The sequence below is a fragment of the Mustela lutreola genome, chromosome 12 (assembly GCF_030435805.1).
Source record: "Mustela lutreola isolate mMusLut2 chromosome 12, mMusLut2.pri, whole genome shotgun sequence".
NCBI lineage: Eukaryota > Metazoa > Chordata > Mammalia > Carnivora > Mustelidae > Mustela > Mustela lutreola.
The window spans coordinates 90,606,225-90,678,313 of record NC_081301.1 but is presented as its reverse complement, the minus strand read 5'-3'; the positions used below and the strand labels follow the sequence as shown (position 1 = coordinate 90,678,313).

The 72,089-nt window shown below is 38.1% G+C and overlaps 1 protein-coding gene across 5 annotated transcripts; it reads left to right on the top strand.

The window, feature by feature from the left end:
* The first annotated feature begins 16,313 nt into the window (after positions 1 to 16,313).
* LOC131812259 (zinc-regulated GTPase metalloprotein activator 1A) lies at positions 16,314 to 71,784 on the top strand. 5 transcript variants are annotated; one of them, XM_059141509.1, is made up of 17 exons: positions 16,314 to 16,575; positions 16,819 to 16,907; positions 17,139 to 17,250; positions 20,940 to 21,026; positions 23,114 to 23,210; positions 24,577 to 24,668; positions 39,855 to 39,914; positions 41,464 to 41,501; positions 46,846 to 46,892; positions 49,064 to 49,150; positions 52,045 to 52,089; positions 58,002 to 58,058; positions 61,676 to 61,727; positions 67,347 to 67,415; positions 67,517 to 67,582; positions 70,988 to 71,117; positions 71,478 to 71,784. In XM_059141509.1, the coding sequence occupies exons 1-17, from the start codon at positions 16,422 to 16,424 to the stop codon at positions 71,582 to 71,584; spliced, it is 1,389 nt and encodes a 462-aa protein (XP_058997492.1). In that variant the 5' UTR covers positions 16,314 to 16,421; the 3' UTR covers positions 71,585 to 71,784. The 5 variants fall into 5 exon arrangements, with proteins under 5 accessions (XP_058997492.1, XP_058997493.1, XP_058997494.1 ...); XM_059141511.1 differs by lacking the exons at positions 16,819 to 16,907; positions 20,940 to 21,026 and adding an exon at positions 20,756 to 20,926 and having other exon boundaries at positions 16,443 to 16,575; XM_059141510.1 differs by lacking the exons at positions 16,819 to 16,907; positions 17,139 to 17,250 and having other exon boundaries at positions 16,315 to 16,575.
* The last annotated feature ends 305 nt before the right edge of the window (positions 71,785 to 72,089 follow it).

The window sequence follows — 72,089 nt, the reverse complement described above, 5'->3', positions numbered from 1 at the left end:
TCTCTGCCTACTTATGAGCTCTGTCTGTCAAATAAATAAAATCTTTTTAAAAAGAGATTAAAAAAAGAAAATCTTTTCATTCAAACTGAGATATATATATATACATATATATGTTATAATATATACATATATATAAATAAATTCATTTATCATTCATTCAACAAAGTATTTGAGGAGCATCCGCTTTGCACCAGGCATTGCATTAGGCTAGAGACAAGTCGCATGAATTTGGTTAATATTGTTGTTGTCCTCAGGAACCTATAGTTTAGCATAGTTGAGAGATAAATACGTAAAGAGATAGTTTCTAGACAGGATAATCACTGCTTCTATATGTGCTGTAGGATTCTGCGTATGTTATAGGAGCACATAAAAGGCACCGAAAGCATCCTAGGATGGCCATGGACTCTTTCCCCAAGCAAGTGATACCTCAGGTGGGTGGCCAAATATAGTTTAGGCAGGAGAGTGGTGTAGACATTCACAAAGGCTAAAGCAACTGGATGCCATCACCAGACATAGGGCATATAGTATAAAAGCTGGATTGGAAAAGGAGAGGAGAACATAATTAAATGAGCTGGGGACCTAAAAATAAAGACTCAAAAAGCTCAGAAAGAAATAATCTGTAAGACAGGTTAGTAGAGTAAACGTGGGTCAGGAGTTGAGCCAACTTCGATTCAAACCTTAGCTTCACCATCTGACAGATGTGTGAGATTAAACAGATCCTCTAACTTTAACTTTCAGAGCCTCAGTTTCCCCACTGTATAAAAAGGGGACAACAACGTGGACATTATAGGGGTGTAGGGAAGACTGCAAGATTCAGTGGGATAATGCATATAAAAGTGCCTAGTCCTTACTGAAAGCTCAAAAATTGGAGGCTTTGTTATTTTGGAAGAAAATCAGGAGTGAGGGTTGCGGGGGAGGATGAGTATTCAAAGACCAAAGCCAGGGACGCCTGGGTGGCTCAGTTAGTTAAGTGATTGCCTTCGGCTCAGGTCATGATCCTGGAGTCCCAGAATGGAGTCCCACATAGGGCTCCCTGGTTAGAGGGGAGTCCGCTTCTCCCTCTGACCCTCCCCCTTCTCATGTTCTTTCTCTCATATTCTCTCTCTCTCTCACTCTCTCATAAATAAATAAATAAATCTTTAAAAAACAAAAAACAAACCCAGGAAGATAAAAAGAGTTTTACAAGATGCCTTTGGCTAGAGTTAAAGCTACTAGCAATTAGCTTCCTTTGCAATTGACAAGTGAACCATAAAAGTGAATGAACTTGTGGTTACTCAGATAAAAGCACCAGTCAGAGTAATAATTTATGTTCGGGGGACCTAGTTGTTTACCGGACATGCCCAGGGAAGGGATGGCCAGCAGCAGAATTATAAAGCAGATCTGTTTGTTTTCAAACACTCCTGAGCTAGATTTTAGTTCCCTTGTGAAAATTCAAAATGGACTTCTGGGTAGAGTGATCGATTGGATATTTGCATTTACTTCGGTTTTCTTCTGAAACCTAGTGTAATGATAGTAAAGGAATTATTATTTTAAGGCAGAAACCCACAGTGCAGATGAGATTAGGAGGGAAAATAAAACAAACTTTAGAAAATTAGAAGCCATCTTATTTATTAGATCTGAGAAAGGTGATCCCGAAACTTGCCTCCAGAAGGCTAGGGAAGGCCTGATTGCATCGCCGACCTCCCTAAAGTTGTGGGAATGTCAGTACTTCTGGAAATGGGGACCAAGTGGGGCTAAACAGAGGAGTATTGTTTTGTAAGTCTGTTTAAGAAGCAATGAGATCTCTTTAGATACCCTAGCTAACATAGAGCCAAATTACTGCCCTCTCCCAGCCTGGCAGAGGCTGAATAAGATAAATAGAGAGCATCACATTCTGGAGAACGTTTGGCACATTTGGGGATGGATTCAATGCAGTGAACAGAGGGAGGTGGTTTCCGTGAACACTTACGGAAACATTTGTAACCAAATAAAAGCCAAGGTCTTTTACGTCCATTCTGATTCCAGACCTGGAGATTGGAATGTCTGGGGTGTTTGACCAAGTGGAGAGGAAGGACATAAAGATATTGACATCATGAGTGCCCCAATTATTTCTTCTAGGGGAAGAGAGGGGAAAATAAAATAAGATGAAATCAGAGAGGGATATAAACCATGAGAGGCTCTTAAGCATAAGAAACAAACTGAGGGTTGCTGAGGGGAGGTGGGAAGGGCGATGGGGTAACGGGATGATGGGAGTTAAGGAGGGCACGTAATGTGATGAGAACTGGGTGTTGTATGCAACGATGAATCACTGAACTCTACCTCTGAAACTCATAATGCACTATATGTTAATTAGTTGACTTTAAATAAAATAAAGAAATTTTTAAAAAGAATGTCCCAATTCAGTGGCCCAGCCAGAGTACCAGAAACTGAAGCCATCAGTTCATGAGACTCCCAGCACCCTCCCCCGCACCCCCACCCCCACGCCCGTGGGACCAGAATTTCCCAGAGGCTTTTTTAGTACTTCCCTCCTAAACTCCCTAGGTAACCACAAATTATCAGACATTTAAGGAAAAGCACCAACATGAAAGTGTTGACGTAAACCAATCTTTTAGAATCTCTAACAAGAGGGGCGCCTGGGTGGCTCAGTGGGTTAAGCCGCTGCCTTCGGCTCAGGTCATGATCTCAGGGTCCTGGGATCGAGTCCCGCATCGGGCTCTCTGCTCAGCAGGGAGCTTGCTTCCCTCTCTCTCTCTCTACCTGCCTCTCCATCTACTTGTGATCTCTCTCTGTCAAATAAATAAATAAAATCTTAAAAAAAAAAAAAAAGAATCTCTAACAAGAAACAAAGTTTCACATGAGACCAAGTTAGGACAACTGCTCTGGAAACATGCTCTTCATAGGGAAGAAAGTAGTACGAGAGTGAATGAGATTGAAAGGTTTTACAGGGTTAGACACATTTTTACATTTTGTAAAATGCTCAAAAGATTGTAGGCAGGAATCACAAGTATTAACATCAAGGAATACAGAGATTACTGCTTGATATCTCAAGAACAAGAAGTGTTTTCCCCTGGGCTTCTCCTCTGTAAGGTAGACCTACCAGGTAACCATGGAGTACCCTAGACCAGGCTTTTGGTTCAAACCAAATTTATGTACAGTTCTACTAACTCAGAAAGAAATCTAAAATGCCTTCCCTTTTTTTTTTTTAAGATTTTATTTATTTTGACAGATAGAAATCACAGGGAGGCAGAGAGGCAGAGAGGCAGAGAGAGAGGAAAGGAAGCAGGCTCCCTGCTGAACAGAGAGCCCCATGCGGGGTTCGATTCCTGGACCCCGGGATCATGACCTGAGCCGAAGGCAGAGGCTTTAACCCACTGAGCCACCCAGGTGCCCCTGCCTTCCCTTTTATATCAGACCTTTAGAGAGGTTTTTTTTTTTTTTTTTCCTGTCTCTCTTATCAAAAGGTAGACACCAAACAAACAAAAAAAGCAACTTGCAAGAAAACAAAACTATAATGGGATCAGAAAACTATTATTAATATGTACAGAAGGATCAGAGGTGATATCATACGCACAAATTAGAATATTATGTAATTTTAAAATATTATTCAAGGAATTAAGGGGGCTTTGGGAAATTAAAAAGATATATGATAACAGAATAAAAAATTCAGAGAAAGGGCACATCATTGAGTTGAGCAAATCTCCCAGAAAATAAATCAAAAAGAAAGAAGGAAAATAGTTGAAAAAAAGAAAAGACAATTAGAGGACCAAAATAGGAAGTTTAATAGCTGCTTAAGAGGAACTTCATAAAGAGAGACAGACAAAACCAAAGGAAGGAAATCACCAACAAAATGATTCCAGAAAATTCAAGGAAAGGACATGAGTTTGCAGATTGGAAGAGCTACTGAGTGTCCAGATACTAGATGAAATTAGACCCACTCCAAGACACGTCATTGTGCAATTTCCAAACACTATGCATTTGTTTGCTAGGGCTGGTATACGAAATAACACAGAGTGCATGGTTTAAATAACAGAAATCCATCATCTTGGTTTTAAAGCCTGGAAGTTCACGATCAAGGTGTTATAGACCCCAAAATAGAATTTTTTTTTTTTTTGAGGATGTAAAACTAAAGGAACACCTAACCCATTTGAATGTATGAAAAGGACATTTCAGACAAGTGTGTAAGAGTTTAAGGTGAATTAGTGATAAGTACACAATAGTAAATAAGCAAAACTAGAAACACAAAAACAAGAAAAACATTAATGTCAGGGAAAATAACAATTGAGTAGGAAACAAATGTAGGCTCAAGTGTAAATATAATTTTCACAGTCCCAATAATGTTCAAATAAATATTAATATCACCAAGACAAACACACACGTGGGGAGTGTGGGGAGACAGAAAGAGTGGTGGGTACCGGGTGTACGTGTAGGTGAGAAATGAGAGAGAGAGTTACATTTTCCTATGTACAAATCTGTGGTTACATTAAAAAAATCATTCATCTGCACACTTAGGATTGGTAAGCTTTATCTATTGTTTATGGTTCAATTAAAATAAAAAAACACCAACTATTGCTCAGGTTTCAACTTAGGATCACAAACACAAATGCCCAGTGGGGCTGGGCAAGGAGCTTGACCAGGTGAAGCAATCTTGATAAAATGGGATGGGGAGGGGCGCCTGGGTGGCTCAGTGGGTTAAAGCCTCTGCCTTTGGCTCAGGTCATGATCTCAGGGCCCTGGGCTCGAGCCCAACATCGGGCTCTCTGCTCAGCGGGGAGCCTGCTAACCCACCCCCCTCTGCCTGCCTCTCTGCCTGCTTGTGATCTGTCAAATAAATAAATAAAATCTTAAAAAAATATATATGGGAAGGGGTATCGGTATGGACACAATAAACCAAAGAAGACGTGCTCTGTTCCTCAAGTGGGCTGTCCCTATTTAGCTGCAGTTGTAAAAACATGTATCACAAAATTTAAGGACTTTTTGAGAGAAGACATATCTGTAAGTTTTTACAAATGAAAAATGTCCTGATTTTTAAACCATTGCTTTATGAAACAAACATAGCTGGGGGAGAGAGTTGGCCCATAATCTACCAGTTAAAGCAATGAAGCTTTGTCATCCTCTCCTGGATGTGGGGGAGACCTAATATCTCTGAAATTATATTGCATTGGGTTAGTGAAGTTGGCTGTGGATGAAAGTAATTTTAAACAGCAAACCAAGGAGCAATGACCTATAAAACTAACAAGCCAGAGCAAAACAAAACAAAGAAACAAAAACCTCTGGACCAGAACATTTTTCCAAGGCGTGCTGATGTGATAAAATCGGAATTGCTTAATGCTTATAAAATATCAAAGATTATGCCTTTGACTTCCCCATATTCAGAGAGAGAATTTAATTGGGATAACGTCTACAAATTAACTGAAGATCTAAAGCAAGAGAATCACTGAGATCCTGCTAATATATAGACTATCCGAAGTCCATTTTTAGTCTGAGGTCAAAGTCTGAATGACTCAACATTTCTCTTGACTTCAGGCTTATCAGTGTTCTGTGTCAAATAGCAAACAATGTGTTAGATTTAAGTCTTCTCATTCCTGAAGTGTCTATGTCTGTTATTGTGCACATGAACAAGGGTGAAAAGTAAAGGAAACAAATGAGAAAAATTACAGTATTGTATAAATAAAGATAGAAAGTAGATCAATGTTTGCCTGGGACCCAGGGTAGAGAGAAGACTGATTGTCCACAGACAGTTTTGGGGGATGATGGAAGTGTTTGAAAATTAGATTGTAATCACTGCTGCACAACTGTATAAATGAATTAAAACTCTTGAATTGTACACTTAAAATTGGTGAATTTTATGCTAGGTCAATTACACTTTAATAAAGCTGTAACTTTACTTTTATTTCTTTTTAAGAGTTTATTTATTTATTTCAGGGAGAGAGCAAGAGAGAGAACACTGGCTGGGGGAGGATGAGAGGGAGAGAGAGAAGCAGACTCCCCACTGAGCAGGGAGCCCTATGTGGGACTTGATCCCAGGACCCCGGGATCATGACCTGAGCATAAGGAGATGCTTAACCAACAGAGCCACCCAGGAACCACAACTGTAATTTAAAAAAAAAAAAAACAATAATGGATGATAAAATTAGTGGGCTAAAATGTGATAAGAAATAAGATATTTACATAGTCTCAGATTATCTCCTCCTTAGATATTTATTAACTATAATAGGGAGGCTGCCTGGGTGGCTTAGTCACTTAAGCATCTGACTTCTGCTCAGGTCATGATCCCTGGGTCATAGAATCGAGTCCCAGATCAGGCTCCCTGCTTGGCAAGAAGTCTACTTCTCCCTCTAACCCTCCCCTTCTCATGCTCTCTCTCTCTAATAAATAAATTAAATCTTAAAAAAAAAAAACCTATAATGGGGAAAATAGTGACTTTATGGTGGAGAAACCTAGCAGATACCATTTTAACCAAGTGATCACAGGTAATGTCACCAGTAAAGAGATGTATGGACATCATGTACCCTCTGAAGTGATGCACAGAGATATAACATCAACTTGTGAATTCCAGCCCAAAATGCACAACCTGAATTTAATCCTGAGTAAGCATAGAATAAACCTGAGTTGAGGGACAGTCCACGAAATACCTGACCAAGTACTATTTCAAAGTATGAAAGAGATTGAACAATGCCCCAGAATAAATAGATTAAAGAGATTTGGTAACTAAGTGTAATGTAAGATCCTCTATTGGATCCTGGCCCAGAAAATGGATATTAGTGGGACAATCAGCAACATTTGCAAGATGTCTGCAGATTGGTTAATAGTATTGTGTTCATGTTAATCTCCTGCTTTTGCTAATTGCACTATGATTGTGTGAGATATTAAAATTAGGGGAGGCAGAATTAAGAGTATGTAAGAATCTCTGTGTTATTTCTGTAACTCTTTTTTAAAGCTTTATCTATTTATCTGAGAGAGAGATAGCTTAAGAGAACATGCGTGAAGGGGGGAGGGACAGAAGGCGAGGGAAAAACAGACTTGCACTGAGCAGGGAGCCTGACGCAGGGCTTAATCCCGGGACCCAGGGATCAGGACCTGAGCTGAAGGCAGATGCTTAACCAACTAAGCCACCCAGGTAGCCCTATTTCTGTAACTTCTGTAAGCTATTTAGAAATAGTTTTAAATGAAATATTAAAAAGTTAAAATGATAAAATGGATGTGGAGAAAGGGGAACTCTATTACACTGTTGGTGGGAATGCAAGTTGGTGCAGCCTCTTTGGAGAACAGTGTGGAGATTCCTCAAGAAATTAAAAATAGAACTTCCCTATGACCCTGCCATTGCACTCCTGGGTATTTACCCCAAAGATACAGATGTCGTGAAAAGAAGGGCCATCTGTACCCCAATGTTTATAGCAGCAATGGCCACGGTCGCCAGACTATGGAAAGAACCAAGATGCCCTTCAACGGACGAATGGATAAGGAAGATGGGGTCCATATACACTATGGAGTATGATGCCTCCATCAGAAAGGGTAAATACCCAACTTTTGTAGCAACATGGGCGGGACTCGAAGAGATTATGCTGAGTGAAATAAGTCAAGCAGAGAGAGTCAATTATCATATGGTTTCACTTATTTGTGGAGCATAACAAATAGCATGGAGGACAATGGGTGTTAGAGAGGAGAAGGGAGTTGGGGTAAATTGGATGGGGAGGTGAACCATGAGAGACTATGGACTCTGAAAAACAATCTGAGGGGTTTGAAGGGGCGGGGGGTGGGAGGTTGGGGTACCAGGTGGTGGGTATTATAGAGGGCACGGATTGCATGGAGCACTGGGTGTGGTGAAAAAAATAATGAATACAGTTTTTCTGAAAATAAATAAACTAATTTAATAATAAAAAAAAGTTAAAATGAAGTTTTACTTTTCAGCTTGGAAAATGGCAGTGGATTGATAAGAAATGAATGGTGAAGTGATCAGCCAAATTCTACCAAATTCTAATGTTAAGAAAGCAATAAGTAAGAAAATAAGTCAATGCAGAGATGTTTTTAAATGAAGTACTAAAAATAAATATTATATTAACAATTCTTTCCTTCTTATTCCTCCCCTCCCTAAAGAGCCATACTATACACAGTATTCTGCATTTTTTTTCTGTTTAACAATATATCCTTTTAATGACTCTTGCATTAGTCAAAGAAAGCATTATTTTTTTAATTTTAAAATCTTTAAAACCCGAAATCATGACCTGAGCCTAAGTCAGGTGCTTAACTAACTGAGCCACCCAGGCGCCCCTGAAAGTTAAAGTTCTTAAAGTAAATAAGATACATATCAACAGCCTTTTTATGAAAGACAAATTATAAATATATATCGAAATATTAATTGCAGAGGCGTCTGGGTGGCTCAGTGGATTAAGCTGCTGCCTTCGGCTTGGATCATGGTCTCGGGATCCTGGGATGGAGCCCCGCTTTGGGCTCTCTGCTCGGCGGGGAGCCTGCTTCCCCCTGACTCTCTGCCTACTTGTGGTCTCTCTCTCTGTCAAATAAATAAGTAAACTCTTTAAAAAAATATTAATTGCATATACCTTTTTTTTTTTTTTTAGCATATGCTTTTTGACCTAGAATTTCTATAGAAAGCAATTGTTCTAAAGGGAAGATGTTGGAAACGCCCTAACTACCCGCCCATAGGGGTATTGCTAAATGAATTTGGTCCATTCATATGTTGGAATAATATGGTCGGGTAAGGCTTTACATTTTATTTACATATTAAACTGCTAGAAGCACCTTTATTTTGAACGGCCTCCAAGAAAAAGTTGGACAAAGAAGGGTGAAAGGAGCATTCTGATTAATAAGAGACACTCCACTAAAATGTTGGTAGAGGGGCGCCTGGGTGGCTCAGTGGGTTAAAGCCTCTGCCTTTGGCTCAGGTCATGATCCCAGCGTCCTGGGATCGAGCCCCACATTGAGCCCTGCATCGGGCTCTCTGCTCTGCGGGGAGCCTGCTTCCTCCTCCCTCTCTGCCTGCCTCTCTGCCTAATTGTGATCTCTGTCTGTCAAATAAATTAAAAAAAACATCTTTAAAAAAAATAAAATAAAATGATGGTAGATTTTTTTTTATTAATCACAAGTGGGGTAAATTCATATGCAGCTTCATTGAAAACATTGAATTCCCTGTAATACCCATATCCTATAGATTAACTATCCCATAAATTAAACAATTGTGATTTCCTTCAACAACCATGTTGATGAGGTCATGACATGCTTTAAAGTTAAAGGTTACATTCCAGGAGATTAAGTAACTTCCAAGTTAACAATCAACTCACCTGGAGAGCTACTTGCTCTTTCCCTGTACACATTGATGAAAAAATTAATACAACAGCAACAGAGCACAAGTATGATAAATATATCATAACAGCAACAGCCATACTCAGACCTTTGCCCTACCAATGCTCTTTTGCCTTGGGCTTCTGTGGTCATCAGAATGTAAACATTCGCTTTATTAGCTTTACTGAGCAACATAATAACCAGCACAGTACTTTCACTTCTAAAACCTCTGGGGTGGATAAGATTCTGCCTTGCCAAGTTTTGCATGAAATATCGTTGTGACCCATAACCTGTCTTTTATATTAAGTAAAGCAGAATCACGATTTTAGGTTTAAAATACTTTATTTGAGGGGCACCTGGGTGGCTCAGTTTGTAAAGCGTCTGTCTTCGGCTCAGGTCATGATCCCAGGGGCCTGGGATTGAGCCCCGCTTCGGGCTCTCCCCTCAGCAAGGAGCCTGCTTCTCCCTCTGCCTGCTGCTCCCCCTGCTTGCGCTCTCTCTCTCTCTGTGTCAAATAAATAAAATTTTTTTAAAAAAATCGGGATCCTGCTATTATTAAAACAGGGGATGGGGAGGGTATTGGGTAATACACATACTTAATTCAGGGAAGTTCAGATTATTCTACACATAAATTTGGAGGGGTCACTAAAATTCAGGTAGACTGTAGAGGTATTAAGTGCACTGGAAAATGCTGACCCACTATGTGGTTGAGATGGAATGGCTCAGTGGCTTGAGGAGAGGGGTTGCCATGTACTTGGAGTAGTCGACTCTGGGACCCCAGGCCAGAACAGACACAGGAAAATCATAAGAGGAAAATAAATCCGTCTGAAAAGGATTCATGAATCTTTCCTCCTAGTGAAAGCATGGTGCTCACGGAGAGACAGAGCTACGGGACTCAGAAGACACTCGCTTGAAACTGGGAAGACCTGGTTTTCCTGATCGCACAATATTTTTGTAGTAAGTGCAACTAAACACTCTTCAAGAGAATTTGAAGGACTAGGAAGAAGAAGGAAGAATGAAGGCATTTTGTTTTTGTTTCTGTGTCTTTTACTTACATTGAAGAAATCATGCGTAGGTGCCCGTGGATTTTGCCACTTCTCTAAAAGTATAAAAGTTAGAAAGTAAAACTTAAAGCCACAAATGTCACTTTTAAATATTCCCTCACAAGAGAAGAGGATGTTACTTAGACAGTCTCCTAAACTATTACAACAAGATCATTGCACAACTTTCTTTTTTTTAGTTTTGCTCAATGTCCAGTCCTTGCCTGATAGTGTATTTTGGAGACAACAATGCACCACTCAGATGGTCAGCTTACAAGCTTTTAATGGTGTTTTCTGTTGTGTGTGTGGTGGGGGTGGGGTGGGCGGTGGTGAAACTGATCTAGGAGTGACTGCACTGTAAGTTAAGCCTAATTAACAGAATGCTTTAATAGCCCGAGACAATGAATTAGCATACTACTACTTAGAGCCTTTGAAATGAAAGTCACACTCTCTAAAAACACTGAAATGTACCTATTTCACCTGCCAGCCACCATCAGCATTCAGGGGAGTGGGGTGGAGAATATTATTTCATGTCCTTACAGTGGCTTTACATCATAACAAAGGGCATACGATATTTGAATATTGATATTCTATCCTGATGGAAGTGATCACAAAAAGCCTTTGGCTTCCACCTTTCAGGGATGTTCCTATTAAGTTCATGGGCTCCTAGTGAAAAGCAGCAAATAAATGGATAAATATCGAGGGTTTAAGAGATGCTGTGTTTGTTTTTTGTTTACTGACCACAGCTAGGTAAGAGGAACTGGGTTAATTCTGAAACCCTCAGTTTCCTTTCCTCTAAACCAGGAGCCACTGCAGGCCACTAATATGTTCTTTCCTTTGTAGGAAGTTGCAAAATGAGAGAAGAAAAAACACACTGAAACAAAAAAAGCAAAACCAAACTGGCAGTATCTTTAGCTTTCCTCTGATTTGGATATAGCTGGAGTCCTGACTTTCTCCCCTGGAAGCCCATGTCATATGTGTCCAAAGGAGTAAAATGAGGCAAAGGGGAGGAGGCAGGGAATTGTGCCAAAGGACTTAGGGCAAGATTGTTGTCTTGAAGCTGGGCTGCAGGAATCCAGACAACCAGAGTGCTTTTCTGCTGGGCTCCAGTGCAGGGAAGCTCCTCCCATTAGGAAGACTCAGATGCAGCCTAAATCGGGTCCCTTGAAGACCAGGTATCAGTGTTCTTGGAGAAATAGTTTAGTTGTCTTTAGTTGTTTCCTTTGATCTGCAGACGCTTTCTATCTTGATGAAGTCCCAAAAGTTCATTTTCGCTTTTGTTTCCCTTGCCTCTGGAGACATGTCTTGAAAGAAGTTGCTGTGGCTGATGTTGAAGAGATGACTGCCTATGTTCTCCTCTAGGATTGGGATAGATTTCGGTCTCCCTTTGAGATCTTTCATTCATTTAGAGTTTATCTTTGTGTGTGGTATAAGCGAAGGGTCAAGTTTCATTCTTCTGTATATAGCTGTCCAATTTTCCCAGCACCATTTCTTGAAGAGACTATCTTTTTTTCCATTGGATATTTTTTCCTGCTTTGTCAAAGATTAGTTGACCATAGAGTTGAGGGTGCATCAGAAAGTATTCATCCTTTCTGCATTGACATGGGTGGGACTGGAGGAGATTATGCTGAGTGAAATAAGTCAGGCAGAGAGAGTCAATTATCGTACAGTTTCACTTATATGTGGAACATAAGGAACAGCATGGAGGACATTTAGAGAAAAAAGGGGGAAATGAAGGGGAGGGAATCAGAAGGGGAGACAAACCATGAAAGACTACGGACTATGGGAAACAAACTGAGGGTCTCAGAGGGAAGGGGGTTTGGGGGCTGGTGTGAGCCTGGTGATGGGTATTAAGGAGGACCTGTATTGCATGGAGCGCTGGGTGATATACGAAAACCATGAATCATGGAGCACTACATCAATAACTAATGGTGGACTGTATGGTACTAACATCACATTAAAAAAAATAGCTTAAGCTTCTCAGCTTCAGACCTTCCTCTGAATATTTATATGGTGGTAACTGTGGTGCCTAACCTTTGGAGGCCAAGGGGTTGTTGCAAGGGTGAAGGATTTACAAACTAAGCTAGGATGGATGCTACCGAAAAAAAATAATAGTAGTAAATAAACAAAAAATAGCAAAGATGATCTATTTTTGCAAAATTTCATTTAATACAGCATAACAAGGCAGAGCATGTTAGCTTAGATCTGCAGCTTGTGGGCTGTGGCTTATCACCTCTACTGCCTGCAAGCTAAGAATGAAAAGAACAATATTTCATGACAGATGAAAATCACATCAAATCCAATTTCAAAATTTGCAGAAATTTGTTCTCTCTTAGGTTGTAGGTACCTACATAATATCCTTGAATTTGGTTGTTGACCTGTGAAACATAAAAAAAATTTACTACCTGACCCTTTACAGAAAAAGGTTTTTTTTTTTTTTTTTAAGATTTTATTTATTTATTTGATAGAGAGTGAGAGAGAAAATGACAGGGGAGAGGGTCAGAGGGAGAAGCAGACTCCTCATGGAGCTCGGAGCCCGATGTGGGACTCGATCCCTGGGATTGTGACCTGAGCTGAAGGCAGTCGCTTAACCAACTGAGCCACCCAGGTGCTCCAGAAAAAGTTTAAAGATCCCTGGTTGAAAAGAGCATGGGATCCTGTCAGGTAAATCTGGAATGAGCTCCAGGGCTGCCATTTGCTAACTGTATGACCTTGAGCAAGCTATTTACCTTCTCAAGGTTTAGTTTCTCTGTCTATAAAATGGGCATACGAATAATATTTATCTTGCCAGTTCAATAAGATAATGCATTTGATGTGCTTAACACAAGGCCTATCAGATGGCAAGGGGTCCACACATTATCATTATTGTTGTGGTGGTTGTTTTGCCCCAAAGCTACTGAAACTAAACAAAATGTCAAAACTGAGGGAATTTTAATTACCTTAGAAAACGCAATAGAGGGACCACCTGGGTGGCTTAGTGGGTTAAAGCCTCTGCCTTTGGCTCAGGTCAAGATACCGGTGTCGTGGGATCGAGCCCCATATCGTGTTCTCTGCTCAGCGGGGAGCCTGCTTCTTCCTCTCTCTCTCTGCCTGCCTCTCTGCCTACTTGTGATCTCTGTCAAATAAATAAATAAAAAAGAAAAAAAGAAAATGCAATAGATTTTGCAATATATGATTATGATTCTTTTTACTTATTTAAAATGACATTTGGGATTAAACAACAACAACAAAACCTTCCTCAAAATAGGATGGATAAAAGTGGTAAGTCCTGTGTTAAGATAGAAGTGAAAACAGTCACAAAAGTAGGGAGAGACGAGATCGCAAGCCATTTATCTGAATATATCAAAAACCTCTCCTCTTTAGACACACAGATGTTAAATTTTGGGGGGAAAAGTTAATACACGTAAGAAAAGAAAATGGCAAAACACAGAATTCATGGATAGATACATTACTGAAGAGTCTTACAGAAATAGACAAGAGACATTTATGAAGCAGCAATCTTTGTAGCCATGCCTACGTGTGGCTGAGCTGAAGAATCACTGCAGATAGGTTCAGACTTACCTGCTCAGAAGGCCAGGGCTTGAAAGGGCTGGGAGAAGACCTTGAAGGCAGTGTTTCTCTGCCGATGCACATGGGTACCCCCCACGTTTTAACACACAGTGCAACGTTTAACACTTTTGAAAAATAGCAGCTCTGACTGGGTGTGGTGCATAAACAATGAATCTTGGAACACTGAAAAAATAAAATTAAATTAAAAAAAAAATAGCAGCTCTGAGGGTACCTGGGTGGCTCAGTGGGTTAAGCTTCTGCCTTCAGCTCAGGCCATGATCTCAGGGTCCTGGGATTGAGCCGCATGTCGGGCTTTCTGTTCAGTGGGGAGCCCACTTCTCCCTCTCCCACTACCCTGTTTGTGTTCCCTCTCTCACTGTCCCACTGTCTTACTGTCTCTCTCTCTGTCTCTGTCAAACAAACAAACAAACAAAACCTGGAGTGTCTGACTCTGGGTTTCAGTTCAGGTCATGATCTCATGGGCCATGAAATTGAGCCCTGCGTGGCAAGGGGGGTGGGGTGTCATCTGCACTCAACAAGGATTCTGCTTGAAGATCCTTTCCCTCTGCTCCTCCCCCATGCTCTCTTTCTCTCAGATAAATAAATAAATCTTTAAAAAAATATACATTTCCGTGGTTTTTTGTATTTTCACACAGTTGCACTACTATCAACACAATCACTTTTAGAATATTTTTATCACCCCCAAAATGCACAGGTGATCAGTCACGCCTTTCAACGCCCCGTCTCTGGTGACAACTGATCTACTTTCTGTTTCATTGGATTTGCCTACAGTGCACATTTCATGTAAATGGAACCATACAACATATGTTTCACGTAAATGGAATCATACAATGTGTGGTGTTTTGTGAATGCCTCCTTTCACTTCATAATGCTTTTGAGGGCCAGTCATGTTACAGCAGCTACTTCATTCCTGTTTGTTGTGAGATAATTTTTCATTGTATGGATGTACCACATTTTGTTTATTCCTTCATTGGGTGGTGAACGTTTGGAGTGCCTTTAACTTTTGACCACTGCGGTGTGTAAAAACTCTTTTTGCTCTGACCAAGACTATATACTGTTACAACAATATTTGTCAGTCACCTTGACTGAGCTGGCCTTTTGGGCACAGGTTGCTCTCAGTGAGATAAGAGATGTTCGTATAACATTCTGTCAGAGACATGTAAGGGAATCTGCAAGAATGTGTCTGAGAATTGTGTAAGGGAATGTGGTCTGGGCTGTCACAGCTTCTGCTCGGGCAGTAATTCGGTGCTGAAGGGTCACTGAATGCTGTCCATGAAGCAAAACTGGGAAATAATTGACAGGAAATGAGTGAAGAAATTGCTGTACAGTCACACAGCAGAACAGAATACAACAGAGGAGCTGAAAATGTAGATAACCCCAGAAGATTACATACTGTGTGATACTCTTTTTATGAAGTTCAAAGACAAGCAAAATTAAACAACATGTTGTCTATTCACATATATATTTGATAACACTAAAAAGAAAGGAGCGCGGGTGCCTGGGTGGCTCAGTGGGTTAAGCATCTGCCTGCAGCCGGGTTGTAATCCCGGAGTCATGGGATCCAGCCCCACACTGGGCTCTCTGCTCTGCGGGGAGCCTGCTTCCTCCTCTCTCTCTCTCTCTCTGCCTGCCTCTCTGCCTACTTGTGATCTCTGTCTGTCAAATAAATAAATAAAATTTAAAAAAAAAAAAAAGCAAATGAGCAGTCACCTGAAATCAATTCAGGATAATGGTTACTATGTTAGGGGAGAGGCAGAGGCAGAAGGTTGGAACAGGGTACTGGCTCCACACAGATAGGTATAGCTTATTGGTAATGTCTGTGGGCTAGGAATGAGGTCAAAGGAGTTTATTATAAACATAAATATAAAGGAGGGCTTTCCATGATTAACGATGAAAGTGTCATGAACCAAAGAATATGATAAATGAACACAGGTTACCTGAGTCCGAATAAATGAGAAAGAAAAATAAATAAGAGTAATTCATATACATTGTAAAAATTTGGATATACATGTAAAATATACAGTTATAAGAAAGAAAAAAGTTTCGCTGGTTATTCCTTCAGGGATAAAAAATACAATTAACATAGTAGTGTTACAGCTTCCCATTCTTCCCCCTATGAATTAAAAAAAGTTTTTTAATGATACTAAAAAAAATGTCAGATTGATGGAGTCTGTTCTCTACCGGGACTGTTGAGGTCAGGCTACCCGTTCCAGGATCCCACCACCCGGGTCTCAGTCGGTGCACACAGGGACAGCACGGAGGCTGGCACCGTAAGAACTCCGCCCAGCTCCGCTCAGGTTTAGAGAACACGCCCCGGGGGTGTGGTCAACTTCTCTGGGGGCGTGGCTAAGAGGCGAGGCGGTTCTCCGCCGGAGCCCAGGTAATCCGGGCGGGACCGGGAGGTGCCGCGCGTCGCGGCGTGATGACGTCAAGAACGCGCCCGGCGTGGCGTTTGCGGCGTGCGCAGCTGCGCCTCGGCGTTTTGGTTGTGTCGGCTGAGGGGAGGTGGAGGCGTAGTGTGTGCACTTGGCCGGGATGTTCCCGGCTGTGGGTGGTGTGGGCGAGGAAGAGGAACTGGCGGAAGAGGACTGTCCTGAATTGGTCCCCATTGAGACGAAGCTGAGAGAGGAGGAGGAGAAGGCTGGTCCCGACGCTAAGATCCCAGTCACAATTATCACCGGGTATTTAGGTAACTAACCATCCCGGTCAGAAAATGCCGTGAACGCTGGTATCCTGGGATTTTGGGGGCATCCGGCCCTTCTGGCCGACAGCACGTGTCTCTGAGGTAGGGGCTGGGTCCCTCCCTCCCCGTTGGGGTTGCTCCTCACCTCGTGGCTCGAGGACGCCCCGATCCCTTTGCGTTACCTGCCCGTTGATCAAGGGAACCAGTTAACCTCGCATTTTGAAAAACGAGTTCTGGCTTTGCCCCTAGAGGCTTGGGCCCGCCCCCTCGTGACCCACGTGGCCGCTCGCCGGTCGTGCTCCGTGCCTGAAGCTCGCGAACCTGACTGGAGAGCGGAAGTAATCTGGGTCACCCGTTTGGGTTTGCTTTCTTACCTGCTCGTCGGGGCAGGAAACACCCAGCCTTATGTCTGTCACCTTTACAGGGTGCCCTGTCTGTGCCCGACCCACGAGGGGGGCGGTTCTTTGGTAGCTTCCCCTTCCCCCACGGGCCAGCCCCTTCCAGCTGTTCGGGGAGAGGATTCCTAGCAAAGGTGGGTTTTGTTTGTTTGTTTGTTTTTTGTTTTTGAGGTTTGTTTGCAGAGCGCCCTAGGAGAAAGTAAGGATCAAATCTCTCCCCTCCCAGATGCTCTTTCTCACGCCGGCGACGTTCAGGAGTGCACACGGGCACTTGAACTCGTAGGTGTGTAACCGTGCAGTTCCCTGAAGGCCAGTGTGGGGGCTTGCGCGGGAGGAGCTCGGACGACTCTGAGGAGCGGGAGTCTAAAGCCTTACAGTTCACGGGAAGGGCTCGAAGCAATGCAGGACCGCATTGCGAGCCGGCGGGAAGTTAAGAAATGTAAATAAAGTCAGATGATTTGGGGTCGGTGATACCATTCCTACATGGTGCCGGAGACAGCCACAAACTTGGTGCACCTGAGGGTCTTTTACGCAAAAATAGGAGTTAAATCTCTGGTGTTGTCTTTTTTTAGCTGCTTCTTCTCCTTTTTCTTCTGGACTAATTTTATAAGGGGATTTCTTTTTGATGTGTCCTCACTTGTTATGCAGAGGCTGCTCCACTAAGCAGTTGAGCAGATTCCTTGTCTGAGACACAGTGGCTCAGCCTCGCCCCTCTGGCCTTGACCATTTTTCTCATTCCTCGGTCACTAGAGCATTGGAGGTAACGGTCTAAAGCTCAGGAAGAGGACTTTTGCCGACCACCTTGTTGCTTATTATAGGGGATCTAGTTTCACTACTTATTCTTGGCTATTTTCTCTTTTTTGAAATATTGTTGTATCAGCTTCCATCACATTTTTCTTATGAAATTTCCACGTACTTCTCTGGCTTTTGTTTTGTTTTTTGTTTTTTGTTTTTATTTTCTCCCACCTCTGTTCATCCTTTTCACTTCACACTCAGATAGTTTCTATTTTGATGTCTCACAGACATCTCCAACGTAGCAGGTCCAAAACTTCATGTCATTTTATGGTCCAGTTCTCCTGCTCCCCTGATTCCAACAACCTGGAATATTCTAAAATTTTTCTAACTAGCTTTGTGTCATGTTTCCCTTTAATATATTCTCTGTATTTTAGCCTTAATGATCTTCGTAAATGTCAACTGTGTCGCACCCTTCAGGGATTTCCATTTGGGTTGCTGTTCAAATTCCTAAACATGAATCGACTGGTCCTATATGATCTGGCTCTTGACGGTCTTTCTAGCCGACCAAACTGTGGTCCAGGCACATTGGAGCTTTTACTTTTAAACAATGCCAAGTATTTTAACCCCTGGAATCTTTTTCTTTTTTGTTACTCCTCTGCCTAGACCTCCCTTTTAGGTGCTGCCTAACATCTTGTCTATCTCCTGTCCACTCTATAATTCCGTGGCATCCTTGCCTCTCTGTCCGTCTGAACTACCTTCCATTTCCCACTTTCTTAGCCTTTCTAAGCATTGTAAAAGTAGAGGCAGGTTGTCTCTGTTCTGTGCACTTGCCACCAAGGCCCAGCATGAGATCTGCCCCATAGTAGATTTTTGAATGAATAAACTGTGCCTCAAGTCTTCTGCTTCATAATGTGGTTAATTATTAAGTCCTAGTAATTTTCTTAGAAGGTCTCCGATATCCACCTCTGTTTTCCCATTTTCACTGCCACTGCCTAGTGCTGCCCTCATGTTCAGGGTCTCTGTCTCACATTTGGACTGGTTCTAAGAATTTCCTCATTGCCCTGTCTCCTTAAGCTCTGTCCCTTTCATTCTATACCTCACACTTACGTGATGTTGAGGTTTTTAAAGCTCTCTAAACATAAACTTTTAATCCCTTCAACAGCTTTTAAAGGAATAAGACTTAAAAATGTGAAGATATTAATACCCTAATGATCATTAAATCCCTTCTAGTTAGAGGCTAAAAGTCTCCTAAATGTACTTCAGAAGTTGTGTACAGGCTTACATGTAATAGTTCTTAGCAGCACTGTTTGGGAAAATAAAACACTGGAGATAACCCAAATATCCACCAACAGAAAAGTAAATGAATGATACACTCATACAACTGAATTACACTACTATAAAGTTTTTTTTTTTCTTTGAACTTTGGTGTGTATAGTTGTTCACAAGGTAAATGTTTTTCTTTTTCTTGAGCTGAACATACTAGGTTTAACATGCCACCTACTGGATAAAGTTAGTGTAGCTTTATGAATTTTTCTAAGTACTGAATATTCTGTATATTGTTAACATTTTTTACATCATTTCTCCCATTTTTTGTGTGTGTTTTATAGAAAGGTAGTCAGATACAGTTGACCCTTGAACAGTGTGGGGGCTAGGGGTGCTGACTTCCTGCATGGTAATTTTGTACTGCCCCAAAACCCAGGTAATAGTCTACTGTTGACCAGAATCTTTACTGGTGATATAAACAGTTGATTAGCACATATTTTGTATGTTATATATATTAAATATTGTACTCTTTTTTTTTTTTTTTAAAGATTTTATTTATTTATTTGACAGACAGAGATCACGAGTAGGCAGAGAGGCAGGCAGAGAGAGAGAGAGGAGGAAGCAGACTCCCCGCTGAGCAGAGAGCCCGATGCGGGACTCGATCCCAAGACCCTGAGATCATGACCTGAGCCGAAGGCAGCGGCTTAACCTACTGAGCCACCCAGGCGCCCCTAAATATTGTACTCTTGGGGCGCCTGGGTGGCTCAGTGGGTTAAGCCACTGCCTTCGGCTCAGGTCATGATCTCAGGGTCCTGGGATCGAGTCCCGCATCGGGCTCTCTGCTCAGCGGGGAACCTGCTTCCCTCTCTCTCTCTCTCTGCCTGCCTCTCTGTCTACTTGTGATTTCTCTCTGTCAAATAAATAAATAAATCTTTAAAAAAAAAAAAATATTGTACTCTTAACAATAAAGTAAGCTAGAGAAAAGGAAATGTTATGAATAAAATCATAAGGGGGAAAATACAGTAATGTACTATATTTACAGAAAAAAAGCCATGTTAAGTGGACCTACAACCCACACAGATGTTTGAGTGTCAGCTGTATATATACACATATTTTCTTATAGGTTACTTTAAGCACTAAAAGTAGCCCTATAGTCTGTTTGAATTTGTGTGGTTAATGATGGATATTGAAATAAAAGATAGGCTTTATATGTAAATTTTTGGGAAGTAAAGCATATATTCTTGGCTAAGAAACATTGTCATCATGTGAAGGTGTCTAAATATTTTAAATAAAGTACATTAGTAACTTAAAGTTTAAATTTTAAACTTAAATTAAATTTAAACTTAAATGTAAAGTAAATTTAATTTACTTTACATTTAAATACAGTAAATTAAGTACATGAGTACTTTATTCGCTGGAAGCCATTATTTCAATAATTCCTTACTTAATAGAAATTTTAGATGTCTTTATATTAATTATATTATAAATTGTATAGAAGGCATATTTTTGTTGTATGAGGTTGAAGAAAACTGTGATCCAAGTTGAAGGCATATTTATAAATATTTACAAAGTTTCATTTCTACATAAATTTTTAATAGTTTGCAAAGGATACTCTAATCTTTTCCTTTAGAATCTTCTATGCCATAGTTAAATAATATTTTAAAAATAGCACACAAATTTTAAAAACATTGGGACTCTATTTTTGTGTCTATGCCTTTAAAATTAGCCTTTGAATGTTTTTAAAACAAGTATTTTTTTTTTTAAGATTTTATTTATTTATTTTTTGACAGAGAGAGACACAGCAAGAGAGGGAACAGAAGCAGGGGGAGTGGGAGAGGGAGAAGCAGGCCTCCCACCGAGCAGGGAGCCCGATGCGGGCCTCGATCCCAGGACCCTGGGATCATGACCTGAGCCGAAGGCAGACGCCTAACGACTGAGCTACCCAGGCACCTCTAAGACAAGTATGTTTTACAGGTGCTGGGAAGACGACACTTCTGAACTATATTTTGACAGAGCAACATAGTAAAAGAGTAGCAGTTATTTTAAACGAATTTGGGGAAGGTAAGTAAAGTTCAGTGAATGTGATGCTATAAGAATTTATAGGTAGCTTATGGTAAATTTTGATATTCCATACATAGAAATGAAAATACAAGGTATCGTAATGTGAATACATTGATGCAGATAGTTTTGGGAAAATTAATTTCAGTTCGGCTTTCTTTTGTACAGATTTGAGGTACTGAAATTAGATCATTTTTATAAAATTTTATAAAACTTCAGAATTCATAATAACAGAATTAAATTAAGTTTTTATATGAAATAACTCCAGAAGTAAAAAGCTAAACATATGAAAGAAAGTTCTTTAAGGCTTTTCTATGTACTTTTATACTGACTGTATTGTTCACTTGTAACTTTTGAAAAATTCTTTAAAATGTTCCAGTTTTCATAAGTTTATGTTGTTGGGTGTTTATTGTTTACAAAGCATTTAAAAAATAAGTTAAATATATGGTTTCTATCTCAAAATCTGCAGTTGTCTGTGGGAATATATGCACTTAAAATTCCATTTTTTAATTTTAATATTGAACTGTGCTTTTAAAAATACATATACAGCAGTGTTAGACACAATTTTTTGATTCCTTGTAGAAGTTTTTCTTCTTAAGTGTGAATTTTAATTATAGCTCACTTTTAGCCAAAAAATGTATCTTATGTTGAGCTATTTCTTAAAGTATACTATTTTCTCTGTTGTAAATGAATAAAGGAGCTAGGTTTTATGAACAAGAAGGGAGACCTGTTAAACTTGATTTCTCATTTTTTTTTTTTTAAAGATTTTATTTATTTGACAGAGACACAGCTAGAGAGGGAACACAAGCAGGGAGCGTGGGAGAGGGAAAAGCAGGCTTCCTGCTGAGCAAGGAGCCTGATGCGGGGCTCTATCCTAGGACCCTGGGTCATGACATGAGCCCACGGTAGACTTTCAGCTATTGAGCCACCCAGGCGCCTCTTGATTTCTCTTTTTTTTTTTTGATTTCTCATTTTAATAAGCTATTATAAGACTAGTAGACTTAATAAGCTATTATAAGACTAGCTTCTTAACTGATCTGTTGGACACTGATCATTACATTTATTATTGTTACTATTTTTCTTTATTCCTTCTGGATTGTTTATATAATTTTATATAAACTATTTATTTGCAATACTTTCCTTTGCATTTTATTCATATCCCCTATACCTTGAATTCTGTAGCAGTCCCTTTCAAAGCTCGTTATCCTTGCCTAACTAAAATATAAACAAAAAATATATGCATAAAAAATTACTGAATTTTCTTTTGTGGCCATTCACTTTACTGGATATTTAGAACTCTTCCTTGGCTTTGGTATATTTCTTTATTGGAGGAAAAGTAAAATATTTAAAATCATTCTTGTATGGTAACAAGCATCTCAGAATTTCACATATATATTACTCTTTCTTAAGTAAGAATTGCTAGGAAATTGAGTTTAAAATTTTAATTTTTAAATGGGCCAAGCAAACTTCCTCAAAAAGAACTAGGGTTTTTACTCCTACCGGGAATATTGGGTAGTCTGTCTAATAGAAACAAAAACAATTTTTAGAAGAAGAATGGGAAGAAAAAAAGATAAGGCAGTCTTTTTTTAAAAAATTAAATTAATTTATTTATTTTCAGAAAAACAGTATTCATTATTTTTTCACCACACCCAGTGCTCCATGCAATCCGTGCCCTCTCTAATACCCACCACCTGGTACCCCAACCTCCCACCAAGGCAGTCTTTAAAGAGGGGTAAGGGCATATAAAAACCACTATATTAAACATACTGGTTGGCCATGGCCAAGGAGTACTTTTGAAATAGCTGCTTTATTAGGATATAGGAGTGGGCAAGTGAGAGGACCAAAGAAGAAGTAGGTATGAGTCAATTTTGGATTTGTCTTGTTAGGGACTTAAATCCTCTTTAAAAAGTAAAAGCCTAAATAATCTAGAGTAGTATAGTTTAAAACATTGAGGCTACATAAGCAATGAAAGAATGAAAGTTATAAAAGATGTTTGTATCAAATGATTTGAAATCTGTGTTATTGATATCCTCATCTTTGCTTTTGCTAGTGAACATAATCTAAAGAGTGCTTCTTGTTAATTATTCCAGGAAGTGCAGTGGAGAAATCCTTAGCTGTCAGCCAAGGTGGAGAGCTCTATGAAGAATGGCTGGAACTTAGAAACGGTTGCCTCTGCTGTTCAGTAAAGTGAGGAATGTGTTTATTGTGTGCTTGTTGGTTTGTTACAAATGTTTATTGATTATCTTTCCAGCTTTGGTTTTCTCGTGTAATGTAACAGACTTATGTAGTCTACTTCATTGTATTTCCATATAGAAAATAACTTATTAGGATGTATTTTCTTAAAGTGTTTCTTGCTATCCTATTTATTTTTTTGTCTGCTCTAATGCATTGAGTTTCTTTTTATTGTCTTTTGATGTCAGTGTTTAATTATTAATTTCTGTTTTACATGAAAGTCACATTTCATGTGTAAAAATTATTATTTTACATTAAATGAGTCATTGGTCCTATTTCCAAGGATTTACCTTCTATAAACAAAATAAATGACCATCAAAGGTGAAAAAGCTCACATTGTGTTCCACTAGTGGTAGTTGCTTCCAAGGACAGTATCTGGGTTTGTTTTTTGGGTTTTTTCTTTTGTTTTTTTAAGATTTTATTTATGTATTTGACAGAGAGACAGTGAGAAAGGGACCACAGGCAGGGGGAGTGGGAGAGAGAGAGAAGCAGGCTTCCCACTGAGCAGGGAGCCCGATGTGGGGCTCTATTTCAGGACCCTAAGATCATGACCCAAGTCTAAGGGAGATGCCCAACAACTGAGCCACCCAGGTGCCCCGACAGTATCTATTTTTTTCACTAATAGACCATAGATCTTAGAAAAGGACCTGAAATACCTATTCACTCAAATATTTTGTTGAGTGAATAAGGAAAATTAATACCTGTACTGTTGACTTTGTATATTCTAGTGAACTAAATTTTTTCTACATTGTTTACAACTTAGGTATTTGACTTTGAGTCAAATATATTAACAAATCTAAAATCCTGACATTTTCTTGAAAACCATAATGAAATCCAGTAAATATTTTCTTGGGCTGTGGATGTTCTAAGAGAAAAGGGAAATTAAAGTCTGGTACCCTTACTCAGAACAGAATTGAAAAGTAGTGATTGTGTCCCTTTAGATGTTATATTAAACCATGGTAATTCATAGATTTTATCATTGTTTTGGATGTTGAGTTTTTTCTTTCGTGATGCTATAAAAATAGCAGATTTTAACTTATCGGGGTTATTAAAGTTTCCTCTCCTTTTAATTTTAATAAAGTTTAAATATTAACTCCTCATGTATCTGATTTATTTCACTTATCAGTATATATGCCTCTGTTTTTCTCCACCATTTGTAAATATTGATGGATGTTGTATTAGCAGTTTGGGAATGAGTTAAATTTTTACATGCCTAAAGGTATTTTTGTCTCAGGTTGCTAAATATATTTTAAAATGTTTATAATGATCACTTTAAAATATTGAGATAATCAACTATATTTTATATTTTGGTATTCTCCAGGGACAATGGCCTTAGAGCTATTGAGAATTTGATGGAGAAGAAGGGGAAATTTGATTACATACTATTAGAGACAACTGGGTTAGCAGATCCTGGTAAGAAATGACGTTATTAATAACCGGAATATAGTTCTTAAACATTTTTAAGGTATTGAGAAATATGTAAAGTAAGCATTAAACCTGTATTCTAGACTAAAAATACTGGATTGTCATGTTTCTTTTGCAGATAAATCATAATCAAAGTACTTGGTACTTTTAACTTGATAATAGGATTGAAGTTCAATTGATTGATTTAAGACTACTGGTAGGAACAGGAGGTGTTAAAAGTATGGAAATTGGGGAAAAATAAAGACATTCCACTTCTGCGTTTTACTTTTATATCTGATTGATTATACTCTACAGAGATCTCACTTCTGATTACTTTTTTTTTTTTTTTAAGATTTTATTTATTTATTTCACAGACAGAGATCACAAGTAGGCAGAGAAGAAGGCAGAGAGAGAGGAGGTAGCAGGCTCCCTGCTGAGCAGAGTCCGATTCGGGGCTCTGGGATCCCAGGACCCTGGGATCATAACCCGAGCCAAAGATGGAGGCTTTAACCCACTGAGCCACCCAGGTGCCCCCTGATTACTTTCTAATCCAGCTGTCTTGGAGGTCATTTAAAGATACTTAAGGACTTTTAGACTCTAATCTCATTATTACTTAATTGTCTTTCAGTTAATTATTAGCAGTTTGTTTTTCTGCTGAAGTTGAAATAATTTTATTTGTAAATACTGTCCTTAGGTACAGAGTTAAAATAAGGCTAATGGACCTTTTTCCTGGTGTGGAATTAATGATTACCCCTGAAATTTTTATCTCTAAATAGAATTACATGTAAATTTCTCTTTTGAAAGCTACACAAAGTTGAACTATTTTAACAGTTTCTCTTTCCTTCTTACCAAACATTTTTTAGGTAACACCTTTATTCCTAGTTTGCAGAACATTTTGTGTTCATTGTATAAGTCTGACCATACCTTTTTCTTTTTTTTTAATTTGAGTTAATGGTATTGGGCCATAAAGCAATATAAAAGACTATATAAAAGTACTGTTTAGGAATAATTTATTAGGGGTCGTAACTGTTTAAAACAGATACTGAAGTATGCTGAAGGGCCAAATGTAAACAGCAGTTATTGTACTTACAATTGTTGCATAATAACATTGTCCTTCTGTTTTAAAATTACTGTTGAGTTGGGCTGTTTTGGTTCTGTAGTAAACCATACTATGTGTATTTTCATACATTTCCAGTAGATTTGACTGATGATAGAACTTGGACTATTATATTGATACTAAATATTAAACCTGGTAAGATGGGAAAATATATGCCTTCTTTTTGAAATTGCAAATATCAATTTCTTTCATGGTAGCCACTTCGTAGAGAAGAAACTCTTCTCTATGAGAAACTCTTGTAACTTTGATTTGAGAGTAGGTGAGTTTTAAAACATGGTTCAGCTTTTCAGAGGGAGAAGGAAGGTTAAATAATGATCTCAGAGAAGGCTTTTGTACAAATTGTAGATATAAATAGGTTAATGTTTGTAGCTTCTACCTTTCTTTAGAATGAAGATTTTATTGTTTGAGTAAAAATGGAACATTTGTTATAAAAAAAAATTTACCCGATATCTAAGAAAATGCAAAGAAGAAAATTAAATCACACTGTATCTCACTACCATGAAATGCAAGTAGATACGTTTTATTCCAGGGATTTTTCTGTGACAATGCTACTTGCTGAATGACAGCATCAGTGTCTGAAACTTGTGAAAAATGCAGATTCTTGGGCCCCATCCCAGATCTACTAAATCGGAATCTACTGGGTGAGCCCAGCAGTCTATTTTAATAAGCCCTCCAGTGGATTCTTATACATTTCATGAATTTGGGAAGCCCTGTCCTATGTGCTTCTAAAAGCTGTATAACAGACAGTTTTTAAAAATGTGATTGCATTCTTTGTGCTGGTCTTAGTAATTATTAATTTAGTTTTACTTGAATCTAAAAGGAGAGAACTTGAAGGCAGTTCAAGATGGCAGCTTAGGAACACCTTGAACTCTCTCTTTCTGTAGACACACTAGATCTGCAGTTACTTATGGAATAATTCCTGCTCAGAAAGAACTGAAAACTAGTAGAACAGCTCTTTCTACAACAAGGAAATCAGGGCCACATTGAAATGGATAGGAGAGGTGGAGACATAGTTTTGCCAAGAATTTCGTGCTCCGTGCAGCAAGTCAGAGTAGGGAGGGGTTTCATAGGTCTGGTGTCTTTACCTGAGGAGGGATGGGTTTATAACCCACTTAGGGTATGCCAACCCTTGGAACCTGCACTGGAAAGATGAGGCTCCCCAAATGGATTTGGAAACCAAGGGGGCTTGTGTATAGTGAACCTGAGGGGCTGAAGGGAATCTGAGATACTCCTTTTGAGGGGCTTACGCACAAGCACACTCATCTTGGGACCCAGTGCAAAGGCAGCAATTTGAAAGTGTCTGAATTATATGGGAAGGAGATTCATTTGCTAATTCTAAAGTGTTTGCTGGAGTAGCTGGGACCAGTTGGTATTTTCTTTGGGTCCAGAGGTGCTTGTGAGTGCCATTTTTGCATTCTCCTTTCACTTGGCTAGTGCAGTCAGTCGCCATGGACACAGACAGCTCCCTAAAGCCATGCGTGTGCCTTGTCCCAGCCATCTCCGTGCCTCACTAAAGCCTTGGGTATATCCTGCCCACGTTGTTCTCCTGCATCCCTAAAGACATGGATGTGCTCCACCCTCAGTACTCCTGCAACCTTGCTGAAGTCTGCCTTTAAGTGCGGTCCACAGAGGGAATGTCTGTTGATCACTTGTCCCTGGTGGCTGGAAAAGCTTGAATTTCTGCACCCTATGGGATTATAATAGGAAGGTAGTTTGGGGAGGGCTACCATACCCAAGGTACTGCATAGACAGCCTGCTGAAACACACTACTAGTCTGCCTATGAGGAAGGCCCATCCACTTGTCCTGGAGCCAGCCTAAGGGACAGGCTTCAAAGATCCTCTCAAAATGTAGCCAGGGAGACACCACCTTTGATCTCTCCTTCGGCCTCAGTGTAGCTTGGTGGTGCCTTCGGAAAGTTTGTGTGCTTGTCTGAAGCCCTGATTTTTGCAGGTTGAGTTCAGGAGACACCTCCAGATCTCTTGGGCTGGAGGTTAGTTGGGTTTACAGTTGTAGTGCCACAGGGCTGTATATTTGTATACTCCAAAAGCCCCTTCCTGTGGGTCTTTTTTCCAATGGATCTATCTTCCAGTCAGTCTGAAACCAGGTACGGAGATCATTCCTTTTGGAACACTGGCAGGTCTTGACACACTCTCAACAATGTGGGATCTACCAAGAATAATTCAAGCTAATTAGTTAACATAAAGCTTCAGAGAGATAGCCAAAAGCTAGAGCAATGTTGAATTATAAGGTTTATCTCCTATACAAGGCCACTCCTTCAAGACTGGGAGAAGTAACTGTTTTGCTTAATAATTAGAAACAGAGAGTCAAGCAAAATGAGGAGACAGGAATATTTTCCAAACAAAAGAAGGACACAAAACCTCAGAAAAAAGACCTTAATGAAGTGGTGATGACTAACCAACCCGATAAAAAGTTCAAGGTAATGGTTAGAAAGATGTTTACCAGAGTTAGAAGAATGGTTTAGATTGCAACAAAGTAAGGTAGAAAATATGAGGAAGTACCAAATGCAAGTCACGGAGCTGAAGAGTACAGTAACTGAACCGAAAAATATACTAGAAGGTTTCAGCATCAGAAAAAGTGAAGAATGGATCAGTGACCTGGAAGACAGGGCAGTGGAACTCAGCCAAACAAAGCTACAACAACAACAAAATTAATGAAGATAGCTTCAGAAACCAATGGGACAATATCAAGTGAAATAACATTCATATTATAGGGATCTCAGAAGGAAAAGAGAGAATGAAAGAGACAGAAAACTTCCCTAACCCAGGGAAGGAGACAGACATCCAGGTCCCAGAAGCACAGAGAGTGCCAAATAAGATGAACTCAAAGACATCCACATCAAGAGACATCATAATTACAATGTCAAAAATTAAAGAGAGGGTCTTAAAAGCAACAAGAGAAAAACAACTTGTTAAGTACAAGGGAATTCCCAAAACCCCATCAGCTGATATTTCAGATGAACCTTTGCAGGACAGAAGGGAGTGGCATGATAGATTCCAAGTGCTGAAAGGAAAAAATTTTCAGCCAAGAATATTCTACCTGCCACAATTGCCATTCACAGTTGGAGGAGAGTTTTCTAAATGAACAAAACTTAAAGGAGTTCACCACTAAATTAGTCTTATAAGACATGTTAAAGGGACCTCTTTAAGCCAAAAAGGAAAGGTACTACTAACGAGAAAACATGGGAAAGTAAAAATCTCTCTTGTATGTGCAAATATGTAGTAAAGGTTGTAAATTAACCATTTATAAAACTACTATGTGGGTTAAAAGACAAAAGTGAACTTAAGTATAACTATAAAAATTAAGAGATACACAAAGAAGATGTAAAATATGACATCAAAAACAAATGTGGAGGGAAGAGCAGAAATTAGAGTTTTTATAATACATTCAAATTTATGGTACTTTCAACTTGAAATAGGCTTTTATTTATATATAAGTATATGTAAATATAAAATCTATAAGCATATGAGTATACAAACAAGTATATAAACAAATATGTATATATATAAGCTGCATGTATATATAAGCATATTTTGTATGTATATGTAGTCTGCAAGGGAAGTGAATGAGAGAAAAAACAGGAACTACAGAAATAGCCAGAAAATAATTGAGAAAATGGCAAGAAGTACATATCTATCAATAATTACTTAAAATGTAAATGGACATACTCTCCATGTATGTATGTAAATGGATATACTCTTTTAAAATAATTTTTATTTTTTTATTTTTTATTTTGTACATCTTCAAAGATGTCTATTAGTTGAACAGATTAAAAATAGACTCATCTCATCTATATATTGCCTATAAGAGATCCACTTCAGATCTAATGATGCACAGACTGAAAGTGAAGGGGTGGAAAAGATATTCCATGCAAATGTAAATGAAAGAAAGCTGATGTGGCTCTACTTATATCAAACCAAATAGACTTTACAACAAAGTCTGTGATACAAGATAAAGGGCATTGCACAATGACAAAGCGTCAAGCCAACAAGAGGATATAACGTTTGAAAATTTTTATTCACTCAACATAGGAATTCCTAAATATATAAAGCAAATGTTAACAGACTTAAGGGAGAAATGGACAGCAATACTATTAGAAGACTATAGTACTCCATTTACATCAATGGATAGGTTATCCAGACAGAAAGCCAATAAGAAAATAACAGCCTTAACATATGAAATTAGATGGACTTAATAGTGTACAGTTAACCCTTGAACAACATGGGTTTGACCTGGATAGGTCCACTTACAATGCAGATTTTTTACAGTACGATACTGTAAATGTATTTTCTGTTTCATATGATTTTCTCAATAATATTTTCTTTTTTCTTGTAAAAATATACAAGATTGTATCATATTTGTAATATCTTACATAATTGTAAGAATATGATAGTAAGAATTGTAAGAATATGATACAAAGTACAACCTATAAAATATGTACTGATTATTTATACTATATGATAGTATAAGTAATATATACTATCATATGATATGATATGTAAGAATTGTAAGAATATGATACAAAATACAACCTACAAAATATGTACTAACCGATTATTTATACTATCAGTAAGGCTGTAGGCTATTAGTAGTTAAGTTTTTAGGGAATCAGAAGTTATATTTGGGCCATCTGGGTGGCTCAGTCAGTTAAGCCTCTGCCTTTGGCTCAGGTCATGATCCCAGGGTCCTAGGATCAAGCCTGTCATTGGGCTCCCTGCTCATCGGGGAGCTTGGTTCTCCCTCTTCCCCTCCCCCTGATTGTGTGCATTTGTGCACTCTTCTGTCCCTCTCTGTCAAATAAATAAATCTTTTTAAAAAAGTTATATGTGGATTTTTGACTGCATAGGAGGTCAGCGTCCCAACTCCATTGTTCAGGTGTTAATTGTATACAATTCATATCATCCAAAAGCAGCAGAATATACATTCTTCTCTGCATATGGAACATTCTCCTATTAGATCACATACTAGACTACAGAACAAGTCTCAGTCAATTTAAGAAGATTGAAGTCGTGTCCGATATCTTCTTCAATGATAGTGGTATGAGACAAAGGCAATTATAAAAAGAAAACTGGAAAAATCATAAATATGTGGAAATTAAGTAGCATGCAACTGTTATAATCAATGGGTCAATGAAGAAGTCAGGAGAAATAAAAAATACCTCGACACATGAAAATGGAAAGACAACAATCTAAAATCTATAGGATGCAGCAAAAGCAGTTCTGAGAGCAAGGTTCATAAAGACAATTCTACCTAGGGACGCCTGGGTGGCTCAGTTGGTTAAGCAGCTGCCTTCGGCTCAGGTCATGATCCCAGGGTCCTGGGATCGAGTCCCACATCGGGCTCCTTGCTCGGCAGAGAGCCTGCTTCTCCCTCTGACTCTGCCTGCCTCTCTGTCTGCCTGTGCTCGCTCGCTCTCCCTCTGTCTCTGACAAATAAATAAAATCTTAAAAAAAAAAAAAAAAAAAAAAAAAAAAGACAATTCTACCTAAAGGAACTAGAAAAAGAACAAATGAATCCCATAGGTAATAGAAGGAAAGAAATAATAAAGATTCAGAGAAGAAATAAATGACATAGAGACTAAAAAAAAAAAAAAGAAAAAAAAGAAAAAGAACAATGAAAGTAACCTGTTTTTTGAAAAAGATAAAATCAGAAATGAAAGAGAAGTTACCATACCACAGAAATCGAGGATCAAAAGAGACTACTGTGATAATGAAATGGGTTAATTCCTAGTAACACATAATCTCTCAAGACTTCCAGACTTCCATGAAGAAATAGAAAATCTGAATAGATGCATTGCTAGTAAGAAGATTGAATCTGTAATAAAAAAAAACGTAGCAAGCAAGTTCAGGACCAGATGTTTTCATTGGAGAATTCTACCAAAAATATAAAAAAGTTGTAATATCTATTCTCAAACTCTTCCAAACTATTGAAGAGAAGGGAAAGCTTCTAAACTCATTATAAGGTCAACATTACCCTGATATCAAATAAGAAGGACACCACCAAAAAAATAAAATAAAATAAAAATTATAGGGAGTGCCTGAGGTGGCTCAGTGGGTTGAGCCTCTGCCTTCGGTTCAGGTCATGATCTCACGTCCTGGGATCGAGCCCCGCATCATGCTCTCTGCTTGGCGGGGAGCCTGCTTCCCCCTCTCTCTCTGCCTGTCTCTCTTCCTACTTGTGATCCCTCTCTGTCTGTGTCAAATAAATAAATAAAATCTTTTAAAGAAAAATTTATAGGCTCATACCCATAATGAACATAGATGTAAAAATCCTCAACAAAATATTAGCAAACGGAATTCAACAATATATTTAAAGGATCATACACCACGATCAATGGAATTTATTCCAGGAATGCAAGGATGCTTTAACATCTGCAAATCTGTCAGTGATACACCACTTAACGAAGTGTGACAATCATGTGCTCATCTCAGTAAATGGAGAGGAAATCTTTGATAAATTTCAGTGTCCATTAATGATAAAAAACTCTTAAGGTGGGTATAGAGGGAATGTACTTAAATATAATAAAGGCCATACATGACAAACTAAACTCAATGGTGTAAAGCTGAAGGCTTTTCCTCAGCTTGGGAACAAAATAAGGATGCCCATTCTTGCCTGTTTTATTTGATATAGTATTGGAAGTCCTACCCACAACAATAACACAAGAAAAAGAGATAAAAGCATCCAAATTGGAAAGAAAGAAAACAATCACTTTTTGCAGATGACATAATTCTATATATAGAACACTCTAAAGACTCTACCAAAAAACCAAAATAAGTGAACTTAGTAATTTGCTGTATACAAAATCAGTATATACTTATCTGTTGTGTTTCTATGTAATGAACTGTCAGAGAAATTAAGGAAACAATCCTTGCAACAAGCCTAACAAAACAATTTGCATCAAAAAGAAAATACCTAGGAATAAACATAACTAAGGAAGTGAAAGATCTGTACGTGGAAAACTGTAGGACATTGATGAAAGAAATTAACTCACAAAAATAGAAAGTTACTCCATGCTCTTTTTTTAAAGACCTAATACTGTTAAATGTCCATACTACCCAAAGCAATATATTCGTTGTCAACTCTTTCAGAATTTTAATGCCATTTCTCACAAAGCTATAAAAATGTTTTAAGTAATCTCTACACACACACCCCAACATAGGGCTTGAATGCATAACTGTGAGATCAAGAGTTGCGTGCTCAACTGACTGAAGCTGCCAGGTGCCCCACAACAAATAATTCTAAGGTTTGTGGGGAATCACAGAAGACCCTGAATAGCCAAAGCAGCTTTTTTTTTTTTTTTTTAAAGATTTTATTTATTTATTTGACAGAGCACAACCTGGAGGGAGGGAGCTGTAGGCAGAGGGAAAGGGTGAAGTAGGCTCCCCACTGAGAAGAGGACAAGATACAGGGCTTAATCCCCAGACCTGGGATCATGATCTGACCCGAAGGCAGATGCTTAACCACCTGAGCCACCCAGGTGCCCCATAGCCAAAGCAGGCTTGAGAAAGAAGAGCAAATGGGGGGCACCTGGGTGGCTCAGTGGGTTAAGCCGCTGCCTTCGGCTCAGGTCATGGTCTCAGGGTCCCGGGATCGAGTCCCGCATCGGGCTCTCTGCTCAGCGGGGAGCCTGCTTCCTCCTCTCTCTCTCTCTCTCTGCCTGCCTCTCTGCCTACTTGTGATCTCTCTCTGTCAAATAAATAAATTAGATCTTTTTTTTTAAAAAAAAAAAAAAAAAGAGAGAAAGAAGAGCAAATGGGAAATGTCACAGTCCCAGACTTCAAACTGTACTTCAAAGCTGTAATATGAAAACAGTATGGTATTGACATAAAAACAGATCAATGAAACAATAGAGAACCCATATATAAACCCATGCTTTTCTGGCCAATTAAACTATGACAAAGGAGGCAAGAATATACAATGAGCAGAAAAGATTCTTCAATAAATGGTGATGGAAAAACTGGACAGCTACATGAATGAAACTAGACTACTGTCTTACATGATAAAAAAGTTAACTCAATGAAGGGAAGACTTGAATATAAAACCTGAAACCATAAAACTCCTAGAAGGAAACAGATATTTAGCTCCTTGACATCCATCTTGGTGTTGAATTTTTGGATCTAACTAAAAGCAAAGGCAACAAAACAAAAATCAGTAATTGGGACTATATAAAATTAAAAGTCATTTGGACAGCAAAGGAAGCCATCCATAAAATGAAAAAACAGGAGAAAATATTTGCAAATCATGTATTTGATAAGGTTAATATCCAAAATGTGTAAAGACTCAGTAGCAAAAACAAAACAAAAAACAACTGAAAAGAATGCAGAGGATCCAAATAGACATTTTTCCAAAGAACACATGGAGGTGCCCAACAGGCACATGAAAAGATGCTCAGATTCACTAATTACCAGGGAAATGCAAATCAAAACCACAGTGTGATACCACCGGACACCTATTATATTCAAATCGGCAAGAAATAAGTGGTGAGGATGCAGAGGAAAGGGAACCCTCATGCACTGTTGGTGGGAACGCAGACTGGTGCCGCTACTGCAGAAAGTGGTGGTTTTCCATTTGCATACACTTTCATTACTATGGTGATTCCTCGAAACATTAAATATAGAACTATCATGTAATCAGCTATTTTATTGTATGTACTTTTCTGAAGAAAACGAAAACTTATTTGAAAAGATATTTGCACCCCTATGTTCATTACATCATTATTTACAGTAGCCAAGATATGGAAGCAACTTAAGAGTTTGTTGATGGATGAATGGAGAAAGATGTGCTATATATATATATACAGTGGCCTTGCTATTTGTGACAACGGGAATGGACCTTGAGGGTATCAAACTCTGGGAAATAAGTTAGATTTCATCAATCTGTGGAACCTAATAAAAGAAAAAACAAAACTCAGATACAGGGAACAGATTGATGGTTATCAGAGGGGAAAGGGTTTAGAGGACTGAAATGGATGAAGGGGGTCAATTATGTGTTTTGGATGGTAACTAGATTTCCTATGATGATCACTTTGTAATGTACACAAATATGGAATCATTATACAATACACCTGAAACTAATATAAGGTCAAATACCATTTTACTCAATTAAAAATATGTATATTATATATGTAAACCACCTAAAGTTAGCCAACATGTGTTAGATACTCCACTAATCACCTATTAATGTCATTAAAATGAATTTAATAAATTGCTCAATAAAAGGTGGGTAGAAGCAAAAAAATTACTACGTAATTGAACAAAGAACTTGAAAGAATGAAGGAATCCTAAATTATCAGAAAAATGCTTTTCCACTGGAAGGGATATGAGTTAAGGGGATAAAAAGGTTATAAAGAGCATATACAGGGGTGCCTGGGTGGCTCAGTTGTTAAGCTTCTGCCTTCCGCTCAGATCATGATCCCAGGGTCCCAGGATCGAGTCCCACATTGGGCTCTCTGTTCAGCAGGAAGCCTGCTTCTCCCTATCCTACTCTCCCCTGCTTGTGTTCCCTCTCTTGCTGTCTCTTTATCTGTCAAATGAATACATAAAATCTTAAAAATAAAACCATAAACAAATGGGATGAGTTAGTTTTAACTATATGTGTCAGTTCAGAGTATTTCTTGACTCCCTGACATAAAGGAGTAGGGAATGAACACTATCACTTAGTGTGGTTGATTTATTGTATGTGGTGGTGTTAAGATTTCTAACATCTACATTCTCTCATACTTTGTTTAGTTCTATGTTAAACAGTTTTAGTCCTCATTAGCTCAGTACTGTGGCTTCTCCATTCCTGAGTTGATGAATCTCTTGATTGGACTGATTTTCATGGTCAGGTAATCCTTTAAAGCTACAGATGCTGTGTTCCTTCACTTTTTTTTTTTTTTTTTTTTTTTTAAGATTTAAAAAAAAAAAGATTTAAAGAATTTATTAGAGAGGGAGAGAGAGTTGGGAGCAGGGACAGAGGGGAAGGGAGAGAAAAGTCCCAAGAGGACTTCATGCTGAGCGCAGAGCCCGACGTGGGGTGCAGTCTCATGACACAGATCACGACCTGAGCTGAAACCCAGAGTCAGACGCTCGACTGACTGAACCACCCAGGTTCCCCCCTTCTTGAGGTCTTGCATACTTCCTTGAGAATGCTTGTCCTTTGTTTTTATAACTGAAGGATTGACTAGGTAGAAAATTTCCAGATCACAATTAACTTCCCTCAGAACTTAGCAAATATTACTTCTTGATCTCTCGGTAATTTTTGGTTGGCTGGATTTCCTTTTTTATTTTATCAGAAAGGATTTATGAGTGATGTATTTTTGAGTTTTAATGCTTTTGTTTCCTTTAATGTATTGTGTGTATCTATCTGGTGTTTTCATTGTTGAAAAATAACTTGGCAGGAGATAATATCTTTAGGGAACACTTTCATTAGAACTTTATGGTCATTATCTTATTATATCAGGGCAATGACTGTTACTATAGAAAAGTCTAATATTTTTTTTTCTGCCTCCTGGAAAGTGACTTGCTTTTTCATCCAAAATGCCTGACAATTGTTTCCTTTGTTTTTGAAGGTCAGTAATATAACCAAAGTACATCTACATGTCCTCTGTAATCATTTTTTCTTGGATTACAGTATGCTCTTTTGTCTGTAAGTTTATGTATTCATTTAGGAGCATTTTCCTTATTTATTACCATAAGGATCTTTTTTTTGGTCCAATTATTGGGTCCTCTACTTTATGACACCAATTTCCCCTATGTTGAATTTTCTTTTGTTCTCCCTATCTTTTATCTTCGAATTGTCTTTTGCTTCTGTATTTAATCATCTCACATGTTCCTTTTTGTCAGTAATTCTGTTTCCACCAGTGTCTATTCCAACCTTGATCTTTTAAAAGAATTCGTTAAGTAATGATATGTTTATTGGGTATATACATTTATTTCTTTCACAAAGTACCATTTCATATTACTCTGCTTTCTCTTGCCTTTAAGAGTTTGTTTTTAATTGATTATGTTGTTTTTTAAGTTCTCTATTATGAATAGACCTTTCAGAATTTTCTTTGATTATGTTTCTTTGGTTATGTTTCCTCCCAGAATGGGTTCTATGCCATTTATATGCCTTATTCATTTCTTTAACTTTTTTCTTTCTTTCATCTTTTTTGTTTTCTTCTAAGCTGTAATATTTGTGCATTGGTTTTTTCAGCATGTTGGTGATTGGCGTAGAGAACATTGGTCTACTTACATATGGTGTTGAATTACTTTTAATATCTTACCCATCTTACCTAAACGTGTTTTTCTCCTAGGCCTCAATTTGAATGTTGGGTATTGCTGGGAGCAGGGAAGGGGAAGCAAAGGAAAAAGGGTGACTGAGAGATCCAGTCAGATCTCTCAGATGGGCAAGCAGACTTTCAGGCTCAGCTCTCTTTAAAGTACCCAAGTGTTCCTCTCTTGAATTTCCTCCAGCTACTCATGAATATATATTCCATATCTTGTGTGGGTATATCCTCGAGCCTCAAACCTTTCGATTCATTTTGCTCTGAGCCCTAGAAGGTGACCCCCTCCTCCAAAAATGTAGAAATGGTGAATGCCTGGGTGGCTCAGTTGGTTATGCGACTGCCTTTGGCTCAGGTCATGATCCCGGAGTCCAGGATCAAGTCCTGCATCGGGCTCCCAACTCCATGGGGAGTCTGCTTCTCCCTCTGACCTTCTCCCCTCTAATGCTCTCTCATTTGTCTCTCTCTCAAATAAAATCTTTTTAAGAAAATACAGAAATGGTTAGAAAATTTACCCTTGGTTGACTTTTTCCTGTATTACTTACTTCTTGTTCAGTTCCCCATACCATTTTGAAAGCTGTTTCTGATAAGTATTTGGATTCTGTAAACTCTTCCCCTACAACCATTTATTGATGGGCGTAGAATGAAGAATTATCAGAAGTCACATAGGACTTTGTTTCTTTCTTTTTTTTTTTTTTAAAGATTTTATTTATTTATTTGACAGAGAGAGATCACAAGTAGGCAGAGAGGCAGGCAGAGAGAGAGAGAGAGAGGAGGAAGCAGGCTCCCTGCTGAGCAGAGAGCCTGATGCGGGACTCGATCCCAGGACCCTGAGATCATGACCTGAGCCGAAGGCAGAGGCTTTAACCCACTGAGCCACCCAGGCGCCCAGGACTTTGTTTCTTATTTAGACTATCACTCTTCAGTATTCATCGTAGGAGGTTATATATTTTGTTATTGCTGATAAAAATTTGGCTTTTAAATTTTATTTTAAATTTTTGTTGTAATTGGTTTTGAATAAGGGAGATTCTATAATCTAGCTAAGGGTTTCTTAACACTGGCACAACTTAAATATTTTGGATTGGATAGTTCCTTTTTGTAGGGGATTGTCTTATGGATTGTGGGATGTTTTTGTTTCTTTGTTTTGTTTTGTTCTGTTTTTTGCCTTGTGGGATGTTTAACAGCATCCCTGGCTTCTACCCACTAAATATCAGCACCATTTCCCTAGTTGAAATGATTAAAAATATCTTTAGACGTTGACAAATACCCCCTGGGGAGAAAAATCAGCCTGGGTTTGGAACTACTGATCAACTTACTCTCTCATCTTTATTCCTCTTGCTAAACACACCTGCATCTGAGTTTCAGATAGTTGCTTCTTGGGTAGCCTGATATTACCAAAGATGCACATCAGATTTAGAAAAAAAAGCTCCAATACCCTCTTGTAATTCAACTTAATACAACATGAATGTTAACTGTGTGGGACTTGTAAGCTATTTGAATAGTAATCCATGAATTTAAAAAAAGGTTTATGAGCAAGGTGGAATTTTATTGAGTGAAAAAAAATTAAGTCTCTTTTATGACTTACTGTTTGGAGTAAATGATGCTCATAGTAGATTTCCTTTTTTCCCCCTCATTAATTAAAATCATGTTGTTAGCCAAGTAAGTGAAGAAAATTCTTATTGGCAATTCAGTTGTTTCCCGTTTAGGAGACTGACACTCTCCAGTTCTAAGCTAAATAATTGTCATGGTAAAGTAATTTCCTTGAAAAGAACAGGCATTGATTCTCTCCTGTTACTCACAAATCCTATTTCAGTCAAATTGGAAAACTATTAAGTTTTTGGGAAAAAATCAATAGGTATCAGGAAACCATTAGATCTTGTGGCCCTTGCTATATCTTGCATGAGTAATCACTGTAAACAGCTGACAGGTATTTCACTGTTGACACAGAGTGATGCTTGGGGGACCACATCTCGGGCTAGGTGGACAGCTTCAGACATGGGAATGAGTTCAGTTATCCTTGTTTTTCCCGAGTACTCATTCTTTTAGACAGCCCTGTCACTAACTGGACCTGTGATGCTTTGAAAAATCACATACTTTCTTTACGGCCAGTTTCCCTTTTCTTGCGTAGTGGCATACTGATCAGGGCGTGTGCTTTGCTACTGAACCAGTGTGCGTCAAAAACAAGTTTCAATTTCTTATTTAGAAATTATTTTTCCTCAGACCCACATTTTATATCAGTATTAAATAAACAGTATAAGGTTTTACTGGTAATGCCATAGAGTATACAATTTTGCCTCTGGTCTTTTTTCTTCTCTAAAACTTACAAGTTTTTCTCTTTTTCGGTCAACTGGCTTCCGAATTACCTATGTTGTGTTTTGCTTCCCTTTAGAGAGATAACTGATTATTTATGAACTGCGTGATTATTAAATTAGGGACAGAAAACATAAAAATAATTCCCATGTGCACATATCCATAGTGCCCAAATTATTTGGTAGTATCTATTGGCAGATTATTATGGCATCGGCAGAAGCTTGGTGTTGGGTTTGTATGTGATAAGAGCTAATCTGTTTTTCTTTTCCTTTCTTTCCTTTTTTTCAGAGTTGGGGGCAAAAAGGGAGAGGGGAAGAAATGAGTACAAATAGCAAAAGATTCTGTCATTGTAATTCCCATAAAGAAATTTGGAAAGCCATACATCATTTGTATATGTGTTTGCCTGCTAATTCTGTTAGGACATGTTAAAACAGCCTAGTTAGAATAGTGTTTCTCAGTTTGAGTAAATATTTTTGTTTGATGAATATTTTATATATTTTTCAGGTGCTGTAGCTTCTATGTTTTGGGTTGATGCTGAATTAGGGGTTGATATTTATCTTGATGGTAAGTTGAAAAGCAAATATTCTTTTGTTTTCAAGTAGAATGTTACAGTTAGATTTTTTGTTGTTGTTCACATTATAATTTTAATCTTCGCATTTTTACTCTTTTTAAATTTGTTTAGTTTGATAATGAAGTAAGATTCCAAAGCCCCATTCAGTGGTAGAACTAGATGTAAGGTCTCAGTGTCAGCTCCCAATTTAGTGCTTCAGCTAAGGTTTTCCTTTTAAAATGCTATGTCAGTTTCTTATATCCTATATTTGATTTATTCTACTTTATTTAAAATATGCAGTATGAGGATTCTATTTTTGCTTTCATTTTCCCTTGAAGATAAGAATTAAAGTCCCCACCCACCCCTTACTTCTTTGCCTTAACACTTTTGGGCAGTTTTATTCATAGACTTCATTTAAGATATAAGGAAACTTTCTGAATGAAGTAACTATGACCTGCCTACCCTTTACCTTTCTTTAAACCAGGTCTTCCATAGACTCAAGAGTGAAATTTAAGACTGTGCCTAATCATTTGGCTCTAGTGTATGTAGTGTGTAGCTGGTTGAATTCCCTAGGCATCATCAGACTCATTCTCTTACCATTTGAAAAAATTACTCGACGTACAAATTCAGAGGTTGCCAAACTAATTGACCGTTGGAAACTTAGGTACGTGTTATGGAAAATACTTGTGTGAGTTAGATTTGATGCAAATTACTAGGAATAAGATATCTTAAGGTATCTCAGATTTATTAAGCAGTAAATTAAATGTTAAGAAAAGTCTTGATTTTGGGGCACCTGGGTGGCTCAGTGGGTTAAAGCCTCTGCCTTCGGCTCAGGTCATGATCCCAGGGTCCTGGGATGGAGCCCCACGTCGGGCTCTCTGCTTAGCAGGGATCCTGCTTCCTCCTCTCTCTCTGCCTGCCTCTCTGCCTACTTGTGATCTCTCTCTCTCTCTGTCGAATAAATAAATAAAATCTTTAAAAAAAAAAAAAAGAAAGAAGTTTTGATTTTGATAATATGAATATAAACTGGAAATAACCTGTCTTGATGGTTTATCACATCCCAGTTTATATTATGGAATTTGTCTCATCATATTTTGGATTGTAAGCTTTTTTTTTTTTTTAATGTTACAAATATTCTCTCACTTTTCCTATTTTTTTTTAATTTTTTATTTTTTATAAACATATATTTTTATCCCCAGGGGTACAGGTTTGTGAATCACCAGGTTTACACACTTCACAGCACTCACCAAAGCACATACCCTCCCCAATGTCCATAATCCCACCCTGGATTGTAAGCTTTTTTAAGGCCAAAGAAATCTTATTTTCTTATTTACTTCTTTGTTTATTCAATTAAAAAAGTATTTTATAGCCTCTAATGCTTTAAAATGGTGCTAGGCACTCAGTACACATTTGAAATGTATCTGCTTGTTCATAGAATTGAATTAAATATCAGCTTTGGCACAACAACAAAAAAATATTTACTGAGTAAAATTTGTGAACTTAAATAGGTTGTGATTTTCATTCTTAAACATAAAGGTGACTAAAAGATGTATTCTTTTGTAGGTATCATAACTGTTGTGGATTCAAAATATGGATTAAAAGTAAGTTGAGGGGCGCCTGGGTGGCTCAGTGGGTTAAGCCGCTGCCTTCGGCTCAGGTTATGATCTCAGGGTCCTGGGATCGAGTCCCGCATCGGGCTCTCTGCTCAGCGGGGAGCCTGCTTCCCTTCCTCTCTCTCTCTGCCTGCCTCTCTGCCTACTTGTGATCTCTCCCTCTCTCTCTCTGTCAAATAAATAAATAAATCTTTTAAAAAAAAAAAAAAAAAGTAAGTTGAAAGATTGCTGTGAGTTGCTAATAATTTGTTAAAAGCTAGGTATCTGGGAATTGATTATATTATTTTTTCTACATTTTTGTTTGAATATTTTAACAAAAAGTTTTAACTTCATCTGTTGCTCATATCATAAGCAATAGATGAAACTTCTGTGTCTTTTAATTATTGTTTTAAAATTAAATATTTATTTTTTATTACTCTGGCTTAATGTGATAGAAGTTGGAAGTGTAATATTTTGTAAAGATGATATTACAGCATAAAGTTTGGGTATGTGTAACTCCTTATTGGGACTCAGCCTCAATGTTGATGTATTTTTCCATTTGGTAGAAGCAATTGAGATTGATAAAGCATATGAGAACTTTTTTCTCGTGCTAAAGTTCTATCAGACACAGACTGGAAACCACTGCATTAAAGAATAATTGCTTTACCTTATTTTGAAGAAATCAGGATTTATACATATGTGTATTGAGGATAAACTCTCCCTTAAAAGGCAGCCTCCTGTGAATGTTTTCGTAACTACCAAGTTCTTCAAATGCATTTAAATGAACTTAAATTCATAAAATGCACTTAGTAAGATTTTTAGAAACATGTTGCATAAAATAAAACAGTATTTTTCAGCTTTCCAAGTGAAATATTACTAAAGGGAAAAGAGAATGAAATTATCCTCCATCTCCCCGACTCAATCTAGGATGTGGATAGCCTTCTAAATAATCATTTGTCAGAAGTTTAAATTTAATATTTAAAAATACACATTCGGGGCACCTGGGTGGCTCAGTAGGTTAAGCCTCTCCCTTTGGCTCAGATCATGATCTCAGGGTCCTGGGATCGAGCCCCACATCGGGCTCTCTGCTCAGTGGGAAGCCTGCTTCCCCCTCTCTCTCTGCCTGCCTCTCTGCCTGCTTGAGATCTCTCTCTGTCTCTGTCAAATAAATATATAAATAAAATTAAAATACACTTCAGTTTTGTATTCTACTCCATCGTATATCTGAATTTGTTAATTTGAAAACGTTTTCCTACTGGGGCACCTGGCTGGTTCAGTTGGTAGAGCATGCGACTCTTGATCTCAGGGCTGTGAGTTCGAGCCTCATGTCAGGTGTAGAGATTACTTAAGAAAATAAAATCTTAAAAGTGTTTTCCTTCCAAACCTTCAATAAAGTTATGCTCTCAGAATACAGCAGGCTTATTAAGTGGCTCCCAATATCCCTTCACTAGCCCTTTAGTTCCCTCAGGAATAGGGCACCTAATTTGACCTGTTTGGAAAATTATAATTATTTCTTTGTAGATTTTAAGTCCAAATTTATTAGTCATCTTAAGAATCAAAGAAAAGAAAGAAAGAAAAAAAGAATCAAAGCAAGATTCCCAGTATTATAGATTTACTCAGAAAAATTCTGACTTTTCTGAAATCATGATATTTCTAATAAAATATTCATGGAGGAATCCAAATAAATCAAGTTGTTAGTTCTGTATGTTTACTATGGGCATGTTTGAACTCCTCTCTTATATACATTTATTACCAAATTTGGGATACCCATGGGAGAGGTAGCAGTTAAGGTATTTTATTTGTTTTCTTGGTAGACTTAACATATCACACCCAGAGTTGAATAATTTTATGTGTTTATTTGGATGTGCAGAGGAGTTAAATAGAATCTATTATCAGTGTAATTGGGGCCAAATAAACAAAGCAACATTCTGAATAATGCAAACACAGTAAACGTTTAACCTCCTGCCACCTTGATAAAACCTCTTAAATTATTAAATCAATATACCTACACAAAACTGACATACTGTCAGGATAATGGAAACTTTAGATTTTCTAAGTCAGATGCCAGATAAATAACTTTTCCTTTATATGAAGGATTTGCCCACTTGTCCAATTCCTCTGGTTGCACAGCTTGACCCCAGTAGCTGCTTGTGATTCAGAGCATTCTGAGGCAGTGCGAGTAATGACACTTGGATGATGGGCAGCAATTTAAGGATGTCATGCTTCACAGAGCCAGCCCATCACAAGGAAAGCTGAGAAATGGTACCCTGTGGCCGGGCAGCCAAATTGAAACTGAAGTGGTAATTGATATCATGGGCTATCACTCTAATGGGATTGCCACCCATTGATCTGAAATATTCATTTTTTAATCACGGGCAAAGAATTGGACAACTTCAAATGACAGCTCTCTATTCTCAGGACTTGACACCCAGGCTACCAACATTGTTCTTTTCAGTTCTACAAACGTGACAGCATTGAATGCAATAGAATCAATGGATGAAGTTACACAGGAAAGGTCAAGTGAGAGGTTTCTCTCTGGCTTCTCTGTTACACTGCACTAGCTGTTCAAACAATTCAGTCAGAAAACAGTTGGGCTTGGAAAAGACTGGAAAAATAAATAGATTGACATTATGCAACAATCGTTTTCTAACAGCTGAAATAGCGTCAGATCTATAACCAGTCCTTGGAGAAGAGAAAGCTTCTGATGCTTTTTTTAAAATGTCATCTGACATCTCTGACACTAGATTTCTTTCCATTTGGGTCAAAAACAGTGACCCAAATGGAAAGAAATGAAATAAGTCCAGCTTATTTCTGTTTCTGCGGGAAAGGGGTCTACAGTGGTGTTATTTCAGAGGGCTTCTTTCTTTCTTACGTGTGCTGAGTTGGAGGGTTGAACCTTGATTTTTGGGACGTGTTGTGTTCATTAGTACCAAAATCATTTTTGTCTTTTTTAATATATAAGCAAAAGCCATGGTCTCTCAGCAGAGATGAGGAATCCTTTGGGTATATGTATACATTCTCACACACACACACACACACACTCTAAAATTTTTGGAAAAAAAATTTGCAGGTGTTTTCCTTCCTTGCTTGTACAGGTAGAACAGAATCTCAAAATTCCCACTTTTTAACTTTATAAAGGGAAGTTGTCCAACTGAGTCATGAATATTGGAGAATGTCCCTTTGAATAACAGACACTGATTTTAGTCTTTTTGCAGAGTTTGGCTTGGGGAAATAGGAAGTTGCGTAAGGGAAGTAAATATCGGGCTAATACCTGGAGAAAATAAATGCTAGTGTGCATTTATTATTTCTTTATGTTTGTATGGCCTTCAGAAGTGTATAGAATGGGGATTTTGTCTCCTTTTGTATAATTATGTGTGATAATTATGTGCTTTATCCATAATAGAATTGTACACATTGGTCATTTTTATTTTGGGGATTTTAACGTGTTTTTTTTTATATTTGGTACTTCTTGACAGCTTGAAGGTAGTAAAATGTGTTTTTTCCCAGTTAGCTTTACATATAGATTTCTAATCTTCTGGAGAAGTAAATGTGTTAAAAACATGGGTAACTTTGTGAAACTACTATTAGTTCCATTTAGGTATGGAAATTCAAAAACAAAAAATCTAATTTTCCTGCCATGCCTTTTTTTATACACCACCAACTCACAGCCAGATAGCCCCAAATTCATATGTAAATAAGGTTCCCAAAAGGTCAGTGATAAAATATTTTGAAAAATGTTTCAAATTTTCAAATCTGGAATATCCCGGGATATTTCAGAAATAGGTACCTTGCTAAAAATACATCTTTATTAAATAGATGAACTGCTGAATAGAAGGGGATTTGTTGCTGCACATTATATAGAATATTTCAAATAACAACATCCACTCATCTTTGTCAACAAATAGGAGTGTTAACTAGAATTCATTCAACAGATATTTTTTGAGCCTGGTGCCAGTTAACTATTTCCAGGATGGTAACAGCCTTATTCTCTACAGGACATAGTAATAGGATTTGCAGTGGCCACAGGCTAAGAATAATTAACAAAAATAGTAAACTCGTCTTTTGGCAAGGAACAGTTTTTGATTCAATACTGTAATAATAGTGGAATAATGAATGCAATTTTTAGGTAATCTCTATGAGTATACTCTTACATGATTGTTAACACTTATGTAACATCTGCATCCAAGATTGATTTTATGTGACATAAAAAGCTTTCATTCACAAGGTTTTAAAATTATGATCATTTTACTTATATTGAGTATGATTTCAGTTTTTGAAAAATACCCCTGTATAAAAAAAGAGTATCCTATAATACTATTATGATACTATTGTGACAGTATTAGATTTAGTTTCTTCTTTTATAAAATGAGAATAGCCATTTCCTCTAATCCTTTGAAGGCTAAATGAGATAATGTATGTAAAATGATTTAAGAATTTGTGAAGTTTGATTTCAAATACAAAGAATATTAATATAATCAAATTGCCTCTGACCTCACAAGGCAGCTTTTTCTTGTGACAGGGAGCAAGTATTGAAGGTTAAAGTAACGAAGGTGGAATGTTTTGCAGGATGAACCTTATGGGCATTGATGCCTTTAGGGGTTTAAAGAGAATTATGGAAAAGTAATAACTGCTTCTAGGGAGATGAAAGCTAGCTTGTGGGTCCCTGGGTCAGTGTCACATTTTTTTTTTTTGGAGCTGGCTTGACTCCGGAGAGGTCAGTGAGGTAAACAGTTACACTGAGGGGCCAGGTCAGTCAGGTGTGGGTTTCTCTAAATGATCAGCTGTTCTTAGGCTAGAATTGGGGCTGAGGCCTTCCCACAGCTTGTTTCAAGGGAGTAGGAGGGGCTCAGCACTGAATCTGTATTGTGTGTGATGCTGGGGTGCAAAGTGAGGTATGGGACTGGGATGGATGGAAGTGTATTAGATTTTAAGAAAGTTTATTTCAGTGGTTACCTCTTTTATATGTAAGTAATAATGAATATTTAGAACAAAAACAGTTTTGTGAAAAGGAAGAGGCCTATAATTTGAACTGTAATGCTCTTTGTTTTTATTGACATTATTTAAATCTGGAAGGTTTTCCTTTTAAGAAAAAGGAGATGTCAGGGGGACAGAATTTAAGTCCTGCCCTCTCCCCCAAAAATCTCCCACAGGTTCACTGTGGGAAAATAATTACAAATGGGGAATAAAATTATTTCATTAGAAAAATTAGCTCTGCATTTGTGTATTCAGTAATAGAATTTGTTGAAATCTATATTAGAAGCAAGAAAGGTGTGTCAAAAGTAAAATTCTTTGTGTTGAAATTAGCATTTGTGTTTTCCCACAGTAACTTTTTTAAAACTTTGTTTTTGTTTAGCATTTAGAAGAAGAAAAACCAGATGGCCTTATCAATGAAGCTTCTAGGTATTCATATTCAAAGTATATATTGATTACTGGCTAATTGAAAAGAGAAAATTATTCTGAAAACCAAAGTGAGAAATACAGAAACAGAGTAAAGGAAAATTTGTTATCTTTTTTTCCTGAAATTGAATTGCCGTTTATAATGGTCTGATAACTAAAAAAAATTGTTTTAAAGATTTTATTTATTTATTTGACAGAGAGATCACAAGCAGGCAGAGAGGCAGGCAGAGAGAGAGGGGGAAGCAGGCTCCCTACCGAGTAGAGAGGTCCATGCTGGCCTCGATCCCAGGACCCTGAGATCACAACCTGAGCCGAAGGCAAAGGCTTAACTCACTGAGCCACCCAGGTGCCCTGATAACTAAAATTTTATTTAAAACTTTTATATACAGCTTAAAATGAGTGTTGTTGGGCATAGCAGTTCTTTGAGAGGAGCTTGGGAATGGTGAACATTTAAAACTGTTTTTTTGTTCTTACATAGTTTCATTGGGATTCAAGAGGATTATAAAGAAAAGAGTTGGTTCACTTACTACCTTCTTCAGCAGTAATTCATTTCATTTACGTATTCACTGTTATTCAGAACAAAAGAGGAAGAAATATGAAAAAAGTTTTAATTGGTATTTAGAACATTTTTTTGTTTAGTACCTTCGTCCTAACTGGGTTGTCTTAAGACTTAGAAATATTTAAATCAGTTTGCCTACCCTAAGCATATTCTTCCTAATGGGGGAAGAAGGCTTTGGGATAATCCACTGTTGCTAAGTGTGCTGCTGAGGTTGGAGGGGGGTCTCCCTGAGATTTGCTAAGAATGACCCAGACAAATAATAGAAGGCAGACAAGCACCTGGCTCCCTCTCATTCTGCGGTATGGTGCTCTGTGATGCTGTAATCCTGCCCGAATTCTGCAGTGCGTAGGTAGGTATGATTCAGGTTAGACTGAACTTAAACACTTTTGTAATTTTCTTCCTTATTAAAGTATATTTATTATGGAAAATATAAATAAGCCAAATAGAAAATAGCAAAGTGTCATAAAAGCAACAATGAAAGTGGGGCACTTGGGTAGCTTGTTCAGTTAAGCGACTTGATTTTGGCTTAGGTCATGTTCTGTGGGTGTGAGATCCAGCCCAGAGTCAGGCTTTGTGCTCAGCAGGGAGTCTGCCTCTCTCTCTCTCACCCTGTCTCTCTGCCCCTTCCTCCCACTTCTTTTCTCTCTCTCAAATAAATACATCTTTAAAAAGCAATAAATAAAGTTAAATATAGAAGGGCTGCAATTTAAAGATAGTAACTGTTTATATTTGATGATGTCCACATTAAATCTTTATTCATAGAAGACTTAAACAGAAATGAGATTATGATGCAATGTACATACTGTTGAAACTTGCTTTTTCAGTAAATCAAAGTTAACTTATTTTTAAGAATTTGCCTATCTCCTTTGAAATAAATGGCTTTATCTTCAGGTAGCATAAAACTAGAATTAGGAATAAATAGTCTAGGGATTAGAATTTCTTGAAGAATTGAGGAAAATTTAAAGAATCCTCAGCTCTGCTACTCCTGTTAACAGAAAATAGAACTTCTATTTATAGTAAGCTATTTTGTTATCTAGCATTCTATCAATGGGACAGAATGGCATTCTTTAACTTGAATGTCTTTGTTTCAGTTTTACAGATACATGTACACAGATAAATTTCTAGTGATGATTAAGAAGATATTCGTTTACAATCCTGATGTATCTTCTGTAGTTTTAAAAAACATTGTTTAGTATTAGTGTTAATTTGTTTTATTTCTCTGAAAATTCCATGTGATAGCATGGAATATTTTAGTCAGTAGACTGTCCATATTTTTACCATACTGAATATCTGAATTATATGCATTTCATTACAAAGAAATTATATGAGTTGAAAATGATTTTTGATTGTAAACTTTTGGGGTTTATCTTTTCAGTTTCAGAGTAGCAAGTGAGACCACTTAGTAAATATTTTTTGAATGACTATATGTGAAAACTGAATTTATATAGTGATAGATGGAATTTATTCCTACTATTTGAAGAATGATAAGTAGGAGTTAAAACAATTACCATATAGAATACTATATAGTCCTTAATGCTATTTGATCTGAAGATGTTTCTATTTTTAATTTCTTAACATTTCTCTTTTGACATCTGTTCTTTGTTTTCTAATATAGACAAGTTGCTTTGGCAGATATCGTCATCATTAATAAAACAGACTTGGTTTCAGAAGAGGATTTAAGCAAATTAAGAACAGCTATTAGGTATGAAGTTTTATGTGTTAACTACCTACAAATCCAAACTGCACCATACAAAATATTTTTCCAATGTTACCCTATAGAAACTTGAGGTTTAAGGTTGACGTGCTTCAAATACCGTTCTGGAATCACTTATTGTTGATGCCTAATTGACTCTTATGTAAATAGTAATATATAAAATCATTCCCCATTTCTTACAGAATATAGTTAGAATTCATAGACTGATAGTCATGGTTTTCTGACTCCATCCTCTTTTTCCTGTCCTCTCTTTGACTCTTTCCCTGTAAAGAAGTTCTCCAGCTTAACTAAGGACGACTTACTTTCCCAAGGATGTGTCTTGCCATCTCCTTTCTTTACTCTTACATGTTCTCACTCTCACTCTGCAGTCCTTGAATTCCTTCGTTGTCTCTGTTTTCTTTGCCCCCTTTTTTTTTAAAAAAACAATTTTATCCATTCTGTAGAGTCCTCCCAGCATCTTCTTTTCTCCTTTGGGCCCCTGTGAAATCTGTCTTGAAGGTGGTCTCCTTTCCCTGAACCCTCACTGACCTGTCTTCCTTGACTGTCAACTAAATGTGTCTGTTTTCCAGCTTGCTTTAATGTCTTCAGAGTCCATGGCCAAGGTTGGTCAACATAGGACAATATGAATGGTGGTCAAATCTATGCTAAATGACCCAACAGTCATTTGGACTTTTCAAACGAGATAAGAGTTCAGAGACTTTGAATTATCTTTTAAGACCTAAATTAAGAAATGCCATCTACAAAGAGACATTCAATAGCTTTTATTATTAGTCATCTTTAATGGATGTAATCTGCTGACATCGCATTTTGATTCTGTCAGTACCAGGTTACATAGTATGTTATAAATTGAATCAGTAAAGGTAAGGCTCATGAGGAGATTGACTGCAGTGATTAATGATTAAAGAAGAAAGAAATTCCTATTTTTCTGCATATTTTGTTTTATTTTAATGTTAATATCCTTTGAGTCTTTACTACAGAAAACTAATACTGTCTGCATGTGGAGGGCAGGTAGTGCTGCATAGTGTTTAAGATGATGGACTTTGGAATGTGGTTGGGTTTTACTCCTTGGTCTGTTTCTTGGTGTGCTCTTTTAAATTCTCCTCTCTAAAATAGGAAATAATGACTACTTCATTAAGTTCGGTAAAAGCGTTCATGACAGTGTTGGTAAACTTAGCACTGTGCCTGACACAATAGCAAGTGCTCTGTTAGCTACTGTTATTGTTAGAGTGTTGATTTTGTTTCCTGGTTTACATAGTAATTTCAAGCTACAGTGTATAAAAGAAATAGAAAAATGGTTGATATTTTTGAAAAGTCTAGAAAGATGAAAGCAGTGAATGGAGATTAGTTCTTTTACCCCTTTTGACACTGGTCTCCTAAATTTTGTTTCTCTTTTCAAAATCCTCTACATCATTGTGATTTCTGGAAAGGAAAACAAATCCATGTAGCAAACATTTTTGTCACAAAAGGAAGGATTGTTGCTACAGTGCTTTCTGTCCGCCTGCTGACTGTTTAAGCTCAGGGTCTCTAACATTAGCACTGTTGACTGGTAGCCACTCGTTGCCGGCCTGCTCTGTACAGCAGTATCAGGAAAGAATTTGGACACAGTGCTTCGATAAATTATAAACCCTTTGGGTATTGACCCTCCATTTTACATCAGACTTGAAAGTGAACATATCTGAGAGGAAGTGGCCATCAGGTTATACAGTATATTCAGTAGAAAAGATTAAGAACCATGTGGAGTGGTAGAGAGACTTGACTTAGAATCATCGTAGATGGGAAGCCTTACCCATGAGAATAAGCTTGAAAAAAGGCACATATATTAAGCAAGTAATGCTAAAGGCAATGGAATTGTTGGTCTAAAGAGAAATAGATGAGGTGTATAGTATGTTGAAAAGAATTTAATAAGTATTTTGGTGCCATACAGAAGAAGTCCTCTTTCCTTATCTTAGTAGTATCAGAAAGGGAAGGATGGGGCAGACTGGGTATGGATTCTAGTTAAAGAACAAAGATGTTATTCTGTGGAAAAACCTGAATGCCTGACTTACTGTGAAAACTGAGGACAGGCTGGGGTCAAAACCACCTAACTAGGTTTTTATTTCTAGCCTGTGTATAGCCATTTCCACAATGTGTGCTTGTGGATAATTGAGTTTCAGTAAAGATAAGTCTTGATTTATCTTCTCATTTTGAGAACATTAGAATTACTGGATGTTTATGAATCATTTTTTCTTTTTTTTTAAAGATTTTATTTATTTCACAGACAGAGATTACAAGTCAGACAGAGATCACAAATAGGCAGAGAGGCAGGCAGAGAGAGAGAAGCAGGCTCCCTGCTGAGCAGAGAGCCTCATGCTGGGCTCGATCCCAGGACCCTGGGATCATGACCTGAGCTGAAGGCAGAGGCTTAACCCACTGAGCCACCCAGGCGCCCTGAATCATCTTTTCTAAAGTGGAGGTCTCTTTATAATTCACAAAGTAGCCCCTAATTTGTCAGTTATGCTGTCATGTTTTAATACTGAAATGGAATATACCTGATTTATGATTAGATAAAAAATGATAAGCTATAAAAAAATGTAAGTTTTGGGGCACCTGGGTGGCTCAGTGGGTTAAAGCCTCTGCCTTCAGCTCAGGTCATGATCCCAGGTCCTGGGATCAAGCCCCGCATCGGACTCTCTGCTGCCTGCCTCTCTGCCTACTTGTGATCTCTGTCTGTTAAATAAGTAAATAAAATCTTTAAAAAAATGTAAGTTTTGTTTTTCTGTTTTTTTTTCCTCTGGATGTATTTGTATATGCTTATTTTCTATTTTAAAAATAATATGCTTTTTGATCTTTAAAAAGTTTAACATTTACCTTTTTACCCTTCTCCATTTTTATGTTTATTTCAGATCAATAAACGGACTGGGAAAAATTTTAGAAACACAAAGATCAAGGTACTTTAAAAATCCATTCCCAATATTGACAGTAAATAATTTTAGTTAATAATTATTAAGTATTAATAATTAATATTAATCGATAAATAAGTTTGATTCTGTTATAAGAAAGATAAAAAAAATAGATACATGTGCCTTTTTAAAAAATGGGGCCCCAAAATGTTTTGAATGTTCTTTATAAATTAGTTTGTGATATTTGATTAGTATGTTTGCTTCTTATAGCTAAGACTAAGAGCCATGGTAAGACTGGGTAACTGTGCTTTTGTTTCATGAGGAAAAAAAACATGGGACTTTTCATCCACTCATAAAAGTAACTAGTATAGAAATCTGTAAGAGTATATTATATTACTAAGAATCTCTGGGGCGCCTGGGTGGCTCAGTCGTTAAGTGTCTGTCTTCAGCTCAGGTCATCATCACGAGTGCTGGGATCGAGCCCCACATCGGGCTCCCTGCTCAGCGGGAAACCTGCTTCTCCCTCTCAAACTCCCTCTGCTTGTGTTCCCTCTCTGGCTATCTCTCTCTGTCAAATAAATAAATATATATTATATATATATATATAAATAACTAGGAAGCTCAGCTTGAGGTACTTAAATTGCATTCTAATATTTTTTTAAAACTTCTTAGTTTTTTGTATAGCTGCAAAAATAATCTGTCATGTAAAAATAGATGGAACCTTTATCTTTAAGTTCCTAACACATTCTTTTTTACATTTTTATTTCCGTTTCCTATAGGTTCTTCTGTCTTTTTATTCTGTTCATACAGATGTGCATTAGTTTATAAAATAGATACAGTCTTGAAACATCTGTGAAATGTATTTGTTTGGATTGAATTCGGTTTTCCAGTGAATGCTATTATGATTTCAGAAAATTTCTTACAGGGCTATGTCATTAAGCTCATTTTTTAGCAGGAATGGTTGAGCAGCTGATAAGGCCCAGCAGCATGCAGCCAGCAGCTCTGGGGCTCACAGCTGGCAGTCTAGCGCCAACCCAGTCCTTAATTCAAAGATTCTTTCCTTGGAAGTGCAGCAGAGGTCTTAGCTGAGAGGCTTGTCTGCTATGGCAGAGATTAGAGGTGCTGACAGACTACCCTCAGCATTAGGCATGACGGAGGCAGCTGCTTGTGTGCATGTGAAGAGCCGGGGAATGAATTTGGTATGCGTTCTCGGAAGCCACTCTGTTAGCAGCGGTGTGGCAGAAGAATGCCCTTAGTGTAAGTCTTCTCCAGGCACACACCAAATGTGCTCCCTGCATTTCAGATTCCAGTGTAGAAAATCTCTCATCATCTAACCCGTACTAGAGCCATTCCTCAGTTATCTGTCTTCTTTCTATTGCATTTTTACCATTTTCTTTTTCCTGAAATTTTCTCTTCATTACAAAGTGACACACAGACAACCACATAAAGCTGAAAAAAGTTTTTTAAAAACCATATCCATAAATAGCTGTGGTTCTAGTGTAGTAGCATTTATTTGGTTCACATTCACAAGTATCTCAGGGTTTTTTTTTATTAATTAATTTATTTTCAGCATAACAGTATTCATTATTTTTGCACCACACCCAGTGCTCCATGCAATCCATGCCCTCTATAATACCCACCACCTGGTTCCCCCAACCTCCCCCCACCACCCCGCCACTTCAAAACCCTCAGATTGTTTTTCAGAGTCCATAGTCTCTCATGATTCACCTCCCCTTCCAATTTCCCCCAACTCCCTTCTCCTCTCTAACATTCCTTGTCCTCCATGATAACAAATATCTCAGTTTTTACAGGCCCCTGGATTTACGTTGCTTAATATTTTTTCTGTTTGTTTTCATTTTAGACCTTTATGCCCTGCATAAAGGTTTTATCTTGAAAAGATTATTATGAAACAATTTGATGTTTATATGACATTTCTAATAGTTGTTCTGTTATGTTATAGAACAGTAAACATGCAGTTATATATATAATATATATATCATATAATACATATAATATAGTTACTTCATTTCAAGTGGGTGAATAAAATCTTTTTTCCTTTTTTTTTCTTTCTTCAGTGTCTTGTGTTTGACATTCTATCTGAGAATGTAGGGAATTTCTGAAATAGTACTTCCTTGCCATGAGGACTGAAGTTGGATTAGGATCTTTTTCAGTGAAGATCAGACCTCCATGGTAGAATTCTTACAATGGTCACGAATCTTACATTAAATATTTTCCCCAATTCCTTGAGGCACAGCAATTTGAGCTTTCCAGTTTAGAAAGGAAAGATCTGGTTTTTAACAAAATGGTTGAAATAATGGATGGAGGTTTTGTCCTACTGTGTTTGTTTTTTTGTTTTAAATTTTAATGCCTCAAGCATTTTGTGGCTGACAAACGCTGATAGTAGTAAAACTGACAATAATAAGACTGCTGTAAACTTACGTAGAAAAGGCTTACCTTGAATATTTAAGTTGAGGAATAAGAATCAGGTGTGGCATTGTCTTACTAATAGTAAGACTTAAGTTGACTTTGAGACAAATGGAAGTTCTAATAGGCCATATAGACTTCAGAAGTAGGGGTGGGAGATCAGAAGAAGAGCCATTCTTATCTCTCCCTGACTCCTTTTTAATCTTAGAGATTTCAGAGGATGGAACAGGAAAACCAAAATCCAGTTGTTCAGTAATAAGTTAGTCGGTTCAACAAACTGTTGGGCATTCTATTAGCTGCCAGACATTTCTTGGCTTGCTGAGGATTTAAGCAATGGATAAGGCAAAAACTCTGCCTTTGTGGTAGGTGATGAGTCATTTGGGGGAGCCAGAACTAAACAAACAAAACCCAATGTATTAACTATTATTAATATAATAGGAGTATTATTTGTGTTGGGTCCCATAAGAACAGGGATATAGAGGAACAACTGCTCAGCTCTTCTTGATGAAGATTCAGGAAATTTTGACTGAGAAGGTGACTACTGACCTCTTAAAGAATGAATAGGATTTTTCCAGATGAGCAAGAGTAGCAGTGGCTTTTTAGGCATAGGAAGATTTGTACTCCAGGGACCTGTAAGTATTTTAGAACAGCTAGAGTACATGGTGTGTGGCAGAGAGAAAAAGAGGTGTGACTGAGGAGATGGAGAACTTTCCTCAAAGGATAACTTTCCACAAAGGATCTTGACTGCCATGACATATACTTTGGATTTTTTTTCTGTGGGCAACGAGGAGTCAGTGAAAGGTTTTAAAAGCAGTATGAGTCCTGGGAGAAGGAATGAATATGGTGCAGTTCTCCATGGAAGGAAATACCAGAAGGAGGAACAATTTCCGGGTGAGGTAGTGGTAGCAGGGGTTTGGTAAAAGGTGTTGAGTTTTGGAGATACTGAGTTTGAGGTACGACTGGGGAAGGCCTTCAGAAATCTGGTTCTGAAGTTCAGGAGTTAACTTAACTATTGGATGGATTTGATGGTTCGTAGATCTGGGATTGGCGGGTGGCCCCTGTTTAGGAGACTTACTGAACTTTGGAAAAGTAACTAGCAGCCACTAACCCTGGGGTAGCAGCTAAACTCTGCTCCCCACTATGTAAAAACTGATGGAGGTAGTCTTTTAATTTTTTTATTTTTTGTATTACTGTTTTGAAATATTTGATGTTCTTATTTTTAAAGGAGGACACTTAATATATTTTATGCCATTGAAATTAGTTTTCTAATTGGATGAGTGAAGGAATTTATTTTCCGTGGTGGTACTAGATTTGGTCAGGTCCATGTTAACTCTAATCTGGAACCTTAAACTTTTCCTCTTTAATTCTCCATTGAGAATTTGGTGAGATGTAGTGAGAGGCTAGTGTTACTTTAGTCTCTGTAGAATTTTTTTTTCCCCTTCCCTTTCAACACCGCTGTAGCGTCCTCCAACCCCCAATGGTTCCTGCAGCGGAGAGCCCCAGTCTGGGTAGGAGACTCCCCAGAGCTCCCCTAGCCCTATTCCAGTCCCCTCCCCACATGTACAGAAAAGAGAGGCATGTACCTGGCACCTCCAGCATCCCCAGCTCTGCCACAGGAGCAAGGGCAGTGGCTTGGTTGTGGCAGCCTCCATGAGGACTCTATTCTCTATAGATTTTAACCTCTGCAGATTTAGTGTTGATACTGTGTGTTTTGGAAATATCAAAAGATTCTGGGTATCAAGCAGAATTATTTCTAAATGTGTGATGTGGATTCTTAAGAACACTGTCAGAGTGAAACTATTTATTTTAAAAGCTTGTGTTTCAAAACTGACTTCTGGTATTCATACAGTTGGCCTAAATTTGATATTCAGACGATTGTCAGGTGTAGTTTTAAAACTAGCTATTTCCTAAGGTAAAGACGATAAACTTGTGGGGCACCTGGGTGGCTCAGTAAGTTAAGCCTCTGCCTTTGGCTCAGATCATGATCTCAGGATCCTGGGATCGAGCCCTTTGTCGGTCTCTTTGCTCAGCGGGGAGCCTGCTTCCCCTCTCTTTCTGCCTGCCTTTCTGCCTACTTGTGATCTCTCTGTCAAATAAATAAATAAAATCTTTTTAAAAAAAAGATGATAAACTTGAGGGAGAAGTTCATTCATCTGTCACATATCAGTACAAATATTTACTCTGTTGTCATGGTGAAGATGGAAATATGTTTAATATTAAGGGTTTGATCTCTTATGTTAAGTTGTTATTTTAAAATTTTCTTTATGGAATATTTACTTCTTTGATGATTTTCCTGATTCTTTTCATCTAGGATGTCCAGAATGTGAAGTGTTGATATAGTTTATTAACATAGAACTTTGGAGTCTTACTCTTTTCGTAAGATAAGAATTTGTCTGCCTTGTGCCAGGATAAGTACTCCTAATCAAACAGTATTGTTGCCACAGGCACGAATATTTGGCTGACTGTTGGGAATCAACAAAACAGCCAGAGCCGGTCACTCCTAAGTTAGAAGAGGTGGTTTGGCTTACACATTGGCGTGTTTTTAAAAATCTTGAATTTGACTAAGTTTTGTTTTCCTTTTAAAAGAACTTACATGTTTGGCAAATTCCTGGAGTCTGATTTTGAAATTCATACTGTTGTGATTTTCTTGAAACTTTCCTTCATCGTAGCTTTGATTATAGAGAAATCACTGTCCTCTACTCTTTTACAAGCTCATGTAAGAATTGGAACTCACTAGTCTTTATGTATTTCAACCAAAATGAATGCTCTTTGATATGATACTCTCTTTTTATTTCAATCACTGCTTTCCTAATAAGCCACAATTACCTCTAAATAATTCCCATGGAAATAATGTTTATTCACATAGCACTAACTGGGATGTTTCAGTCAATGCAATCCTGATCTGAAGGAAATAAACCACATTCTTTGACTGTAGATTAGTGTCCTAGAGTGAACATTTATACCTTAGTTGTTTGACTCCTCATATTCTTAAAATATTACCTGTTATATCATGGTGGGGGTGGGGGGGAGTGAAGTAAAAGAAATCCAGACCTTCTGAAGGTAAGGTACTGTACTGTGCTAGTCTCTTTGCTTCTCTTCTTGCATTTCATCTTTTGAGTAATAAACTGCTGCTTTGTAAGGTTCTAGTTCTATAACTGATGTGTTTTTTGTTTTTGTTTTTTTGGCTGTAAAAATGTATTTGAAGTCAAGCTCATAAATATCCAGAATTAAAAAACAATTGAAGGTATAAATAAAAATATATGTAGTTTATTGAAGCAATAATCAAGTAATTTTCTGCCTTGAATTTATACTATTCACCATTTTTTGAATTTTATGAAGAAAATTATTTAAAAGATTTACAACAAGCTTTTTGTTCTTTGCTTGTCATTTTTATGTGTTTCCCAAATGGTATGATATGTTGATTAAACTTAACATCTACATTTTTGGCAAAAGATTCATAGAGATTTTTTTTCCTTGATTAATTGAACATATTTCACAGAATTGCCCACTGTTTACACTGGATTTCTTCCTTTTAGAGTTGATCTTTCTAATGTATTAGATCTTCATGCCTTTGACAGTCTTTCTGGAATAAGGTATGTATTCTGTATTTTGTTCACTTTTTTTGTAATGTACTTTTTATTCCATGATTGTAGAAGTTACAGGAATGATTTATACAGATGTGCACTTGTTTTAAGTTTCTGATCATTTCCATGGTTTACAAGATCATTCCTAATGTTTAGATTCTTAAAATGTTATTAATTTGTTGTTTGGAAATCACAGTACATTTTCCTAAAGAAATTTTAGTATAAAAGGTAGTTAACTTTAAGGATCCATTTTTAATATTTCTACACCAACCACTGTGCGTAATACTTTCTATGAGAAAAATGGATGAAATACAAAAAATATTTTAGCTTGAGATATTCCTACACACTTCTCCTTTCTCTTAAGTGATGGATCACATTCCTGTTTCTTTCCCTAGGGAATCTTTTTTTTTTTTTTAAAGATTTTATTTATTTATCTGACAGAGAGAGATCACAAGTAGGCAGAGAGACAGGCAGAGAGAGAGGAGGAAGCAGGCTCTCCGTTGAGCAGAGAGCCCAATTTGGGGCTCAATCCCAGGACCCTGGGATCATGACCTGAGCAGAAGGCGGAGGCTTAACCCACTGAGCCACCCAGGTGCCCCTGGAGGTAATCTTTTGATAAGGGAAAGGAACATATCTTTCTTCCCTGGACATCAGTATCTTTTTTTTTTTATTTTAAATAATCTTAATCGTTTATAAATGTATAGTTCAGTATATTCACATTGTTGCGCAATAGATTTTACAGGACTTTCTCATCTTGCAGAACTGAAACTCTGTTGAATGACAGCTTGCCATGGTCCCCTCCCCACAGCGTCTGGCAACCACCATTTTGTTATCTGTTCTTAAGAATTTGCCTACTCTATGGGCACCTGGGTGGCTCAGTCACTTAAGCGTCTGCCTTTAGCTCAGGTCATGATCTCTGTGTTCTGGGATCAAATCCCGCATCTGGCTCCCCACTCAGTGGGGCGTCTGCTTCTCCCTCTCCCTCTCCCTCTCCCTCTGCCTGTCCCCACCATTTGTGCTCATGCTCTCTTTCTCTCTCTCTCTCTCTCAAATAAGACAAATCTTTAAAAAAAATAATAATAATTTGACTACTTTAGATTCCTTATACCAGTGGAAATATATGGCATTTGTCTTACTGTAACTGGCTTATTCACTTAGTCCTCAAGGTTCATCCATGTTGTAGCATGTGACAGTTCTTTCCTTTTCATGCTAAATACTACCCCATCATATGCCTGTGTTACATTGTGTTTATCCAGTCATCCAGTGATGGGCATTTGGCTTGATTCCACTTCTTGGCTGTTGTGAACAATGCTGCTATGACATGGGTGTGCAAATGTCTCTTCACAACTCCTGCTTTCACTTCCTTGTAATATTTTGAGGCACATTATACTGTTTTCCACAGCAGCTGCACCATTTCAACTTCCACCAGCACTGCACAGGGTTTGCTTTCGCCATGGACTTGCCAACACTCGGTATTTCCAGTTGGTTTTGGTAGTAGCCGTGCTCATGGGTGTGAGGTGGCAGCACCCTGTGGTTGTGCTCTGCATTTACCTCACGGTTAGAGATCGTGACCATCTTCTCATGTACTTAGTGGCCATTTGTCGATGATCTTTGGAGAGATGTCTATTCAAATTCTTGGTCCATTTTTTAACCCCATGGTTTGTTGCTGTTGTTTATGGCTGAGCTGGAGGAGCTTTTTATGTATTCTAGGTGTTACCCACTCATCAGATATGTGATTTGGAAATATTTTCTCCCATTTCCTCCGAAGTAGTTGAGTCATATAAGCCCTGTGTGAGAGGTACCCGCCCACTGCCCAGAGGAAGGGAGCATCCTTTCTCTGCAGACTAAGGCGCACACAGAGGAATCTGAAGAAACCGGCCTGAGTATCACCCAGTTACTGCACTTGCTTTGTACTTTGTCCCATTTTATCTTTCCACAACCTTCCACTCTTCATCAAACAGCATAAAAATGCTCAGGTTTAACCATTTTTTTGGTTCTTCATTTCTTTATGAAGGCTTCTGCGTTACATAAAACTTACATTAATGGGGTGTCTGACTGGCTTAGTTGCATAAGCATCTAACTCTTGGTTTCTGCTCAGGTCATGATCTCAGGGTCCTGAGATCAAGCCCTGTGTTAGGCTCTGCGCTTTGTAGAGAATTTGCTTGGGATTCTTTCTCCCTCTCCCTCTTCCCCTTCCCTGCTGCACACTCTTTCTTTCTTTCTCTGTAATAAATTTGTACCATTTTCTCCTGCTAATCTCTGTTTGTCAATCTAATTTTCACACCCAGCCGGACACCTTAGAGGGTTGAGGAAAACCTTTTCCTTCCTTGTGGAAGTTGTTGGCAGTTATTTTGAACAACATTAAATATTGAACCTAAGGAAAGAATGTGTGATTTTTCAAACATTTTCTAAGGTAATCTCACTCCACACTTGCTTAAGAACAGTGATAATGCATTAGTGACACTTAAAGAATTAACTATTTAATGTGAGCCCATTCTGTGACTTAAGCCTGTGCATAACTTTCATTGTGCTCAGTTGCCACAATGGAGAACCCTTTCCTGAGCAACCAGCTGGGAAGGATTTAATTCGACACTTTCTCTACCAGGACCCCCTCCCTTGAGGCTCATTTCCCTCCAGCAGTTCCTACAATACTTTTCTCTTTTCTAAACTCCCTGTTACTAATTTACCCCTCACTGTTGTGCAAAGCAAAACATTTGCAAGGTTTTAAGTCTTTTTCCTCCTCCCAGCCTACCCCCATCAGTGTCCAAGTATATGCTACAGTTGTTAAGGTTGTCACTGGTTGTGCCATATTGATCTTCTTACTCTTTTTCATATGAGAACCATACATTTTTAAGATTCTGTCATTGGCAAGTAACTATATAGTTACTCTCTCAGTCATTGGCAAGTAACTATATAGAAGGCGTATATTTATGGATGTTACTTATTTCTTAATAAGTAGATAGGTTTAAGGGAAAACACTGATAAAGGAAAAAAATAGACCGTTCTGACTTTGTTTAGGTACTAGCCTTGTTTTGACATTAGGAAGCCTAAGATGAGTTGAAATTTGGAGCAGGAGTAAAATGCTCCTGTGTCTTTTTCTAGGCTGGTAATAGATCTGTTGGAATTAAAAAGAAATCTGCTGATATATTTAACCACACAGAGTAGTGTCACTAAAGATTAATTTTTTTCTATATTGTGTGTATATGTATGCATGTGAATGTGTGTACATTTTTTTTTATTGAAGTGTAACATACAGTGTTTTATTATTTTCAGGTGTATAGCATATTGAGTTGAGAATTCTTTTTCTTAACTCAGTGCTCGCCTTGATAAGTGTGGTCACCATGAATTACTGTACAATGTTACTACAGTATTAGTGACTACATTCTCTGTGCTGTACTTTTCATCTTTGACTTATTTATTTTGTAACTGGATGTTTCTAGTTAGAAAAAAATCTTTAAACATTTTGCTAGCTTTTCTCTATTAGAATGTGTAAATAGTATGTAAAACTGGAACCATGTAATAGAGTGAATTGTAGAAACTCCCTTCTTAGCTCTGCATCTCTAAGTAACATATAAGGTTAAATTGAAAGTATATTAATCTTTTAATTTATAATCAGTTTTTTTTAGTTTGCAGAAAAAACTTCAGCATGTGCCAACAACACAGCCTCACCTTGATCAGGTAAAACTCTCTTTAAAAAAATTTTTTAAGCATTAAAAAAAAAATAAATTGTTTCTGTTAGGACTGTTTTATTTGAGTCTTGCTTTAAAAAAAAGTATTTTTGAAGTTTGTTGATAATTTTCAGAATTTGGATGCTTTTGAGGTAATCTCATCTAGCTTCTTAATACATATTAGGAATTCATTAAACCAGAGTTATTTAGAATCTCAAGAAGTCATGCTTTCTAGCTTCTCTATTCAACAGGTCACTCAGCGTATTTTGATCAGTTCTTCTTATGGGAATCACTCCTTAAAAGCAGCCTGGGGTTCTATAAGCAGCCTATTTTAGCTATGTTGAACCAACAGATTAATGGGAAGTCTGGTAAAAACCTATGGCTTATTTAAATGAAAATTGACTGGGAGTTTCACCTGGAGATAGCACTGTAAATTTGAACTCCCTAAGTTGTCCTTCATTTAGGTGGTCTAAAGCTCTTAATATTTAGGTACCTTAAATTAAAATTTAGGTGTTCTAAAGCTCTTTCTGGTAATTTCTTTGTTCCACTGAAACACAAAGGGGGCATGTGAGTGAGCCGTATACCGTCTTCCCTCCTCTGTCTAGAAACCGGCACTCACTCTTTGAAGCATTACTGGTTGTGATGGGGCTACTTGTTTGTCTATCTTCATTTTGCCTCATATTTATGGGGATCCATATTACTGTGTTCCTGGCACTTTTCCTCTGGGAAGCTTAATAAAATATTCATCTTTGCATGTCTTTAAAATGAGTGAGTAAAGGGCACCTGGGTGGCTCAGTCGGTTAAGTGGCTGCCTTCGGCTCAGGTCATGATCCCAGGGTCCTGGGATCGAGCCCCACATCAGGCTCCCTGCTCAGCAGGGAGTCTGCTTCTCCCTCACTCTCTGCCTGCCACTCTGCCTGCTTATGCTATCTCTCTGTCAAATAAATAAATAAAATCTTTAAAAATAAAATAAAATAAAATAAAATGAGTGAGTGAGAGAAATACAGTTCTCTGGCAGTAGAATTTTTTGAAAAACCCAACTGTTTACAATACTCAGTCATAATGATGAACCGGAATCATGTTCTTACTTTCTAAGTGAGGGACATCATCCTAGGAGTCATGTAAAAGATGAAGAATGTAGTAGTCTCTTCCAAGAACCTTTATAATGGCCAATATCTCTACGTACGGTATCTTGCGTATATCCCTCTCATGGCATCTATAATGCCCTGCAGTTTGGGTTGAAATGCTTTTTCCTTGTAGTAGTCTGTATGCTCCTTAAGTGTGGAGTCCTCAGTGCTCTGCACAGGGTATGTGGCTGCTCAGTGAATATTTGTTACGAAAATGAAAAGCTGTTTCTCAAATGGGAAACATCAGAGTTACCTGTGGAACTTCTTAAAAAATATTGAGTGTTCAGTAGTCCCCCACCTCGTATCTCTGGGAGTGGGGTTTGGGTGTGTGCAAATTAATGTGTATGTACATTTTTAACATTTTATTGAAATTTCTGAAGACACACAAAAGTACAGAGAATAGCAATAGGAACTCAGTTGCAAAGGTTGTAAACATTTTGCTGATTTTATTGCCTCTGTCTTCCCAGTATTTCTTTTGCTGGAGTATTTTTTAAACAGAAAATTTCAAAAATACATAAAAGTAGGATGGTATAATAAAACTGCAAGTGCCTGTTACCTTTGCTGGAGTGTATTAAATCCAATCCCAGACAGTGTGTCATTATTTCATCAGTAAATAGGGTATATCTTTTTTTTTTTTTTTTTTAAGGCTCTACAGGAGATTCTGAGGCACGTCCCTGCTTTAGGCATATAAAAAAGGGCAGAATGTACTACTGCATACAAAGGCTCTGGGATTCAGGGGAATGGTGGTCTCCTATGGTTTAGTGGATCTGAGGCTTCATAAAAGATACTTTTTTTTTTTTTAATGTACAGTAAAGCATACAGGTTTTTAGCATAGAAGTCCATGTGTCTTTACATATATTTGTGCTTGTGTATCAGTCCATCTGCACACATGGACACATATCTCTGTAATCCTCTCTTAGATCCAGATACAGAAGATTTCCAAAATCGTTAAGAGAGTTCCTTGGCATCTCTTTCCAATTAGCAACATTCTTTGCAAAGATGCAGCAGCTGCTGTTCTGAGTATGACATCAGAATGTAGCCTTAAACTAGGTTTTTGTTTGACTGGAAGAAGTAAGGGAAAGAGCAATCCAGGTGTTTAAAAGTAGGAAAGTGAGAATACTCTAGAAGAGGAGGACTGTAGCATGAAGTGTTGGTGGGATGCTTGGTATTTTAATCCTGAGCTAAGGTGTTGGGCTTCCATGTGTGGGGGCAAGCAGAACTCACACTGGGCTGGAGCTGATGGCAGGAGACCAAGCAGGAACATACCATGTGACAAGGGCCTAGACTGTGTGGGTGGTGGGGGAAATGGAAATGGGTTAAATGGAGGCCTGATTCCCAGGTAGTAGATTTGCCGGAGTAGCCTCACTGACTGATGTGGGGACAGTAAGATGGGGAAAGTGATGGGAAACAGGCCTGATTGACTGGAGGGACTTAGGCTTAGAGAAACCTGGAAGGCACATTGATTTGGAGAAGGATGTATGCCAGACGTTCAGCTTCATACTTGGTGGCAGGATATCCCATAGAGATGACTCAGGAAGAGCTTCATGTTTGGTTTGAGCATGTTTTAATGGGCTCAGTTTCCCAGATGAAAACATGCAGAAGTTATTGCATATTAGATACTGTTTGCCAAAGATTGGGACACCAAGGGAAATAACCTGCGAGGTGGAAGAAAAAATAGACCAGAAAACTAAAATTTTGGAGTTATTCCTACATTTTATTCTAGCGGCAGTACCTTATTTTACTTTTGTTTTCTGAATAATTGCTTTGGTTTTCTGCTTCTTTCTGTGTCTGGGAAAAGAAGAGTTAATTTTAGATTCAAAACAAAAACTGGGAGAAAAGTCTGAACTAGGTAATACTTGGTACATTGTAGTTATGTTATTAAAGTTTTATCCCTGAATCATCTGTAATGCAGCTATCTTTCATGGATTCCTTGTTCCCTCCCTATAAAGAGGGCCCAGGGTTGGAGGGTGAGAAGGTGAGAAAACCCAAATGGCAGTCTGTGCATAGTTTATTAAATTAGGAATTATGAGTTGTGACTCTCATCCTCTGCAGTGGGAATTGGATGATTTAATCTTTAAGATTTGTCTACTGCAGGATGCCCAGGTATCTCAGTTGTTAAGCATCTGCCTTTGGCTCAGGTCATGATCACAGGGTCTTGGGATCGAGTCCCACATCAGGCTCCCTGCTCAGTAGAGAGTCTGCTTCTACCTCTCCTATTGCCCCTGCTTGTGTTCCCTCTCTGGCCGTGACTCCTATCTCTGTCAAATTAATAAATAAAATCTTAAAAAAAAAAAAAACTTGTCTACTGTAAGGAGAGTTTATTGAGTACAGAAAAACCTCTAGTTCTAAAATGTGTATCTCATTCCTTGAGCCCCCTGATGCATTGTTGTAATTTTTAAAACCCTTTTTATCTCATACTGGAGTTTATTGTACCCCTTAGAAAAATCCTCATATTGCTAACCTGCCAGAAACAATAGTCATTCCCAGTAAAAATTCTTTTAGCTAGAATAAAGCAGTATTGAGTTCCATATTGGGACCTTTCCAATATTAAAAGCCAAGTTATCCAACTTGAATAAAATTCATTTTAAGCAATTTTGAAGGTTGAATTGCTACTGTCTTTTGAAAATGACAAATTATGTTTCATTTAGCAACCTTTTTGCTATGTATTTTGAAATGTTATATGGTTTTCTATGCATTTTGGTATGGATTTTTAGGTATTGCAGTGATTGCTTTAAGGGGAAAAGAAAACTTTAAGTGCAGGATACTATTAAACTTACAAAACAAATAGTTTAAAAGCATGGTGTGTTTATTTAGACTTAAAAATAACTATTTTTAAAAAATTATGATAAACCCATGTGATCTACCCTCTTGACAGTGTTTTTAAGTATATAGCGCAGTATCACTAGCTAATACTGTCTGTGTACTGTTGTAGAGCAGATCTCTAGCCCTTTTCCATCTTGCATGACTGAAACTATATTCACTGAACCGCAGTCCCCCATTTCCCTCACCTCCCAGCCAGGCAGCTGCCATTCTGTCTTCTACTTCTGTAAGTTTGACCACTTAGAGACCTCGGATAAGTGGAATCACGTAGTATTTGTCCCTCTTTGGCTTATTTCACTTAGCCTGTTGTCCTCAAGGCTCATCCCTGTTGGGGCATGTGGCAGCATTTCCTTTTCTTTAAAGGTGAATAATGGTTCATTTACATCCCACATTTTTATACTGTGCTATTATACTATGTTTTCTTTGTTCATTTAGTTTGTTGGTGTTATATTGTTTCATCTCTTGGCAGTTGTGACAGAACAAGTACTTCTAAAAATCTGACATTTCTAGTTTCATTTTAGTTGACTTTCGTGTCTCACATTTAGCAAGAAAGTGCTTTTTGCTTTTCCTATTACCAGCAACAATGGAGACTAAATTTAATCAGTTTATTTTGTCCTTAGATTGATCTTTAGTACTTACCTTTAGCAGTCCTCCATGTTTGGATAAAAAGCAATTGGGTCTTTCCATATTTTCTGCTCTAAGCCTGTGTGCTTTTCTGTTGGTGAATAAAATTGCTCTTAATATGTGCAGTTGTAGGAAATGATGCAAGGCCGTGCTTTACTATGTTTTTTCTTACTGTTTTAAAGCTTGGCTTGAGCATATTCTAATTATCCAAGGTGGGGTTTGTGTTTTCATCATCTTATGCTTAGCCCTTGTGTATTTTCATCTCTAAGTTGAAATTTTGGTTACAGGAACAAATGGAGCTTTGGATTTTAGTTATGTGACCAGCTACAGGTGATCTTGAGCTTCTGGTTCCTTAGAGTGGATAGTGAGAGTGAGAGATTTTATCTAGAGCAGGAGGAAAAATAAATATGAGAGTTAACATTCTAAATGATGCCAGCCTTCTCAAACCAAAAATGACATTGTGCCATCATTCTCATCTCCACATACTCTTCTCCTTTGGCACATACTTGGTCAGAGATAAACTGAATTTTCTTTTACATTTTTCCCAGAGAACAGAATTACACTTTTGCATTTGAGTTTTACTCCTGGCTCTGAGTAGTTTATTTTTTCTGAGCGTTATTTTTTTCAATTTATAAAAGGGAAATAATTCTCTCTATTCCACAGGATTGTTGTTCCCCAAGTAAATGAAAACACGTAATGAAGTGGCCCAGGCAGGAGCAGCTGGCTCAGTACATAGTCGGTGCCCTGGCACGTTACCTTCCCGCTCAGCGCTGCGCGTCCTGGACAGAATGAATGAAACTATGAGTGTCCTTTTCTGAAATACTAACCCACTGATCACCCCTGCAGAGTACAGAAAATGGAATTGCTGCTACCAGAACTCAGCAAGATAGTGAAAACCATAGACCCCTGTACTTGTCAGGCAGCATGCATGTTCATGAACGTGTTCCTTTTTGTCTTCAAATATTCCGACATCACTATAAAATAATACTGATGTTCTAAAAAGTACACCAATATTACTATAAAGAAAATCATGATTGGTTATCTGTCTTGATTTATAGAGCATTATTACCGTGACATTTGAAGTACGAGGAAATGCAAAGGAAGAAAGTCTGAATGTATTTATTCAGGTGAACGCAGTATTTAATTGATAATGATTTACCACGTGTTGTGTTACATGGTTGTTGCTGGCAGCAGTGGTTGATCTTATTAAATATGTCACTTGATACAGAATCTTCTGTGGGAGAAGAACGTGAGGAACAAGGATGATGACTGCATGGAGGTCATACGGCTAAAGGTGCGGAGTCCGTTCTACACTTTTGTACTTCGGGGCAAAGGCCTTTTCCTCTCTCGACTGTTACATAAAACTGTAGTTGGTTTTAAACACCAGCACTGGTCTTAGTACAAATAATCTTTACTTATTTCCTTTTTTTCTCATTTCCATTGCTGAACAGAAGCTTTGGAAATCACTGCGTAAAACGTAATTTATTTGCATAGCTTCATTTAGTGTTGCAGCTAAAACAACTCAGGCGCCTTGAAGCATCACCCCTCTTTCTCTCCTCCCAAGTGTTCCGAGCAGTTACCTGGCTGATGAGCTTGACTCACTGGAACTCTCCTTTCCTCGGCACGTGGTTTGGTTGATTAGGGAAAACTGAATGAATGTCCTTTTTTTTTTAACGGAATGGTGGGGTTGAGGGAGAAGGAGACATAGAACCTTAAGCAGGCTCTGTGCCCGCTACAATCTCATAACCCCGAGCTTGTGACCTAAGCTGAAATTAAGAGTCAGACACTTAGGGGCACCTGGATGGCTCAGAGGGTTAAGCCTCTGCCTTCGGCTCAGGTCATAATCTCAGGGTCCTGGGATTGAGTCCCACATCAGGCTCTCTGCTCAGCAGGGAGCCTGCTTGCCCCTCTCTCTGCCTGCCTGCTTTTGATCTCTCTCTCTCTCTCTCTGTCAAGTAAATAAATAAAATCTATTAAAAAAAAAAAAAAAAAAAAAGAGTCGGACACTTAACCGATTGAGCCACCCAGGTGCCTCCGAACACCTTTTTGTGTTTGATTTTCCAGGTGAGCTTCATTAACAGAGAAAGCACATTAGAAATCTTGCTGCAAGGGCACCTGGGTGGCTGTCGGTTAGGCGTTTGCCTTCGGCTTAGGTCATGATCCCAGGGTCCTGGGATGGAGCCCCGCATAGGGCTCCCAGTCAGCGGGGCACCCACTTGTCCCTCTGCCTCTGCCTGCTGCCCTCCTGCTTGTGCTCTCTCCCTCTGTCCAATGAATAAATAAAATCTTTTTAAAAAAAGAGAGAGATCTTGCTGCAGCTGAACCTGTGTTGCTTGGTGCATTTAGCAGACCCTGAATGGTTGTCATAAACAGAGATACAGAACATCAGAGAAGAATTCTTCCTCTGTATTTGGAAACCCATTCATGTTATTTGGCATTTCGGTATTTATGTCATGGAACGTTTTTCCTAGGGAGCAGTGCTTCTAGTTGTGTGCTTACCCAATCAGCAGTCATTTGTCTGCTGCTCTGTTTCCAGAATTGTGCATAAACATTTTATTATTACTATTGGTTATTATCACTGTTAGTAACTAAATTTTCCTGTGAGCTTAGCTGCTGACTTCCTGGGGTCACTAGAATGACAAAGGTAGAGACAATCAAGAAACCATTTGGGTTTAGATTTCTTTACTCCCTGTGCTGCCTCTACCTGGGATCGGCTTCAGAGCACCACGTCTGACTGTTCGCAAATCATTTCCACGCGGAGGAGCTGAGCATGGTCCTGCCACTGCTGTCCTGACCGCAGCACCGTCTGCATTCCACAGTCCCACCTGGCAGATTGTGTTTCATTCTGTAACTGCTTTTATCCCCTGCTTCTGAAGGGGGGGTGGGGACTACAAAGCAGCTCTTGGGGCACGTATACTAGTGCTGCCCCCAACACCTGCACACAAGGTTCAGTGGCTCTTCCTGTGCCATCCCAGCGTGGATTTTGTCCTTAGGTGTGTAACAGTTTTTTTGCAGTTGTTTGTCCTTTTGGTTCTTCCCTTCCCCTTCGTCTCATCACAACAACACTGTGAGAACTGGGGCAACACAGCCTTCACCTTCACAAATGTCCTCCTTTTCTGGCTACAAAAATGTTAGTTTGAGGGGCGCCTGGGTGGTTCAGTGGGTTGAGCCGCTGCCTTCGGCTCAGGTCATGATCTCAGGGTCCTGGGATCAAGCCCCGCATCGGGCTTTCTGCTCGGCGGGGAGCCTGCTTCTCTCTCTCTCTGCCTGCCTCTCCATCTACTTGTGATTTCTCTCTGTCAAATAAATAAATAAAATCTTTAAAAAAAAAAAAAAAAATGTTAGTTTGATAATGATGAACATGTTTAAAATGTTCCCTCAGGGAGGCACCTGGGTGGCTCAGTCAGTTATGTGTCTGCCTTTGGCTCAGGTCATGATCCCAGGAGATCTCAGGGTGCTGGAATGGAGCCCCACTCTCTGCTCAGCCGGGAGCCTGCTTCTCCCTTGCCCTCTGCCTGCCATCCTCACCACCTGCCCCTTCCCACCGAGCTTGTGCTCTCTCTCTGTTAAATAAATAAATAAAATCTTTAAGATAAAATGAAATCTTCACTCAGCAGCTAGCACTTCAAAGTCTTTAAACAAGTAACAGAAAATTGATGTTTAGATAATTATTTCCAAGGAGTTTATATGTATTAAAATTAAATTTAAAAAGCAGAAATCAAATCATATTATATACCTTAAACTAATAAAATTCTGTATGTCAATTTTATTAGTAAAACTAGAAAATAAAAAGCAGAAAACAGAAATAGTCAAAGGAAAACAGGAAGAACATACACCTAAAATACACAAATACACCAAAAAAACACAAAGCTTTTATGGCAAGAGTGACGATGAGTGGTGTGTTTCTTACTGTTCTGCAATACATGTATTAACTTTATAATAAGTTTAACAAACATTATTTCAGAGAAATTATTTCATGCCCAGAGGGACCAGTTTATCATTTCTATAAGTCAATAAAAAACGAACTTAATCCAGACAGTGTTTCCTTTCCTTTAGTCCATCATTCCCTGCACCATTCATTGTAGCCCCGTCAGAATTAGCACCCAAGTCCTTTAGCTCCTCATATTTTCCCACTAAAACTATGGAACAGGTGTAAAATCCTTGAAGTAGAAACATCAGTAGAATTTGATGCATGTTTTGTCTTTTGGTTGTTTAAATTTGGGGTTGTCATAACACTGAAAGCACATCCCAGTACATATATTAATTTTATTGTTCGAGGGATTATTTTACAAAACATTGTGCACATAAACTTTTTTTTAAAAAATTGGAGGCTATGGGGCACCTGGGTGGCTCAGTCATTAAGCCTCTGCCTTTGCTCAGATCGTGATCTCAGGGTCCTAGGATCAAGCCCCACATCAGGCTCCCTACTCAGCGGGAAGCCTGCTCCTCCCTCTCCCACTCCTCTCTCTCCCTCTCTCACTGTGTCTTTCTCTGTCAAATAAATAAAATCTTTTTAAAAAATTGGAGGCTTTAGAAAGCTATTTCTAGAATGTACAGATAACTGGATTTAAGTAATTTTTAACAGCATCTTCTTCATGGGTGTGTATTTAAAATGAAATAAGAACAATTCATTAAGATTGATGCACAGCTTCTGCTTTAAATTCGAACTGCGGCTGATTGAACCATCTCATCTGAGCAGGGGTTGGTGTCGATCAAAGACAAACCAAAACAGGTGATTGTCCAGGGTGTCCACGAACTCTACGATCTGGAGGAGACACCACTGAGCTGGAATGATGACACCGAGAGAACAAATCGACTGGTTTTCATCGGTAAGTGACAGTTAAATTTCTAAAATATATATTTGAAAGTGATAAAATAATGCTACTTAACCAGTATTAACGAATCTCAATACTTTTTGTCAGCCTAAGCTTGTGGTTAATGTATTTGTCTTCATGACGTGATAACATTCAGAACTTGTTAGGCATTCTATTCCCCTTCACATGTAGAAAAGTAATTAAAATGCCAATTTGATTTTGAGGGAAATAGAAATAGGTAGTTAACAGAGGGGATCACTGATTACTTAGTTTTTGTAAATTTCTGAAGATTATCAAGTTAATGATTTAGAATTGGTAGGCAAACTCATTTTAATAAGTATCATATAATTACATCATACTTTATTCTGTTTGCAGGCAGGAATTTAGATAAGGAGATCCTCAGACAACTATTTATAGCTACTGTGATGGAAACAGAAAAACGGTGGACAACACGTTTCAAAGAAGATCAAGTTTGTCCATAACAGTAAAAGCATTTCTTACCAGAGGGACTGGGTGACCAATCGGGAGTAAGTTTCCTACTGGGTGTATTTCAAGCATCTGTTCTTTGCATTACTTCTGTCGTGAATTCCAGTGTACTTTAAAATAGTGTTTATTTTATGGAACACATAAAATGTAGTAAATAAATACTTGAAACATACAATAAAATACAATGTTCTCTGAAGTATTTGTTTTTTGTTTTGTTTTTTTGAGAGCGAGTGCCTGAGAGGTATGTGTGGGGGGAGGGGCAGAAGGAGAGGGAGAGAGAGAATCGTAAGCAGGCTCTCCGCTTAGCATGGAGCCCGACATGAAGCTTGATCCTAGGACCCTGACATCATGACCGGAGCTGAGATCATGAGTGGAGCCAAAGTCAAGAGTTGGGCACTACCTGGGTCGTCTGGGTGGCTCAGTGGGTTAAACCTCTGTCTTCAGCTCAGGTCATGATCTCAGAGTCCTGGGATCGAGCCCCACATCGGGCTTTCTGCTCAG

Bases quoted from the DNA above. Each gene is read 5' to 3' on its own strand.
- LOC131812259 (XM_059141509.1), top strand. From the start codon at position 16,422: ATGTTCCCGGCTGTGGGTGGTGTGGGCGAGGAAGAGGAACTGGCGGAA. The intron at 17,251-20,939 runs GTGTGTAACCGT...TATGTTTTACAG, and splicing joins ACGGGCACTTGAACTCGTAG to GTGCTGGGAAGACGACACTT. The intron at 23,211-24,576 runs GTGAGGAATGTG...GGTATTCTCCAG, and splicing joins TGCCTCTGCTGTTCAGTAAA to GGACAATGGCCTTAGAGCTA.